Below are 72,089 nucleotides of genomic sequence, written 5' to 3'. Positions count from 1 at the left end.
GATTGCAACCAACTGAATACTACAGTGGGCGACAAGGGCAAATGCGCTACAGCGACCCGAAATATGTCCAATAGGAGAAATGTGCTGTTGCTTCAGAAACGATGCCAATCTAGTCATACATATGACAATGTGTCGGAAATGTGCTGCAAATGAAAAAAACGTGCTGCAGAGAGCCAAACAAAGTCTTGGTCATTCATGTTTAATCTGCTTCCTGTTTTATTTTGCAGATTCTCTCCTCATGTGTCATGTTTGGTTTGACTTCCTGTCTGTGTGTTTTCCCGCCTGTTTTCTGTCACACCTGTCTCATTAGTCCTTGCCTGTTCCCAGAGTCTTCCCTTCACACCTGTTCTGAACTAGTCTTGTTTGCTCCACCCTAATGTTCCCCACCACACCCTTGTTGTTAGCCAATCCCCTCCTTTTGCCCGTGCCTTCCTACTCCTGCTGTTTCTTGTTCTTGTGATTAGTTTTCTGTGTTTAAATACCTGTGTGTTTCCCTCTGTTCCCTGTCAGTTCGTCAGTGTTCATTCCAGTGTTCATGGTGTTGTTTCTTCCTAGTCTCCTGTGTTCCGTTTTGGATTTCTTCCCCAGTTCTTCCCTGTGTTCATCGAGCTTCCCTGGATTGTATCAGTTTAGTTTTGGTGCTCCTTTCTTACGGACTTTGTGTTTTGTTGCATGCCTGTTTCAATGATTTTTTATCAGCATGAAAGCTTGCTTTTTGTTTAACCTTCGCCCTGCCTCCTGCTCTGCATTTGCGTCCTTCCTGAACTGGTTTGTGACAACATGCTGCAAATACGGAAATAATACACACAAAAATAATACACAGTCAAAAACACACACACCCCAAAAACAAATGCAACAGAAAAATGCTGCAAATCCAGTCAAAGCAACGGAAGTTCTCCAGGCCTCGAGGGGAATGCTAAGTGGAACAGCTTGATTTCCAAACCCAAGAGACAGAGCGAGACCAGATGAGATGCTTGGTGCTTCTCAAAGTCCAGGAAAGATCCTTAAATGGCTGAATTTAAAGGAGGCTACATCATTGAATCCCACTGAAGGACTGTTCCAGTGTCAATGATCCTTTTAATTCTACGAGGACCAAGTCCTTCCTTCAGAGAATTTTCAAGGATACATGTGTTTATCTTCAGTGGGCATGAATCACCCACAATTCTTTGTGCACGATTTGCTGAAATTGAAGGCGGGGCCTCTTCAATGATGCACCCCTGGGCACTTGCTAACCTGTTCCAATGTGTGTTCACTGAGTCTTGCTTAGCCTCTGTAGGACCCAATTTGGACGGACCTGTCCTACCAAGGAACCATCCTTGACTTTGAGAAGCACCAAGTGCATTTGTTTTTGAAGCAGGAAGAAAAATGAAATAAAGAGGTGACATAAAAAGGTACATACTCTTTCAACATGGCGGTGCAACATGGAGGACCTTTTACAACCCAGTCTGTTCATGCCCTATCCCCTGGCCAATTGGCTGTCCTTAACCTAACAATTTGAGATCAGTGGATAACCCCAACCATCTTTGCACATCTGCACAACAAGTCAGGTTTCCATTACAAATCAGGCACATACTCCCCATGTAGTTATATCAAGGACTCATTCTAAGCAAACAAAAACAACACTTCTTAGTTTCAGGTGATGATACTGAAAACCTCTGAATATTCTATTCTATTCCTGCCAAAAGATCACCCTTAATTTTACACACTGCTCCTTTAAAGACCTACTTACTAGTTTTCCAGAGCTTTCAGGTGTATCTCATGGTTTCAATTCTGTTGGCGCCAAAATAACATTTTATTTACCTCCATTTCATTGAAGTGGAGGTCGAAAACTCATCTCAGCCCTCTGCATGGTTGGATACATTGTGGCAGTTACCTAGCTACTGTACTTAGGTACACTTTTTAGGTAGGCTACTTGTACTTTACTCACGGGGAAATACTGTACTTTTTACTCCACCACATTTAATAGCTGTGGTTGCTAGTGACTTTATACATTACAATTTAACATCAAAAAATGCGACAGGCTTAAATAGTATAATTCACTGCTGAACATTAAACCAGTGGTTCCCAATAACTGATTGTAAGCACCACCCGGGCAGCACACTGACTGACCTAAATCAAACACACCCATCAGGTGCATGCTGGATCTAGCTTAATGTTAATATGCCCATGGATCCTCCAGTGGTGCTTTCTACATTTCCCCAGGAACTTCTACCTTCAGTGAGGTGCGTGAGGCTTTTCTCCTGGTTTTGACAATAATCCCTGTGTGCAGACGCCGTGCAGGCTCTTTTTGCTGTAATGTGTGTGTGTTAGTGGGCTGTAGCTGCTGTGTGTTCTGTTTTTAATGTCTTTACATCTCGATGTTGTCTGTCTAGGCAATGCTTTACTTAACTGTTAAAGTGGCAGGTTGTTTAATTTATGTGTCTTAATAATGCTTGTTGCAGCCGCTGAGGTGTCTGCAGCTCTTTTTATTGTTTTGTTGGTCATATTTGTAAAACTGTCTGAGTTTTGTCATCTTTCCTGGTTAATTCTAGTGAGGCTACACTTAGGAAGGAAAAGGGGATTTATTTGTGGATTGGTCATGAAGGCTCTGTTATGTTATGTCGTCCCACTAGTGTTCTCTTTTTATACTTTCAAGTGCATCCTGATGATCCTTCAGTATTTTGACATAAAGCCGGGACAGGCAGTTTTAATTGCTTCCTCTGCAAAGCAACCCAAACAAGCAAAATGGAGTCAGTATTGGTGAAGCAAGAAAACATTGCTAATAGTTTAGCTGTCTGCTAACCAGAGCATAAGACTTTATGTTCACATGTAGCTAACATGAAATAGAGCCTCAGATCACAGTGTGTCCTCTTTCCCACTTCCTGCTGCTAAAGACCAGAGTGGGTAGCATCTCCAGGGTAAAGATGAACTCTGGAGATGGACCCCCAGTCAGCAGCTGCAGCACTCATATCCAGCCAGCACACACCACAGCTCTAGGGGACCAGACAGCCCTGACTCCCATCCGGATCAGCTAACAGGTTAGCTACGCTGCCCACCGCCCTGCTGTGACACCTGGCACTGTGCATGTGGGCAACACATTCTCACTCCAACCTTGCCACATATCGACATTTGGTCATGGGCTTTCCACATCTAGATACAATGTGCTAGGTACCCTGGGTGCATTGGTTGATGACGTTCTGCGAATTGATGTCTTTTTTCCTTCAACAACAAACACACATGGTTAAGTTTAGGAAAAAAGAACATGGTTTGTCTGTACAATCTTACAGGAAGCAAACACCGTCCCCCTGGGTGAAGGTCCTGGGTGAAGGTCGGTGGTTGCTTGACCCATCCACCTACCCCTCCCACCAACCCTACACAAACTTTTACTGCCTTAACTTTCATTGTTGTTCTGCCGCGTTTCCCCCTTACGCTGCCGGGCACCATTTAACATTATCAGCGACTGGCCATGTATCATGGCAACGTGAAAGGACGTCTTTTTTTGTTGGTGTCTGACGCCGGAAGTCACTGCCCAAGCGACAGATTCCGACGACTTTGGAGTGAGTGTGTGGGTTAGTGTGGGGGGTTGTGCGGGCCAAATTTGAGCCAGCACAACCCCGCCAGTTTGGCTAAAGGTCCGTCTTCGGAATTGCTGCCTGCTTTTCTCCCTGCAAAGCAGTTTTCAGTAGCAAGGAGTGAGGCGGAGGGACTGTGGGGTGGCTTTCTACCTATTTCTTGTCTCATTTATGGTATAATAAACAGAGACAGAAAGAGTGGGGCAAGGAGAGGATGAGCGCTGTGTGCAACTCTACAATAAAATAAGATAAATCAATGTATGAGAAACACTGGGTTATTGTATGAAGTGCATGCATATGCCTGTGGTTGTCTGGTGGGAAACGCTTAGGACAAAGAGGGGAGAGCTTTGTTTTTTGGGTTTTTTTTTTTTTTTCCTTTTCCAGATTTCTGCTCACCCTGGCTTCAGGTGGGGTTTTGAATGCAGGATATTTACTTGAGTGTTTTTTCATTGTTCCAATTAAGTGATATGAATACTTCATCTACAACTGTCTAGTGAGAAGGTTTACTTTAGCAATTTGTATGAACCATTCCTCTAAGCAGCACAAGTTGCTGGGCTGAAAGAGGGGAAGCTCCTCGCCCTGCCATGCTCTGTGGTGCACATTTGCTTCTGTGTGTTTGTGATCACACTTTGTTGAGAAGGGATTGGATTTTCTCTCTCCATTTGGGCCACCAGTGATTAGATGAGTCTATGTCTGAGAGTTTAATCCTTGTTGGAAGGAGCACCAAGTTGCATGTGGCACGCACACACACACACACACACACACACACACACACACACACACACACACAAACACACACACCATGTGTTAGATGATGCCAGCAGGGGATGGAGACTTTGTGCAACAGGCCAGAACATAAAGAAATGATAATGTCTTTTAAAAACACCCTGTAACATAATCCGGTATTTAGTTTTCTCCTGTCTGCTCTCCCCCTAATCAAGAAAATAAATAAAAGTTTATGGACTAAACTGACAGTGAACTGTACATCAGTGCATTGTGATAGTAAATCTGCCTCAGCCAGAAGGACAGGGTGGTTTTAGCATAATAATGCTGCTTCTCTACTGTACATTAATATTCATATTTACAGACTCTGCTGCTGCTCTGACACCTTGGCCCCTCTTGCACCTGCCAGACATCTGTGTCACAGCAACAGCCAGACTTTGCACATCCGTTCATAAATAACAGTAACACTAACTTGTATCTTTACCTGTAACACAAATGCCCTGTGGATGAGAGCAACCCGTGTGTGACCTGAATGTTTATTTTAAGTCAGATCAGGAGGTTATGGTGAAAATAAGTGAAAACATTTCACTGGTGCTATTATGCCTTTCATCCACCCACCTTCCTCCAGTCCTGGTAACATTGCCTCCATCTGTTGCCTAGACAATTTAGATCTGTGATTGATTTAATGACTCCTTTAAAAACATTTGAAGCACTTGAGAGAGAGACTTCAGAAGTGGTTTGGGGTTCTTTGCAATAAATAATTGTTCATAAAAAATGGTTAATCCCTTCTGTGTAGGAGCAGGAGACACAGACTGAAAGAGACAAATACGTCTCTGTTGATCGTCTTGCCTTTGTGATAGTTTTGTCTCTTTGTAGTTCTTTTGCATTTCTTTACAGTCAATGTGTGGTTGTTTTGTGTCTCTTGAATCCTTTTTGCATCTCTTTGTTGTCATTTTTCATGTCTTTGTAGTCTTTTCCATCTCGACTGCGACTGTGAGATAGAGCGGGTCGTCCACTAATGGAAAGGTCGATGGTCTGGCTCCATAATGAAGTATCCTTGGGCAGATACTGAACCCCAAATTGCTCCCGATGGCTGTTCCATCGGCGTGTGACAGTGTGTGAATAGTTACTTACTAGCAGGTGGCACCATGGTAGCCTCAGCCACTAGTTTCGACTGTGTGTGTGAATCCATGAATGTGACATGTAGTGTACGTAAAAGTGCTTTGAGTGATTGCAAGACTAGAGAAGTTCTGTACAAGTGCTGCCATGCAAGGTGCCACCTGCTAATCAGTTTTTAACTCACTCACACACCAATGGAAGCATCAACGGGAGCAATTTGGGGTTTAGTATCTTGCTCAAAGATACTTCGACATGCAGACTGGAGGAGCTTGGGACCATCTACCTTTCAAATAGTGGACAACGAGCTCTATCTCACAGTCGCCCTGAGAGATGCAGCCGCTGATCTTCCAACTGGTGGATGACCCACTCTGCCTCTGAGCCACAGCCGCCCCTTAAAGGCCATTTACCCATCCTGTGGCTCTTTCCAGTTGTTAATTTTCTTTTGATGGTGTGTAGCCAGGAGTTCAACCTAGAATCTTCTCATCCGTAGTCAGACGCGTTATCCATTGCGCCACTAGCCCTGCTTTGCATCTCTTCGCAGCCATCTTACATCACCTTGTGATTGTAAACTTAGAGGAATATATATGTTCAAAAAAAATAAAAGCTAGGGACTAATATTAAATGTATGTCCATCTCTATAAAGGGGGTGAATTTATGGAACAATCGGTTGGTATTGTTGCCTTTGCATTTCAACTGGAATAGGAAATGGTGTAAATTATGAATCTTCACAAAATATATTTTTTTTCTGCTAGTTGTAAGTAGGTGAGAAGGGTAGGCGTCATAAGCTCATCGCTTCAGCCTACACCTTTTTTGGTAAAATTATAGAGATACTACGTTGTGCTGCATTGTACTTTTTGTTGAACGACCAAAATAAACATAAACATCACACTGTGGTTGTTAAGCTTCACTTGGTTATTTTGCATTACTGTGTGGTCATTTTCTCATCTTTGCAGTTGTTTTATGTCACTTTGTGGTCTTTTTGCTTCATTTTGTGGTCATTTTACATGTTTTTGTGATCACGTTACATCACTTTGCGGTCGTTGTGCTTCACTTTGAGGTCATTTTGCATCTCTTTGTGGTCAATATTTGCCTTTTTGGGGTCACCTTGTGGTCATTTTGCTCCAATTTGTGGTCATTTTACCTCACTCTGCAGTTGTTTTGCTCTACTTTGTGGTCATTTTGTGTCACTTTGTGGTTGTTTGGCTTCATTTGATCACTTTGCATTACTGTGTTTTGTGTCTTTGTAGTTGTTTTATGTCACCTTGTGCTCATTTTGCTTGACTTTGTGGTCATTTTACATCTCTTCCCGGTCATGTTACTTTACTTTGCGGTCGTTGTGCTTCAACTGGTGTTGGTTTGGCTTCACTTCAGCATTTTATGTTAGTTTGTGGTCATTTTGCTTATTTTGTGGTTATTTTACATCTCCCTTGTGGTCATGTTACATCACTTTGTGGTGGATGTGCCTCACTTTGTGGTTATTTTTACATCACCTTGTGGTCATTTTGCATTTCTTTATCATCGTTTCACAAAACTTTGCTGTCATTTGGCATCAATGTGTGATGCATTTTGCCTCTCTTTGTGTTACTTTTTATGTGACTCATTTTGAAGTCACTTTGTGCACTTTAATAAAAATCTAGCGTACCGAAATAATAAATTAACCACCTTGTTCTAAAGCTTTTGATGTCAGGTCACCATTATTGCAGGGACTTAGAGGCCTGCAGTTAATTTCATATGTGTTGACAAACCTTCTAATGGATTTTAGCACTTTTGCGACAAATCACAGTCAGTTACAGTCATTAAGTTCAGTGCAGCCTAAAACTAAAATATTAAAAATAAGTGGGCTACACTGGCACACAGCACGCATTCATTTAATTTTGTCTCTCATTGACCCATCTTGTATACAATGAACGGGTCAAAAGAGTACCACATTTAAAGGTAATGTTGAAGTTTTTATTTTTATAGTAAAAAGTTGATTTTGTTTTTTATATTTTTATTATATAATAATTTAACAGAGAGTGAGGCAGCTAAGACAGTGTTCTCTTGAGAAATGTTCTGTAATTTCTTTTCTCTGGTGAATTGAATAGAAATGCATATGTGAATTTGTTGAATGGTATATAATGAACTGTTATGTGTCCATCTTAAATATTCCTGGATTTGGATGTTGTTGTTAAGTGTATTGTACGTCCATCTAGGCTGGGCACCATGTGATGCAAGATGCTAAAATCAACCAGTCAAATAAGAGAAATATAGCAGCATGTTGATATGAGGAAATGATCCATGGCAAGTGTATTTAAAAAAAGGAGAAAGCATTTTTTTTTAGTGGCCTGGGTTTTACTTTTTGAGGTTTCTTTGTATGCAAGTCTGTGATCGTGCCACAGCAGCTGCCATTTCCTCTGTCCTCCAGTGCGACTCATGCATCCTCTGGCTCCAACACACATCATCATGTTACTCATACCATCCTAAACCACACACACAAACACAGACACACAGCATCTTACTCATTTCATCCTAAATACAAGGCCTGCTCAGACCATATTTCATCACACACACGCCATCTATGAAATGGGCAACAAAACAAGGTTACTGAAGCTTTTCATTTCTTTTTCTTTTTTTTTACATTTCTGTGAGCGTCTCATTCTCCTTGAGAATTCCCCCCATGCATATAATGAAAAGGCCTGTAGATGTAATACAGACATGAGATGCAGCCTCTCCATCTCTGCAGAGGTCTTATCGATAACACAGAATCTGTTTTGTGCATTCAAATGTGATTTTGTCTCAGTTATTTTAAATGTCTGCACCTCTACCAAACCCTTTTATTTAAGTGGTAAAACTGTGCATGTGTGTGCTAGAGAGACATCTGGTACCTGGGTGAGCCCCTCTCCCCACAACAGTAATGTTTTTACATGTCACTCCGACATTTCATTATTTGTGATCATCTTTTCTCTCAGGCAGGAAATAACATATCTTACTGCTCGACAACAGGAGCGTGAAGGTTGAGAGATGCATCAGAGGAATCTGATATCTTTCAGGGGAGAAAACAAGAGGCTTGTTTTTGTCATTTAATTGAGAGACAAAAGCAAAGGTGATTGAGGTGGAATTAGAATTGGGAAGGGGGAGAAGCAGCAGTTGGGGTGCAGGATATCACTCGTGGCCGAGAGGAACAAAAAGTGGGTTTGCAGATGAAGACAGCTCGTGTTTATATTGCCATGTAGACTTTTTGTCCCCAAACAATCGCATTTTGTTCGTGTTTTGATCTACAGCAGTTCTCCACGGATGATGCTGAATCTTAGGTATTCGGCAACCTGTCTTGGGTGACACTTTTTATTGCGACGCAGACAGTGAAAAATAGTTGGTTCCTTGCACAGACATCTGGCTTGTTCTCTGAGGTGAGCACCTCGCAATTAGTATGCAACAAAGACACCTCAATGTGGCCGCAATCTGAATAGAGAAAATGAAAGTTGTGGAAAATATGATGTGTTTTCAGAGCCTTGGGAGAAAGGAGCTAATATGCATGTCAGTCAAGCCCACTGGCGGCAGATAAAGCCGAGCAACCGTTTTATGCCTGAGAGTGACTAAGATATTGGTGTGAACTAACTGACCGGATGCTGTTTTCAGAGTCAGTGACCTCCAAACAGAGATTTATGCAGAGCAGGGGAGTGAGGGAGAAGGGAACAGTGATTCTCATTTGTCCGAGACGTCATTCAAATCGGGAATGGAGTGACACTTCAATTAACTCCCCGTCCTCAACAAAGTTTACCTTGGTCTTCAGAAAGGCGCAGTATTTCATTTCATCCTGCAGGATTAGCCAATCATATTTCCAATCTCAGACCTGTCACCATGGTGTCGCTGTGCGGCAGCTGGTAGTCATAATGACAATCTATTCTTCTGGAAGTGAAGATCTGTTTTTTCCCTCAATTTTCCCAACCAAAGAGGGACATTGTGTTTTTACTCCTTCATAGCTCCCTCTCGTATTTTCTTCTTTATGATAAACACCGTTTTTGTCAGTCTTTCCTCTGTTTATCCATCTGTCTGTCTGTCTACCTACCTTGACTTGTTGCATGTCTGTTTATCTGTCCATCTGTCCCTCCATATGTCTGTTATTCATTCTTTCTGTCTGGCTTTTTCTCAGTTTGGAAATTTAAACAGGTTATTTTTACATGTTTCCTGAGATGATACATTTTCCCCAGACTCTAAATACAGAAGAGAATTGGTCAATTAGAAAAACAGAAAAGGTCATTTACTCTTTTCCAGCATTCCACCTCTGGGCTGGGTCACACCAGAGGTCTGTGTACATCACAGACAATGTTGGCCCTGGTCAGCAAGCAGCAGAAATACCCCTGGCTCAAGTCCAAAGCTTTGTGTCCACGAGCCCTCCTCCACAGCTTGGAGAAGTTTTCTGAAGTCCAACACCTTCCACTCTCACAGAGAAGAAAACTCCATCATGGCGTTAAAGAATCAGGAATAGGTCTGAAGAAACAAGCCGGGGAATCTCAGTGAAGGATTTCAGTGAAGCAGCAGATACGGACCTGACATTGTTCCAGATGTTGTAGCAGGACGGCTCTGGCCAGCGTCACCTCCCTCTGCTTCTTGGAATAAAGCACCGAGAGACAACTGAGGAATGCGAGCAGATGTTTAGCATTACTGTCCATAGGCCCGCTTTGGCTTGCCTGTCCCATTATGGATGTCATGATGGCTGAAAAAGAGTGACACTGCCTCTGCTGCAACCCAAGGCCGTCTGCTGTGATGCAGTGCATTCTCTGCTGCTGTAAAAAAGACATACATCACAAAAACCCTACTGCTGCCAGAACATTACTATAAAGTACAGCAGAGATCAGGATAAGTAGGCCATCATGCGACCTTCAGCAGATGATTCTGGAAGAGGTTTACGTTTCTTAAAGGGGCACTACACCAATTTTATATGTTTAAGTCAATTCATCAGTACTATACTGCTCAGCCTGTGAGTAATACCCTGAGCTTTGTCAATACTGAAAAGGTGACGACTACACACTTTAGAGAAAGCCTGCATTAAAACCTGGGGTCATAAAGTGTTTACTAGGTTGGGAGAATCTTACTAAAAGATGCTTGACTGAATTGTTGTATGGGAAGTGCAGGATGCAATATTCTTTGAAATTTGAACCATACAACAGACCCATAAAGTAGGCTAAATGTTGGATGTGAACATGGGAGATCACTATTCGTTTCCTCTCTCCATCCAGCAGTATGTGCATTCCTAGCCACCTGTTTTTAGATGTGTTTTCAGTTTGCCCATAAATAGACTGAGTAGAAATGCTGGAAATTTGGAGAAAGTCCAAAAATGGAAAAAATGTTTTAATGCTTGGATGAGGTGGAAAATGTGGTGTCGATAAAAACAAATGTGTTAAAGTGCAATAGAAACAGACTTCATGAATCAATCATGATGGGCATAAATCATCTGACTTGAATGCCAGAGACAAACATTGTGGACGACAAAGAGACTGTGGCGTTCCTCAGATTATCCAGTGATATAAATAAAATACTCCCTTTATGTTTTCCACATGGTTTTCGTTCATTTGAGGCTTGCCCCTCTGTTAATGATGTCATCTTGTGCCCTGTTGTCCTGCAGTTGTTTAGTGGCACCTGACCGGAGAATTAGCACCTGCGACTGCTAGCATCAGCTTAATGTGACCAATATTCATGTAACTAATAAGCATGTAACGGTAGTGGATAGAAATGCGCATTAATTATTTTGCATTGTCAATTTCCCAGAAATTTTGTTAAAATTACATTACATTTGGAAGAAACTTGTCTTGACTTGAGTAAGTTCTTTTAAGCATGACAGTGAGCCTGTTTTCACCTAGCATTAGTGGACGGCTGAGACACATCACTGTTCACATCTGTATCTATCATGCATCTCCAGCTGACCACTGCTCAGTTTTGTTACTGCCTTCATCACTTACGCTAGAAGCTCAAAGCATGCTCGCTAACGTGCTTGCTAGTCATGTTAGCAGTTGTAAATCCAACACATCTCCTTCCACAGGGAGAAACAATGGACTATTATGCAACATTTCAGCCAACTTGTCATAAAATGGACAAGTTATAGAGCGTTAGTGTGCTGTCACTGAAACAACCACCATGTCTTGCATTGAGGACGGGTTTAAGTAGGGCTGCCACCTACCAGTCAACCATACGTTAACTGACCAGTAAGGTCATTAGTTGGCAAGATTTCATTGGTCACTTAGTCACAACCATTAGGAGTCATAATTAATCAAAACCTATATGACTGGACCATATGGGAATTTAATTTGAAAGGACAGACACAGGAAGTGGCCACGTTCAGCAGTCAGACAGGCATCACGTTAATTTACAGGGCTGGTACCTCTGGTTATTACACAGGCTGGTTAATAGCATGTCGGGCAGGAAATCCAAAGTGTGGGATCATTTTCAGAAGGTGAAGGACGAACCCAAGGTGATATGTAAACTTGTCTTTATTGATTGACTGCAAACATGACGTATCATCTGAAACATGGAAGTAGCTACATGCCCATTAGCTGACAGCGTCATTAACAGGTGGCTCGCTCAGTGTGTGACGTGCACTTGTAGATAAAATATAGGCCTATATTAATGAAGGTTCATTAGTACAGTTTGGTATTTCTCTGTAATGTAGCACAGTGTTAACAAAGTTACTGATATGATTCTTTCTCAGACCTTGAACTCAAACCATTGTGTTGCCCCGCCCAAAATATATAATTTAATACTTAAATTAATATCATAAGCATGCAGTGACTAGTCGACTAATGGCCCTAAATGACGACTATTGGTCGACTAGGAAAATTCTTAGTCGGGGCCAAGCCTAGGTTTAAGTGATCGGATCACAACATGTCTTGGTAGTTTACACTTCTGTTAAGAGCTGTCCACAACGTGGTTGTTGTTACAACCATGACAACGAAGGCCTAACCTAAATGAAGTAATTATTTTAACCATGATCTTTACTTAAATCTAACCAAATGTTTTTTGTGTCTAAACCTAACCAATCCCTAACCACAGCGTGGCCACATTATCCAACACATTTATTCTTCAGCAGTGGTTTGTAATGTATATTGTCATTTAATGTGGACGACCTGTTGGCTTGAGCTGGTGGTGGAAAAGGAAAGGAAATCTAAATAAGTAGGTTAGAGTATGCCTGAACACAGTCAATTAGCTTCATCGCATGAAACATTATTTGCAGTCATTATACAGCATTCAGAAGTGGTTGTTCAAGGTTAAAATGTTGATTCGCTCATTTCTTAGAAAATGCCCTCACCCTCTACACTGTAGTACTCGTGGGTGAGTATCACCGCAGAGAACAGATGTATGTTGACAATGGCTTTTCTTTCTCACCACCATCGGCTATTTGTCCCTCATTTCTGCAAAAATTAGAACGACTGCTGTGTTATTATCTCATTTGTACTCTCTCTGTTGGTGGTATCTTTTCATTGCTCTAAAACATATGACCCCTTTTATTTTCTTTTTGTACATTCAGATTGGTGACTGCACAATGAGGCTTTTAGTGTGAGAACTTAATGTTGCGTTGTAATGACTTGCGTTTTGTATACTGAATGACAAAACATGAGATCAAGAGTCAGCTAAAGTCTAAAGCTTTTGATGTTTTGTTCATGCAACCAGTATTGGTATAGTGGCAATTGTGTGAAAAATGTAATATTCAAGATGTAACGTCAGAGTCAGTTGAGCAGAGAATTACTTGTATTCCCTGATTTAATAACTGGCTGTCATAAACAAGACAAACTTGAAGTCTTACATTTCCTCATGTCTCATCTTCTCCCCCCTTTGTCTTCTCTCCTCTATTCAGTCGCATTGTGATCCTTCCTCTCAGCTAACAATTGGCGCTAATTGAAGTCACACATAGCATTATATAAACATAATAGTGTATACTCATTACTCCAAGATCCTGCTGCAACAGGTTTTGTTCTCCTTCAACCGCTTCACCTTCAACATCCAGTATTCATCACTGAACATCTATCCTACATAAGATCTGCATCACCAGATGATCAAAAAACACCGTGAGTCACACACAAATCCAATATTTTTTTTCCTGCATCCGAGTCAAGGTGTCATCCTGAACGCGCAACACAGGCTCATTCCAGCTGATGCAAACATAACAAATATTATTCCGTCCGTCGACTCGTGTGGTAGGACATGGCTCCTCTATCATTACACACCTTAGAATGTGCATCCGTGGTCATGAATATAAATTCGATGCTCCATAAAGAAATGGGTCTCAACAACAGCATCTAATAAGAATATTCATACTGTATGGCGAGATGTGCATGAGTAAATATAATTGAGCGGCGTGGTGCAAAAGAGAGGAAATGACAGACAGGATGAATACTGTAAGGAGACGGAGAGATGGAGGCGTCAAGAACTGTGAGCTGAATACTGAGCTTGATGGCTGAAAAGGAAAGAAAGAAGAAAGTATATCATACAACAGTTGTTTTCTGTTGCAGTGCATGACCCTGAGACGTATACCTTAACAATTTTTACGGCATAAATCTTTTCTTTTCCATACCTACTTTTTTTTCGTTGTGTTGTCTTTAACTGTCAGTGTGGCAACTTGCATCAAAATAACTTTTTATAATTGGTTAACTGTCACAGCACAGATAGAAATGTTTAAATTATTCACTTTTAGTTGTAGAAGATTTCTGTAACAGTGACTAACAGTCAGCCAGTTTTAGTTAATTTAGGTTCAAGGGTGGCTCCATAGTGTGTCTCCAAGTGGGGGGTCATGATACAATTGTGGCCCCCCTACTGGCCCCCCTCGGCAAAACTAATTGGAGGCCAATATTACTGTCTTTAAGATGTTTTGGCATGTGTTTTAAGCTAGTGCAAATGTTGTGGTATCTCATGAAACTAGACAATCAAAGGCATCCATTGGTACCAACCATGTCAGCATAGCTTGTTGGGAAAGGGGCTAAATAATGCTCCAAATTAATGCTAAATTTTGGCAAGGGAGCAACTGGCATGGCCATTCAAAAGGGGTCCCTTTAATGCCAGGTTCACACTACATGGCATTTTTGTCCATTCTGACCATCACCATGTCAGATTAGGCGATTGTGGAGTCTTAAAATCTTGCCGTGACTTGGCCGACAGGCATGTCAGCCTACACACGACCACGACCAATCATCACTGGTTGCCTTTCACAATGTGCATGACGTCATCGAGTTATTCTTGTCCTATTTTTATTATTATTACTATTCTTTCAGTCACTATGGCTGTTAATGTGGCAGCTGAAACGTTATTGTAGTAACATAAGAAGTGCCACCGGATGGTTTAAACAGCTACAGGAATTATTGAGTTAAAACGATGGATTATCTTGCACAACACAGCACGACAACATGACACAGTATGACGCTGCATTGGGCTATAATCGGGTTGATATTGTGTAGTATGAACCCAGCATAACTCTCACCTCAACCTGTCTGAATAAAATGTCAATTCATCTGAATTAAAGTGTCAAAGTGTTATTTTCTCAAGTCCTTCTAAAAGTGTTTCCCACGTGACCTGACATAAGTGTCCCCATGATGATTATAAACTGCAGAGCCTGCCTTTAATGTGCCTCTTCCTTGCTGAGCCAAGCCGTCTTTGAGAGCTGAGTTATTAATCTTCTACATTCCAAACTCTGATCTCCCAATGTCATGGATGCTAGGCAGTGTATTGCTGTGGATGCTATGTTAGTTTGGATCCAAAAGTCACACAATGAATCAAAAAACTAACCGATCAAGGCAGCGATAGATTAACAACTCCTGTGTTCTGTGAGGTACAATTACTGTTTCTGTTGAAGGAGTCTGTTGGCTTTGAATATGTGATATAACTGCTTTAGTTACCTTTTGGAAAGAGCTGTCAGATGATAAGGTAAATGGTAATAATATTACACTGAGAATGAATGAGTACCTAATGCAACCCCACCTTATGATATCCAAACTAACCCTTTCAGTTATTGTTATCATTATTGACCATTGAAACTAAACCAGAATAAGTTATTGTCACTCAAGGTCTCAACAAAAAGAAAAAAAAGAAAATTTGCTCTCTGCAACATGCCACTCTGCCCTCTTCCTCCTTCTCTGAGCTCTGGCCTCTTCCCTATTTATATTAGGTAAGACCTGCCTTTTTGAAGATTGACATCCAATCGAAATTAGCAGTGTGTGACGACCTGTGACCATGACACACAACAAAAGTAGGTTAATTACTGGTTACATTAATTTCCTTACAGTTCAGCTGCATCATTGGTGACTGCTATAAACAACTCCAAAGCCTCCACATCCACACTTTAAAACAAATTCTGTATTTAACATGTGTAGAAATACAAAATAAGGCATTATAGTTAAACCCAGTCCACGTTTGGGGGTATTTACTGACCATCAGCATCTATTGTAACTTTAGCCCCATTTGTTACCTCAGCACGCCTTAACTTTGGGAAAAACTTTCTCATTTTTTTCATCTGTTATTCAACAAGAGTTTGTGTCCTAAAAGTTTTTTGTGATCTTACAGATGTATGCTTTCTTGTCAGAATGGTATAACATTTGCACAGGGTGAAACCAACATTTAAAATCCAATATCTCCACGGACTGTGCTGCAATGTCTTTTTCTTCACAGACACCGCCTGTTAAATCTGCCGCGCAGTCTGTAGAAGTACTGGATTCAACTTTTGGTTTCCCCTCGGTCAAACATTTTATCCTTTCAGGCAAACAGAAGACATCTGAGGTTTTCGAAAAAATCCTTTGAAGATATGAAGAACATATATAAAAAAAGACTTTTCCCTGTAAAGTTTGCATGGGGAACGCTACGTGACTGAATCACGGTGAATCACCCAGATGACTGCTGAGTGACGGTTTACCAGTGGTTAACGTCAGCAAGCCAGCTAAGACGACTTGGAGTTACAAGGAATTATTTTTCTCCTGTTTTTGTTAACTGCCTTCCCTCATCACTGGCGCTGAACATGACCCAGACTAGGCCGAAGTGATATCTGCCTCCACCAAACTGCTGTTAAGACTGCACAAGCCAACCCCCAAATTGTTAATGTAACAAAGCATTTCCAGGATTAGTAACCCCAATTACTGAATTTTTAAACCCTTACACTATTTGTGACTGAAAAAAGTTCACATTACTATAACACACTACTGAGTAATGCGTCCAACACTGACAGTGCCACTCATGTGCCAAATGATGCCACCACTGAGTAGAATAACCTGTTCTCTAAATAACATCTGGCACGCTTGGCTGGGACATGTAGTGACACAAGCCTTGACATAAAGCTAGAAGTAAAACAGCCTCAAGGAGTCAACAAATAGTCTTGGCTCATGGTTAAATTCTAATGAATAAATAAAATCTCAAATCTCGTTTTGTTTTATTGTTTATCTATATTGCAGGAGTTGATAACAAAGTTATAGTGGTTTCATAAAGTTTTTTCTTCACACAGACAAGCCTGCTTCTCTTCCAAAACACTCACACATGTTTACAGATGTAGACAAATTCACACTGTGACACAGTTTGATTTATCGCATTTTCACACGTTGGCTGCCTGCACTATTTCCTTTCCAGCTAATCTTGAGATATGAAACATAGATTCACAGTTGTGTTTCCTGGAAAGGTTACAAGGTCAACAACAGAAGCTCAGTTCAGTTTAAAAAGCAGCATTCAAATGATTGATAAACCAGATGTAGATATAGAATAGATTTAATGACATTTTCAAGTTTTTTTTCAATGTGTTTTATATATCATAGCAGGTATGAATTGATTAAATGAATTAATTATTCTATTTTTTTTTTTTAATGTATTAATATGAAGCTCCATTCATCATGAAAGTAAATCTTGTTTTGATACTATTTTTGGACTACAATTGTCTGCAATGGCCATTCAGTACATTTACATGCAGTAATTTCCCCACTGTTTTGTAGTTTTCATTGTTGGTGGCGGAGTCCGCCATTCCCATATTGAATTAAAGTTGCGGTCACATGCACGAGGGATTTACAGGAAACAATACGTGTATGTAATTGATTGTAATTTCAATTATTTGATAACGGCCTCCCTGTTTACTGTTCACGCTCTTTATTATTTATTCATTCATTTTCTGTAACTGCTTATCATGTTAGGGGTTGTGGGGGGGCTGGAGCCTATCCCAGCTGACACTGGGCGAGTGGCGGGGTACGCCCTGGACAGGTCACCAGACTATCACAGGGTTGACGTATAGAGACAGACAACCATTCACACTCACATTCACACCTACGATCAATTTAGAGTCACCAATTAACCTGCATGTCTTTGGACTGTGGGAGGAAGCCGGAGCACCCAGAGAAAACCCACGCTAACACAGGGAGAACATGCCACTCTACATAGAAGGACTCCCCCACCCCGGGTTCAAACCAGGAAAGCATTCAACTGGTCAAACAAGGGATGGCCTTTATTTTGAAGTAGTCACAGGAAACAAGTACAAGTAGTATTAAAGCTATAGTTGGTAACTTTTATGAAACTGAGAAAGTGTATGACCTGGCCGCCATGTTGGAAATAGTCAACCAAAGTACCAAGCATCACTCGAACTTTCTCATTTTACAACTAAATAGTACATAAAATACTGAATGTTTCTGAAAACATTTGAGGCGAGAAGTAAGCAATGCAGTCACAGAATGTTGATTCATATTTAATCAGCGCTGCCTAGTCTGACATTGTGACTGCAGTTTGAGAGCAGTGACTAATGGCAGCGTCAGGGTCATTAAAAGCACTACAAGGTAATAGAGTAGACAGAGGAATATTATTATTAGTAGTATCACATTTTTAGACAGTTTCAGCAAATAGAAGTTACCAGTTACAGCTTTAAAGTGCATTTGCTGTTACCATGGCAACAGGTGTCACTACATCACCCAGGACTAAAATCTTGAGGATTCTTTGCTTGTGCTATTTCTCAGGTAAAGAATGAGCCAACAAGCTCAACACATAAACACTAAATAGCGAGGGGGTTATATTACAGTGTTACCTTTGTGTCTGTCATGTTATTGGTGATAGCTACACCAGAGCTATTTCGCGCGGGGGCTCAGACGAGTCACGTCTTTTCGCTGGTTATCAGTCTTCATCAAGTTTAAATGCATAAGCTTAACACCGTTGACCTTCCCACAGCTAATGACCCTTGTTATCACACAGGCACCACACCAGCACTTTTACACCAGGGAGACAGTATAAACAACAGCCTCGGTTGACCGGTCTTCAGTCACAGCTCCATAATGGCAGTTACCTTGGCACGGTGATATCCGTCATCATCACCTGGCATTAATTTATCATAAGAGATGAGGCATTAGAAACTGCAGAGGGACAAAGCACAGCAGAGCAGTGACAGGGGCTCCCTCTGGTGTGATGAAAAAACACTGGGAGCTCCATGCTGTGATGGGCAAAATAGTATGTATGTCACAGATGTGACAAATTATGTTTGGGGAAATTGATCAGTGTTTCAAAGAAGATTGCGAGAAAATGATAGTAATTTGAGACTTTGTGAAAGTTGTGTTGGCACTCGGTGAACTATATCTGTTTGTTTGTTTGTTTGTCTTACTATCTATGTATTTGTCTGTTTCTGTGATTCTTTGGCACACACTGGTACACATCTAATCAACAGGATCTTGCATAGAGCCCAAATAAATGATGCAAAAATGTACAGAAAACAATCAGAGCTGTAGCTACAACTGAGAACACTGATCTCATATAATATTTTACTCTGGGAACTTGTACCTTAACACATTTTTTAGGCTCATTACAGTCATTTTAGACTAAATATGACTACTTTTAGGCTAACAAAATAAACAATGGATTTGGTATTTCTGCACCAGAATTTGATTCCTGAGATTTTTGAGACTTTTTATCAGACGTTAGGTTACATCTTGCATGACGCAACCTTTGAAATAAAAAAAAAATGCATATTCACATAACAGAATGGAACTTAAGTAAGAGAAGAGAAGCCATGTTGCAGGTGGAGGAGTATAATAATCAAACTGAAAAGGGACATGATTCCCAAGCACTGCAGAACATGAACAACCTGCAGAGGCTTTTCACAGTCACTGCGAGACTGCAAACAGGCTTGGGTTTACAGTAAGCAGCAAGTTAACAGTAACCGCGGTAGGTCTGCAGACTGTTCCATAGGAGGCTGTGATGAAGAGGCACTGTATCCCACAGGAAGGGTTTCAGAGCAGATGGTTGCCTGGGTGTGCAGGCTCGGTGGCAATCCTTCCTGCCCCTTCTTTTTTTTTGTGTGTCACCCTGGCGCCACGCAGCTCCTTCGTGGAGGGCAGCTGACAGCCATTCACCCACTCATCAGCGCAGACACCATGTTGAAGTGTGTCCTTGGTGTAGGAGGAGGCAGATTAGAACCAGATTGTGGTGGAGGATTTGAGGATGTTTTCAATCACTGATTTGTAAAAAATGGAGCAGGACTGGACGGGTGAGGGGAATGCTGGATTTTCCCAGATGATGTATGAAGATTGCAAGAGATTTCTGTTATGGTGTAGCAATCACCATACAAGAACGCTGTGGGGTTACAGTTACACAACTAAAACACTTAGTTAAGGTTGGGGTGAAAGTCAATAAAATGCAAGCATTAATTGCAGGTCTGTGATGGATGTGTTACACACCCCTCCAACAGTCCATCCTGCGAAACATCCCATTATATTCCATTGACAAAGTTTGTTTGCATCCAACACTGTCTGCTACATATGCATATGGCAACTAGCGTGGTTAATGTTCGGGAAAGGTTGTTGTTATAGCAAATAAGCAATGCACTCTGGTCTCATTTCTGAAAATTAGACATGCTACATGTCCATCCACCATCCCAACTTCCACACCAAATGTGAGGTGTAAAATTGTTCACTATGGACAAAATTCTTTGAGGCACTGGGCTGACTTTAGCCAAATGTTAACTCTGGCAGCTATTTTAGATTTGGTCTTAATCTGTAGACAAATTTTTTGTCACATTTTAGTAATGTTTTTCCTTTACAGTTTTAGTCCTCTAGTTGACGATATCTTAAAACATTTTAGTCCGGTTTTAGTCGATGAATTTTTTTCGCTCCTTAAATTAATTCAATTAGGCTAACACAGGTAACGGAAATTGGATCAAGGTGACAGATTGTATCAAGTTTTAAAATTTCATTTAGACTACAACTACAAATAATTTCTACATACTTACAAGCCTACATTTCTCCAGCAGAGGTTTTGACAGGTTTAAAGGATTTTTGCTACAAGCTCACACCACTCATACACTGTTGGAAAATAATTGCAAGCACGGCCATTGTTGGCTTCCTAGCTTAAAACATTTTTCTAATACGTTTCATAAATAACTTTTTCATTTTGAATGTGTGACAGCCCAACCCTGGCCTTTTTTGATACTGTCTCTTCTTGTCAATGAAAACAAAGCATACATTTCATCATAGTTTTTGTTATCAAACTTCTTTCGTCTTCATCAGGGGAAAAAAAGTTTGTTGGCAAACATTTTTTGTCACAGTCTTCAGCAAAGAATTTAACACTGGTGTAGCCAGACATCTGTCCTGTCAAGCTCAGAAAAGTTTGGTCAAAGTCTGTTCAAAACTATCAGGAAAATTATTAATTATTGATTCTGTTGAAACCATTTGTTTAAGGGCCCATCTCCAGAAACTGCGACTCATGCTGGTTTTTGGTAAGATTCAAACACATTCTTTATTGATTTTGGTGGTTTTAAGTATCCACCCTATTCTAACTTACTCTTGGCTGTCATTCTTCAGACTCCTGAGTTTTACAAAGCTGACGTCTGGCTACTCCTTTAGGAATTCAAGCTATTCAACTTATTTGGGATTCAGCCACTAATGATCAAGGGTTATTGACCAGACCGATGGATTTATAGGAAATAATCCAACAATCTCAGCAGATTTGATCATTATCTCCATGTTGCTGGCAGAGTCGAGTCGGCGCTCCACATGTAGATCTGTCTCGATCACATTGTGCCGCCACCTGTTTCCTTGTCCTCTCTAGACATTTCCTTTGTGTCGTGTCATACTTCCTCTTCCTGTTCTTATCATCCTTCCAAATCCAGTCCTTTCTCGTCATCATTATCTTTTTCCTCCCTCTGCAACCCCTCTGAAGACACCACATGTCTGAACACTTATAAAAACCACAGACAGTCACACACACACCAATGTACAATCAACTTGACCTGTGCAGCAGTTACACAGCTCACCCTGGATGCCTGTGTAAAAGACATTATTAGATCAGCTAGTGTTGATGTTTGCTGTTACTACAACATGAAAAACTCTCTCTACTTCTGTCTCGCTCTGTTTTCCTCTCTCTTCCTCGCTGGTTTCTAATGTATTCTACCCCTTTGGTGGCCTCTAGCCAGCCTCGCTCTTATGTTCTTTAACAATGGAGAGGGAGGAGGTCACTTGATGCCTCTCCTAAGCTCGACTCTGCTCCCTTTTGCTCTCCTCATATTCTCTAAAATGCTGTTTTCCCATTTCTCCTTTCTTCTGCTTTTCTCTCCTCTTTTCTGTCTGCTCCCCTCCCCTTTCGTCTTCTCCCTAGCCCTCTGGGTGAGGTTGTCCTACCAGGATGTAACTAAGCTCTCTCTTTCTCTTTCACTGTCTCTCTTTCTCTCTCTGGAGAAAAAAAAAGAGCTGATACGAGGCACATTGCAGTGGGCAGGTTCTTCAGAGGACGATGTGACTCTTGAACATAGGGAAAAATGTCAGGAATGTTCTGTCCGTTAAGGGCGTTGAGGGTTACAAGTACATATGTAGTGCTATACACATAATACACAAAGAGAACAACTACACTACATGACCAAAGGCATGTGGACACAGAGATATTACATCCATATGTGATTGCTGAGGATCTCATTCCAAAACCATGAAATAGCTGCTGAAATATCCTCCAATCTTCTGTGAAGGCTTTCCACAAGATTTTGGAACCTGGCTGTAGGGATTAGTTCCCATCCAGCCACAAGAGCATTAGTGAGGTTGGACGCTGATGTTGGGCGATAAGGCCTGGCTCGCATTTGGTGTGTGAAAGGGGTTAGGTCAGAGCTCTGTGCAGGACAGCCAAGTTCTTCACAGTCCAGTATCCCTAGGAATTATGTTCATTCTGGGTGATTCTGCATGTAATGATTAATGTGTAATGCCAACATCCAGTGCCAGCACAGGAAGTAGTAGCCATCTATGTAGCGAGGTTGAAAGTAAAGGTGGGTTATGATTAGGGGTGTAAATCACTAGTTTCATCATGATACAATATCATATCGATGCTTTGGACACGATACGATATATGCCAATATTACAAAGTCTGCCATGATACGACTTCGATTCGATGCTATTTAGGGGCCTATATTTCCATTTAACACAGTCTGTTACAGAAGAAGCTGTCACCCCTTTCTTTTTTACATTTGGCCATAAAAGATAAAACCAACACATAAAAAATATAAATAACTGCAACTGTAAGTAAAATTTACTCTAAACTGACACCACTAACACATGTAAAACAGCATATGGGATTAGTAAGCCTTCAGGGCTTTCTGCCAGAGACCTGTCTGGAATAAATGTTTTCATTTTTACCCAAACCAACATCTTTTTCATAAAACTTCAGGTGGCTCAAAGCCCTGAAAGCTAACTTCTCCAATCAGCCACAAAACATGGATTAACAACAATGTAATTTCCCAAAAGTATCAAATTCAGCTTAGTAATCACTGTCAAGGTTCAGAGACAAAACAATTGTTTTTTGACCCATTATTAGCTTAAGCATGTTGACATTTCATAAATTAGCCTAGCAGCTAACTGACTTTTTTTCCTCTACTCAAAGCTTAACAAATTACATGCTACGTTATTATTTTTCTTCACTGTTGATTAAAGTTACTGCATCTCCTGACAGAACAGTTGGGTTGCATTTCAGCCTGCATGCACATTTTTTCAGCCGACCATAGTTGAAACAGAGCAGCTAATGTTGCTGTAGTGAGAAGTTAGCGGAGTGAGATGCTCGTCCAGGCAGGTAACATTACATGCATGTTTAATCTCGTAACAGTATTGTTTACATTGCATGTCTGTTGACTTGTAGTTTCTCCGTAATCCAAAATATTTTCACACTGCAAATTTTTTCCTAAGTAAATGTCGTAATCTTCATCGTCTTTCTCTCGGCTATTTGCCATCTGCCTGCTGCTGTTTGACGGTGACACAGACTTTCAAAATAAAAGCGTATTCTAAAGATGACAATATGGATTGATGTTTTCACTTTGCATCGGTGATACTGGATCGTCGATCATTGAATCGATGTAATGATCCATATCGATGGATCGTTACACCCTTTGTTATGATAGAAAAGAAGTTCGTACAACCTCTTTGGAAGGTTAAATTGTGTATACCTGTTCAGAATGACCACACTCAAAGGCAGGGTGAAAAACTGGCTATCATAGAGACAAGACTTGATCATTTTTAGATTTGAGGATAATGTGGCACATTTCAAACAGTCTCTCCTGGAAGACATTCATAGTGTTGGACTATATTCATGAAACGTATCCCCACATCTAACGAATTAGGGCCTCACGGATGACGTTATGTGTTTAATGTAAAGTTACTTTGGTTAGTTTTAGGAAATGAAACATGGTGACCACATACCTTAAAATAACATTGGTCTCTTGGGGGAAGTTCTGTGTTGTTTGACCCATCCACAACCCCAGCCTGCCTCCTTACAGCGGTCACTTCTTTACTTCCCTCAGTGCATTAGCCATGTGATCACAGCCTTCTTTAATACATGTCAAACACATATTGCTGCCTCATTATTACGTGTTGTGATATGTACACATTTTGGTGCATTACTTTTCATAGGAAAACATACCAATAGTGCAATAGAACATTCTGAAGTGAATCATAATGAACAAAGTTGTGTAACAAATAAAAAAAAGAGAGCCAGAGAGAGAAGTTCAAACCCAGCTTACTTTCTCTACACAGTTGGCCAATTGCTTTGTGAAGTGGGTGTTAATGTTGGATTTTTGGTTTCTGGAAAGTTACAGATATTGTCGAATGTTGGAAAGGTGGAGGGCACACTGTTTCCGAAGCTTTTCAACCAGCCGGCAAGCAATTCTGATGCAGCATACCGGCCCCTTAAGGGTGTGGAGGTTGCAGGCAGGTAGGGACAGGCATGTAGGACTAACCAGGTTCCCTAACTGTAGAGAGGTTTATTTGCCAAAACCACAGTCTTCATCCAACTAATGCTGTAGAAAAAAAAAAAATAAAAAAAAATGCCAAACTCAGAAAACCATTACTTTATGGACTTTGCTTTGGGCACGAGGGCATTGTAATGTTGGAACATCAAAAGGCCCACAAGGTCTGAAACACTCTGTTGTCTAGAATATCGTTGTATGCATTAAGATTTACCTTAGTTGAACCGAAAGTCAAGGCACACACTTTGAAAAACAGTCTTTCAAGGAGTTGAATAAATTTAAATATTTCATTCTACCTGTAAGTAAAGTTTTTAGTTAATCATGATCAGAATTTTTGCTGCTCAGCCTCCCTTCCACCTCTCTTTATAAGATCCATGGGAGTGGCATCAGGAGCCAGCAGCTACTGCAGCCTCATACGCTGTATGTGGAGTCAGCAGAGGAACTTGCCATCAGGTCCTGATCGACCTCCCCTCAACCCCTCCACCCCTCCATCCCTCCATCCCGGTCCTGGACCCTGCTGCTGGCCATGATGAATGATTCATCCTCCCAGCAAAAACAGCTGACTCATCGCTGCATTTCAGCTCCATATTTCCAAAGTGGGCAGGAGCTAAATGGCTTTACCAATAGCCTTGCCTTCTCACCAGCTACAGCTACCTTCTTGTTCTGCTGCTGATCATGCAAAAGAAGGAAATACTGTATTGAAATGTAGTGCTGCACTTTGAGTAGAAGCCATAAAGGCCTATTTATCTCTCTGGGCTGCAGCTAATTACAGTGTAGTGTGTCCAGTGGCGGACTCAAGCTGTCTGAGGGGCAGGGGTGAAAAAATAGAAAGGCCACAAGCTGCATGCAGTGGGGCACCAATGTGTAGACAGTTTCACAGTTATGTAGCATATACATGTAGGGCCGCTTGTATGGCATACCGCATCATGTTTTTGTTTTTTTTTTTAATATGAAGGCCATCCTAGAGGACACTGCATTACATATCCTCCATTTAAGGGCAAACATTAGTGCATTGCATCTTGTTTTCTTCACAGGAAGGGGACACTAGAGGGCACGTCATCCAACCTGATCTCACAGAAAGACATGAAATGTGGTGGTAGCACGTAATGTGTTAAATTATGTGGGGACAGCTCGGTTGGGTCAAGGCACCAAAACTGCTTGGTACGGTTTAGAAAAGATTTTAATTGTGGTTAAAAGAAGATGCATTCCTTACGTATGAGACGCGATGTAAGTTATATACATACGTAGGCTGTGGCTCAGAAGGTAGAGTGGGTTTTCCACAAATCAGAAGATCAGCAGTTTGATCCCTGGCTCCTCCAGTTCACATGTCTAAGTATCCTTGATCAAAATACTGAACCCCAAATTGCTCCTGATGGCTGTTCCATCAGTGTGTGAGTGTGTTAAAAATTGAGTAGCAGTGGGGCGTCGGTGGCTTAGTGGACAGAGCAGCCCCCCCCCCCCCCTCCCCCAACAACAACTGAGTAGCAGGTGGCACCTTGTATGGTAGCCTTGGCCACCAGTGTATGCATGTTTGTGAGAACGGGTGAATGTGACTCATGGTGTAAAAAGTGCTTCGAGTGGATGGCAGACTAGAAAGGCGCTACAAGTGCACGTCCATGGAGTATATAAATTTAAATAACTTCACGTTGACTTTTGGTTTCACACAGAACACCAATTCTGGTCGCCTGGGTGAAAGTCCTGTGTTTATTTGACTGATCCAGCACCCCAACCTTTCTCCTTATGCATACTTTTCTTGCACTTTATATTACCTTTGGGGTATAATATTGATTTACGCCTATTGCATGACTTTGTCGAAGTAGAGAATTTGTGTGTCTATCACGACAAAGGTTCCTAAATGACTTTCCATTGGCATTGTTTCCATGGTGCCGACATATAATTTAACCCATCACTTACCATCACCATGTAATGTTGTGTTAAAGGTCCAGTGTGTAGGATTTAGTGGCATCTAGTGGTCAGGTTGCAGAACTGACACTTTTCTTTTTTTTATTCAGGAGACATACATGGCCAACACAAAAACACAAATGGCTCTATCTAGAGGCATTGTTCGGTTTGTCTGTTCTGGGCTACTGTAGAACAACATAGCAGACTCCGTGGAAGAAGACCCACTCCATATGGAGTGTGGATATAAATGGCTCATAAAACACAATGATTCTTATTTTCAGGTGATTATGAAATAATGAAAACATAGTTATCAATACTGTGTACCATTTCTGCCAGTAAATGCTCCTAACTTTTACACACTGGACCTTTAAGAGATGGTGGTCATTTCATTTCTGAGGGACCAGGCTGTCTTATCATATTTTCTTCTCTGGAAGGGCACCCTAAGAGGCACTTTATCATGTTTTATCTGCCACTATTTATTAAATGGTCATCTTAAAAGCCACAGTCGCTAAATCGTCAAAAATCTGACTGGAGTCGATGTCTGTGTCTTTGAAGATATTGGATTTGAGGAGCTGGTGCACACAAATATTCACAAACAGTCACAGTGTGACATTCTGAGATGAAGGACATTTTAGTTCTGCTCTGCTGCAGTGAGCTAATGGTCAATAACAGATTCATTTTCATCACACTACAGTACGTGAATGCAGTGTGTGTGTGTGTGTGTGTGTTTGGGCTGTGTGTTTGTGTGTGTCCTTCACTTCCTTCTCCGGCAGTTATTATGGACATTTGAAATTCTGTACCAGCTTCTAGATCGAGCAGGGGGATTACTCATCTGCCTCAGATATTGTGCTCCTTGGTGGTGCTTGGCTTTGCGGCTGACTTAATGAGAGTGGAAGGCTTTGTTGTTGTGAATTTCTCTATTCATCCAAAAGAGGAGGAAAGGTGCTCCACTGAGGAGAAAGGGAAAAAAAAAAATAAGGTAGCTACTCTCAGCTGCTTTTCTCTGTGAAAAGGAATGACAACTAATACCTGAGGGCACTTCCTTATCTCCAGCCTGTCAACACAGACAGGCCATATCATTCAACGGGAGCTTTACTCAATGGGAAAAAGCCATCCACCAATGGGAATAAGCCCTTTCTTGAAAACAGTGGTGCTCTATCTCTTACTGCGACTCGGTAACCTTTATCATACAGTGTTTATGGAAGAATGGTTCCTTACTCTGCCAAATACTGAGACTTTCTTTCATTTCCTGATTTCAAAGCAAGGCTGTGATGTTCTCGGCTTAGAGGAAACAGGATGAGGTGAGGAGGCAGGAAGTGCATTGTGGGACAAAGATGAGATTATGGGGTGAGGAGAGAAGATCAGGTTGAGATTCAAAAGATGTGCTGACCGCAGGTGGTGTTATTAATGTGCGAATGTCTGTGAGAACGTTGCTCTCTCAGACATTTTTCTTGAGCCGTGTTCAAGGATCACAATTTAAACGATGACGCAATTTTAAATCTCTGCTCTGATTTCCTGGTGTTTTTGTACAAAGGTGGAAAACTGGAGGAACATCATCACTGGATGAGATGAAAGAAGCTTAAAAAAATACATGTGAGACAGATGCATGATGCCACAAGGCTCAGATGGTAACATACTGTCTTGTGAAAATGTAGGTTACAAAAAGTGACAATCTTGATTTTGGTTTTGGTTCCAGTTAATTTGGCGACACCTGGAGTTACCAGTGGTGACAGCAAATGCAGTTTAATAATACGGGTCACAGAGTTGTGGAGAGAGCAAAACAAGCTGTTGTCGGTTTAATAAATAAGTAAAAAAATCAATTTTTACATTATTATTTGAGCAACTGGGATCATGTCTCTGCACACAGCATGAGCCTGTGGAAACCAGGGCACAGTAAAAGGAGTTGGTTGCCTCGCTATTGGAGAGGTGCAGCCTGTTGTCTGCAGTTCTTTATCTAACAGCTCGCTGTGGCTGCTTCTTCTATTGCATGACTGCCTGCAATATTTCAGACTGATTCGCTGTCAATTAAAACCAAAAATGACCATTGTCTTGTTTTGTTTATATATTTTTCATGAATGATAGCCAGATGTATTAAGCTCACTGAAACACACATTGCATTTTCCTGGGACTACTTCATAATGAAATTCAGTGAGCATTTGTATATCAGTTACGCACCCATTTTTGCATTAAAATTGTGAAGAAGCCATTATTTTTCTCACATTCCTCTGGTGATCGAAGAATCCAAAAATGCAGAAAATCCTTGATGAATTGAAGTCCTAGGCAACCGTGTTTAACAGCAGCAAAACTAAATCAAATCAAATCAAATCATCCATTTACAAACTGTCACAACTTGTGCAGTATAATCCAAGTCTCATTTATCCAGTCATATGCTCAGTACTTCCCAAACAGACGGATGTGGAACTAAACTTAGAGTGAAACTTACCTCTTCAAAGCCAGACTCCATTGACAAAAACAGTAACTTTACCTCACTGAACACTGGAGCTGCTGGTCTACTACTGCCAGCAGCTCCAGTGTTCAGCGAGGTAAAATTACTGTTTTTGTCAATGGAGTCTGGCTTTGAAGAGAACGTAGATAATTCTCACTTTCCATTCAGTTCCCAGCCAGAAAGCATGAGCATACGACTTGATAAATGAGACTTGAATTGTACTGCACAAGTTGTGTGAGAGTTTGTATACAGATAATTTGAGCTAGTTTTGCTGCTGTTAAACGCAGTCACCTCAACAGGAATTTTCTTACGTTTTTTAAATTTGCTAACCAGAGACGTGAGAAAAACAGTTTCCTTCATGAATTCAACATAACACAGGGTGAGTAATTGATATACAAATGGTCACTTGAGGGGTGAAGGCATTTATTTGAATTAAACTTCTCAAAATTAGTATTTCTAAGGAAGGAAATGATGCGACAACCAAATGCAAATTGTAATTTTCTCTGAGGAGACTGGGTAAAGAAAACATTTCGTGCAACCCCAGAACTAAACCACCAAAACCAGATCCTGCTCATACCCACTGAAACCACATCCGTCTAAGCTCTAGAGAAAAGTTCTTCAGACGCACTGTGGGAATTGACATATATGAAACTCACTCAAAATACACATGTTGTTTGGAGACCCACCTTTAAAGAAACAGTGCCCAGTGCTGCTGAGCTCTGGCAATTTCCTGATGAAAGACAACCGTCCAGAGACACCCCCACCCCTCACACACACACACACACACACACACACTCACACAAAAGTGTCTCTCAAGAAGAAATCGATGACCTTCTGTGGGAGGTGGCGATATGCCACAATCGACTACACAGCCCACTAAATAAGCAGCCACTGGCAGATGATGTTAAATGAGGGTGGGAGGAGATAACACATTTGGTCACAGCGTTGCTCTGGTCCCTGGAGAGTGCAGGAAATGATTCAAAGATATGAGGTGAAAAACCAAACAGTCATAAGTCCTTCCTCTAGTGGACAGAATTTTGCCCAAAAAAAAAGGTCTTTAATATTCATGACCGACTGAGAGATGGACATTGCCATTTATTTGGGAAGCAAAAAAGAAAAACTTTTGCAGCAAAACACTTTTGTTTGTTGTTTGTATATTAATATTTTCAAATATTAATATTTCACGTTTGAAGCTTTGTGCTGTATAGAATTAAAAAAAAACATATACCATGCAAAAATCTCAGACACTCAGACTATATAAATTTTATGTTCCGCATACACACGGAGATACCTTTACCATTTTACCTTTCCCCTCTGATATATTCATTCTCAGTTCTCCCCAGTAACACCGAGTCTTGTGGTCTATATGTCTGATAATGACAGTGATGATGAAGTATTGAGGACCTGTAGTCTCCAGAGCTCTGAGTGGCTCACATCCACTTCCATCTCTCTCTGATGTGATTGGTCGCTGAGTTAATTGTGGAGGTCACGGATGGATGGGGAATTGAACCTCTTCCTTGGAGACCACAAAAACTAGATCACTCAGAAGGAGATGGCATCATTAAAAGTAAACTATTGCTATAATAATTGCGACCATTTCTTTGTTCTTTGCAGACGATCATACAGTGATTAAAATTTCAATGAGTGATATCAACCTGAATTCAGTGATTGGAAGGTGGAAAGGAGTGCCGGTATTGTAGGTATTCTTAAGTTTTGTCAGCTTCATCAATAAGTGATCCCCACAGCGAAGACTAACCTCTTATAGCATATACATGGCTTTGGTGGAAGGTACAAAACACTGTTAGAGAATCAACAAGTGCCTTAAAGGAGCAAATGCAGATTTGTTCTCACAAATTGTATGGATGGTCGTGTACTTGAACACAGCTGTATTGTTGTTATTAGCTGTCATTTGTGCTTGTTTGGAACACTCTTTTATTAATATTATCTGTGGTCATGTGAACCATTTATAGATATTATTGATAGTTCTGTGTGATAAATTTGGTGGTTTTGTGTCAAGATCAGCTGCTTTTGTTTTATTTATTTATTTATTTCCATTGGGTCCAGCTTTCATGCTTGTAATAATGTTATATCTGAACTTCTTTAATGCGTAGATCACAGGAAAATGGAAGCTAATGGGGATACAATAAAAAAACAAATACGCCCAAACTGATAATAAAGCAAACATTCCACTTCTTATTAATGGCATAATTTAGAGAAGAAAGCAATGAGGATTTTATTGTGAGCCACGAGGTCCTAAATGATCACAAAAAGTTATAAGACTTTTGTTTTATTTACATGAAAGAGTCTGTGTATTTTAGGTTTTAAGTAGCCTGGGCACAGATTATGTCATGTGCTTCAATCACCAATCAGGAATTAGGAGCATTTGAATAAAAATGTAATGAAAGGGTTCATGAATATTAAAGTTATACTATGCAAGATGTTCCCAAAAGACAACATATAGAAGCAATCCCTCTCAATGATCACTTAGGGTGCTTTCAGACCAAGAGTTGTCTTGCTTGGGTCCGAATCAGGGACTAATTTTGTTACAGTTGCATAATTGCCTAGAGTTGGTTCATGTTCTCACGGCAGCATTTACAAGCGGACCAGATCAAATGCCTTGTGTGTGAAAGCTGCTCTTGATTGGTCAGAATTTCCATGCGGGAAAATCCAGGAAGTAAACAAAACTTAGAGTACACTTGCAAGATAAAATTAAAACAACAAAGGTTGACGGGATTGGCCTGTAGGGTCAACAGGATGTACCTCGTTGCTAAACTTTGTCGTTTGTGAATGTGTTTTTTTGTTTTATGTTTGGTAATTTAAAAGCCCTTCTAGGGACGGGCATTGGAAATTAGCAGTAGTTACAAATGCTGTGACACATTGCATTGGATAATTGCTATGCACTTCTCTATGTTAATGTATCTGTCCCTATCAAATAAATAAACAATAAACAATAATAAATGTGACACTTTCTAATGTCACAACAGAGGGACAACTACGTGGCTTGACTTTAGCGCTGCTCATCGTGTTCTATATTGCTGTCATTGTTCATTTTAGGCAAACCATACAGTTTGAAAACAAGGCGCGGCTAGAGAACAATGTTTTGATGCATTGGATGCGCCGAATGTGCATATTAAGGCAGTACAGGAGGAGGTGCACATTAATAATCCTCCAGGACTGTAACATGCTCATGTTTAACCCAAACAATGCACGCGCAGTGTTCACACCTGCCCAAACGAACCACACTTAGGGGGCGAACGAACATCAGTTTGATTGAACTGAACCAAACAGGGCAGGTGTGAAAGCACCCTTAAAATCCAATGGAGGTGTAGTGGTGTATTTATCTGCGGAGGCCCTACACTTCCTGGGCACAGCGTGCAGGTAAGGTTGGGACTTTATACAAACGTAGCAACTAGGTGCCAGACCGTAAGTAGCATGCCAAACAAGATTGGGGAAAACAAAAACAACAACAATGGATCTGGCGTTGGTGGCTAAGAAACTTGGTAGTGGGGGTTTATGTGGCAGTTTCCTTAGCCTAGCAAGTGGCTCTGCCCTGCATCCCCGCTTCTGCTTCCACTCCCTTCGCCGTCTGCGCTGCCTTTTGGGCCCAACATTAATCCAGGGAGGTTTTGCTATGTCCAGTGGTATGTTTTGTGTTTGCTGGAAGTCACCTGTAATGTCGATGAAACATCGTGATCCAATGTTGACCAGGTCTGCATGGCTGTAGACGAATTTTGCTTGGTAGCACATACTAACACAAACTACACAGACTACTAACACTAGCAGCAAGCACTGAGTCAAAGAGCCAAGAGCAGCTGTGTCTGTGCACGCCACCACCATCATCACCTCGCCATCTTCATCAGTCTGGGGTTGGCTTTCACTTTTGCTGGCAAAAGTATTTGCAAACAGTAGCTGACAATTCATGCTTAGTTCTCCTTTAAATGTTGTAAATACTTGGATATGAAACCAAATTTACCCCTTGGTGCCACAGTGACAACTTTAAGAACCACTGAAGTCAGACAGTCCGTGATGACAATATACATAAATACTCTTAACTCCCTGCTGAAAAGGTACAACAGACAGCATGTTACTATTCTATTGACTTGATGTGAACATAAACATTGCATTTGAGATGAGTTAAAATCACTTAAATATGTACATGCCACTGTAAAGTCTCTCCACCTGACCAGATACTTTTTAAACACTGGTTAAGGATTCATTTCATGTCATTGACTTCCTTTTATTTGATCCTACCCAGACAGACTGGGTTTAATGCAGTTTCTGCCTGCATATCTGCCTCTATATTGATGCCAGGGAGAGCACCAAGATGAAGAGTTCCTCCAGACACACGAGCACAAAACTGTTCCCGAGATAGTCAAGATTAATGATTGAAAACAAGTGGGCGAAACTGAGAAATAACAACTATAAATACTGATGCTTTAGAGAGCTGGGATCAGGCTGGAGCCTTGCACATCAATAAGAGCTGCTATGCTCTACCTTTACCTCATTGTCTATACAGTGAAAAGGAAAGTGAACATTTTTTGCACTGCTTTGAGACTATGAATGTGAGTCACTGTGAAGGTGAAATTTAAAGGTTACAGCACCTGACATTTGTCCAAGTGGTAATTTTTAATTCGAAGCACATCAGATATTTATTGAGGGCTGTAAGGCTTAATATGAAGTGCTGACCTCCGTTCCTTTATGGACATTCAAAGGACAAGCTGTCGATCCATTTAGCACTTCACAACAATGGTTTTAACCACCAGGCCATTCTGTTCATTATGTATGATTTCCCAGTGGAAAAAAAAACTCTTTTATTTTAAGGAAGGTCTTTCCTTTTTTTGCACCTAGAATAGAGATGTCTGATAAGATTAAATTTGACCTGAGGATCTCAGGTTTCTGTGTCCTCTGAGGCTGGAGACGTTGGAGGCTTCCCAGCTGAGTGTTGGGTGTCTGGAGCTCCATCACTGTGAGTCTGAGTGCTTGTCTTTAGACTCACAGTGATGTCTGTGCAACATCTTTCTTACCCTGACAGCATTCAGTACATGCCAGCACACATTCCTGGTGGATTACTTTATAACGTCAAAGCTGAATTTCTACTATTTATCTTGCAATCGTGACAGAGACCTTTGCATTCTTTTAATGCAGGTCTGTGTTCAGTCAGAAAACCCACTAAGGTAAGAAATAGTCTCAGTGCGCCGTCCTTGGTCAAGCTCAACTAAATCTGGATTTATGGTCGGCACAAGGGATTGAAGGTAGCCCCACCGCAGATACCTGAGGTTTTTATTTATAGTTCAACATCAGATTGCAGCACCAGAGAGATAGGCGGATGCACCATACACAATCTGGCCATTTTGTCCTTTTTTATAATCCCCATGGTAACTGTATTTCCATTCTTTAATTACTCTGTGATATAAGCAAAGGGAAGAAGATCCACCCTGTTTCCTTACTGAATATAAGACTATTCTGCGATAGAGAGCAGGGGTCGCTGTGAGCAGAAGGTTTGTAGTGAAAATGACTTTGCAAGATGTCTGTTACTGAAAAGAAGAAGATAACTGTGCCTTTTTTTTTAAACTCTCCTCATGTTGTTTTTACTCTCAACAATCTACACAGCATCAGAAACTTCAGATATTAAAGACAAGCAACGTATGATAAACAATTACGGTTTGTGCATCAACCATGTGGAAGCTGCTAGCTATGGAGCCCTGAGCATGTCACTGCTGTAGCAACATATTCTCACCCCAGCCTTGTCACATATTGACGTCTTGGTCATGGACTTTCAATGTCCACATACAACGTGCAAGGTACCCTGGGTGCGTTGGTTGTTGATGTTCTGGGACACTGTGTCAAGTTCTGCCTGTTACATGCATTGTCTTCTTTCAAGATACACTTCCGTTTTCACAGGAAATAAATGGTTTCTGATGCCACAAGCACCAGATTTCAACGACTTCGGAGTGAGACCGGGCTCGCTGTAGATATGACATAACACCTTAAAGGAATACTTAAGCCCCAAAATACTTAAGAGCCAGCTCAGTGGACCAAACCATGTGCTACCATGTCATGGGGGGATTTGGTTTTAGTTAGTTTTGTTTGTATTTAGTTGTAGTTCCGTCCATTTTGATTACCCCTTGTGTGTTATTTGGTTTGGCCAAACCACTATATATATGCTCCCTCGTGTGTCAATTTGAGAGGTCAGTGTGTTCAGTTAACATCTTGTTTAGTTATTATATTGAGTATAGTTATGTTATGTTGACCTCTTTTATAGGCCTAGTTGTTCATTTCTTGCGTCCTTGTTGCCTCACTGCTTGGTCCCTAACAAAGTCATAGAGGTCCACGTTCAACAACTGCAAAACTATACCAAAACATCCATTCACAAACTCTCACACAACTAATGCAGCATAATCCAAGTCTCATTTCACCAGTTGTATGCTCAGTACTTCCTTAGTACACGCATTTTCACTAAACCCTTAGTTTTTGGAAGTGAAACTTATCTATGCGCTCTTTAAAGCCAGACTCCAATGACAACATTTTATTTTACCCCAGTGAACACTAGAGCTGCTGCTCTACCACTTCCTCAATCAGTTAGTTTGTTTGTGTTATTGTGTGATTTTGGTTGATCTGAACGAACCCTTAAAACACCAAAGTGACACAACAACATGGACTACACAAACTAGTCAAGACAATGGTAGACCAAGAGCTCCCATGTTCAGCGAGGTAAAATGACTGTTTTCGTCAATGGAGTCTGGTTTTGAAGAAAGTATAGGTAAGTGTCACTCTTAGTTCACTTTTGTGTTAGAAATATCTGTTTGGGAAGTACTGAGTGTACGACTGGATAAATGAGTTGTGTGAGAGTTTGCAAACCAATGTTATAAGGTAGTTTTGCTGTTGTTAAATGTGGACCCCCATGACATCAATTCATCAAGAATTTTCTCCCTTTTTGGATTCTTTGTTCACCAGAGGCATAAAAGAAAAACGGTTTTCTTAATGAATTCAACATAGCGCCATGTGAGTATTTATATAGAAATGATCATCTGGAGGCTGAAGTATTCGTTTAATGCAGAAGTATAAAGAAAGCTTAAGTTGCCAACAAACCTGTCTCACTTATTAGCTGAGTTAGCATGGAGCACATTGCTCTGCAGTTGTGATACTAATCCATTTTTATCACTGCACTTCCTCCAGGAAATGCTTAAAATGCTACTCTGCTGCCTGATATGTATTGAAAGATCTTGCCAAGCCACCACACCCCATCTTGATCCTAAAATCCAACCACAACTGCAGTTGTTTCTTTCACACTTGTCACTACTCAACTCTGTAACATCCTCCCACAGAGTCTCAGAGAAGTGAAATTACCACACATCTTTTAAAGGCCTATTTGTTGTCTTTGGCTTTCACTTGGATTTTAAACTTCTATTTTGCCCCTTGAGGAAGAAAAAAGCCAGAAAGAATGATGAGTTATTGTTTGCTGCATGAGCGTCTGCAGTGGGTGGTCACACAGGATATCGGTAGATAATCGTGCCTGTTTTAAAGAGTTGGTAGAGGCCCAAAGAGTAACTGGTAAAAAACAAGCAGCACGTTGACATGACTGTACTGGATTCTCAAGTGGAGCGTTCATTTCCCTCCACCTGTCACAGTGAAAACAGGTTCTGCCAGATCTTCATCTTGTGCTGGCAGCATAACCACAGTGTGGAGGTCTGGTCTTGAAATGCAAGACTACGCAACAAATACAATAAACTGAAGTTAGCTAAAATCAAAACATCTGGTGGTTATATGCAACTGTAGACATATGCAGCAGCAGTGACCTTGGATAGGTAGATGTTGTAGGTCAGTCCTATGACTTGGTGTTGGGCCTTTCTCTGCAGCCTTTCTCATAGTAGGACTTGTGCATTCCTTTCCAGAGGCAGGTTGGTCTCAGTGCCAGGGTAAGCTGGAGTAACAGATGGTTGCTGGAGCAAGTCTGGCCTTTCCCCTTGTCTCTCTCTCTCCCTCTCTGTCTTTCTCCTCCTCACTCTCTCCCTCCTCACAATAACCCCACTGCTGTTCTCATGGTAACACTATCTGCCAACTCTGAAGGATTGGATTTTTACAGGACACATGAGCTCAGCACTGTACCAGCGGTGGACACTCTGCTCCCACTGTCTCTCTCCTTCCCTCCTGCACCTTCATCTTTCTTTCTGCCTCTATTGAATGTTTCATTTCTTCCTCCCCGCTGGCCCAGGATCCCTTTGTCTCCTTTATCTGTCTCCACCTCTCCTCGGCTCATCTGTCATCGCTGCTTGTTGAGTCGACGGCCGCTACTCTTCCTCCTCCTGGTTTTTCTTTCATCATCCAGAAATCCCAACCATGACTGGGCTTTATCAGTTAGTGTGTATAAATCTAACTCCAATCTAATCTCTTGCATCTGCTGCGCCATTGTTCCTATTTTCTTTGTTTCACTGTATCTTCTAACAGCTTGCCTCCACTGTATCGTGTTCTCCAGACTGCGCTGATAGTCTTATCACAAGACTGATGGTTTCATCTTTGGATTTGATCTCTCACCTTAAAAAAATGGCTGCCATTTTGGTGTAAGGTTCTTGGCTTGGTTGTTTGTTGGTGCTGTTTTTTTTTAAGGGGGTGTGGGGGGTTAATCAGTGACAGACACATGCACAGACCCATACAAACACACTTATTAAGGATATTAGATTTAAACAGGCACAGCATGGTGTAGGAAAGACAGCCAGCTGCTCTTTGGACCAACTTAGATTTCTGAAACAGTGGCCATCTGTGGCACACCGATTGAGGGGGTGACCACTCTGAATTCAAAACATCTACAAATCAAATGCAAGACCACACACACACAAGCGCATTCGCCCAACCCCTTCTCCATCAAAGAAGAAATTCAAATCACGACAGTTAAGAAGGGGAAGCTGGCTTTCTACGTGTCTTGCCATCTTTCCATCCACAAGGTGAGCTCGCCTTGCTCTCTCTACCTCCTCTTCCCCTCTTTCTTCCTCTGACGGTATTGTAAATGGAATGAGTCTGGTTGCATTGCTGTATTACGGTGGGATAAAGTATCAGTGCTGGTAATCTTCCGTGGATTAATGGCTTCTTCTTTATCTGCTGCGGCTGCTCCGCTCAGATGTCTGGCCGGGCCAGGAGCCTCCTGCTGGAATACTAATGACAGACAGACAGACAGCTCCAGCTCTCCCTGTCCCCAGCCCAGCCCACGGGAGCTCTGTGTGTGTGTGTGTGTGTGTGTGTGTGTGTGTGTGTGTGTTTGAGTGAAAGAAAGGGAGCACATATGTGTGAAGTGCATGTGCATGTAGATAGAGAGGGCGCACAGCAGAGACAGAGAAGGAGACTGCACGTGTTAAGAGTGTGTGTGTGTGTGTGTGTGTGCGTGTGTGCGTGTGTGTATGTGTGTTTTCGCCCCCAAGACCCTGTCGCCTCCTTTGTGAGGTAGTCGCTGTCCTCCTTGTCCTGGCTGACACCTGCTTTGCATACAGGAGGGGCCAAGCGGAGAGGAGGGGAGGGGCAATGATGGTGAAATGAGGGTCCCCCAGGATGTGAGGGAGAGGGACACAGAGGGGACGAAGGGAGGGAGGGAGGGAGGGAGAGAGGAGGAGATACAGCAGATTAGTAGAAGAAAATAAAGCAGGCTGATGGAGCGAAAGAAGGAACCACAGAGAAAATTGAGAAATGAACAATGGGAAATATGAACAGATCCCAGCAGCTGGACTACACAACATTGCCCGTTCCCTGTGAGATACTGATAGAGATCCACTCTGTGGTAAATACCCTGCTGTAGGGTGTAGTCATTGTGGCGTGGTAGCTCCACTTCCATTCCCTCAGCAAGGTCACATTTAGCCCATACAGACCCAGGGCTAAGAATATCTAGTAGGTCCTTTATGAAAAGGAAAAGAACCAACACTAAACGCCATCTGCTTCCTCGGTGAAAGAAGAAAAGAAGAGGAGGAGAAAAGGACGAGGAGGGGGAGTGACAGAAGCACACCATGTACCAACTACTGGCCATGCCTATGTGAACAGAAATACAGAGGAGAACAAAAGAAGACTGTACGCCCTGAGCTTACCTCATTTCAAAGGTGGAACAGGAACCAATGTGAGCGCAGAAGCAATAGCAGAACATCCAACCAGAGTTAAAAAATGAAATACCAACATCTGAAACTTCACAAACTGTTCTCCAGAAATTTGGCCCTATTTCCATAACTTTATGAAGCCGACAAAATGCCAGAGAAGCAAATGCATGAAACTAACTGGGGAGTATCACAATCATTTCCTCTTTGCTGTTTTACTGTGTTGTGTCAGCTGTAAAAGCCCTTAGTTTATTCAAACCTGCAACTCGCATAACTCCTCATTTAAACATCTTAAAACTGTGACCATAAAATTAAATGTAGCATCTCTTTCAGTCTCAAAGTCTCAAGGAAACATAGTGACACACAGTCAGCAATGAAAACTTGGTATTTGGCAGAGCGTCTATCCAAAGACCTTGCATGTGTTAAAGGTCACTCATGCACACACATTCATAAGGAGCACATACTGCTTCCACACTTACCCACGGACTGTACATAAAGATGGATGACACATCTCCACTTTCTCCCACTGTACAAAAATGAAGCCAAAATACCCTTGATACGAATGCTGCCATCTTGTGCTGGTGATGTCATTTGGAGCCATAGTCTACACACTAGTGATCTCCACAGGATCAAGGTTCCGCGCATACACCTGACTAACCAATCGCCAGCAGCGCCACCGATTACGAGCACATCAAATGGCACACACAGTTGTCAATCATGACATTAAACCCTCTTTTTATAGCATCAAATAACTAATTAATACCAAACTAGTCATAAAAATGAACACATGAACATACATCAACGTGATAAAAAAACTACCTTAAATGACAGAAACCATCTTTGGGAAATATTTATTTGACGTGCACTTTGAGTTTTTAGTTTGGCCCATGTTCCATCTGCTAACATGGAGGGGGCGGAGTTTATGACCTAAACTAAAGCCAGCCACCAGAGGGCGATCAAGATGTTTTGGCTTCACTTTTAGGGAGCTGTCATGGACAAACAACAAGCTGCAATTCTAGCTAACAAAATACATGGTAATAATGTTTGTTGACAGATTTTGGACAATTGTATGTGAGTCAGTTGCTATATCGCTTGTTTTAAAAAAGGTTAATGACGTTTATGCCCACTGTAAACTGGTACAAGTTGCAATAAATGATTTCTTTGGGCCAATATGGGCCAGTTGAAACAAGTTGTGAGCACAGCATTGACATATCATCACCTTTTAAGTTGATGTGATGTATTTGTTATTTACACATCCAGTAGACACAAAGCAAAATTGTCATTCATTCATTTGGAGTCATGGTTGTGGCCACCTGCTGAATGTAAGTCCCATATTTACTCAGTTTTAGCTCCATTTTTGGTCTCTACCATCTCCTGAGGGAAATATCTTGCTCTGCTGCTAAATGCTCCTCTGTGTTCACCAGCTAGGCTCTAACTGTGATTGTCTGGTTTGTGTTGAGCAGGTATGTGCATTTTGATTTTAGTGACTTTTCCACTGCAAACAGTTGCTTGATGCAGCTGTAAATGTCCCTGTGAGAGTGGTGAGAGTGAACCAGTACAAAAGCAGCAGGCCAGACAGTTAAATAATGAGCTGAAACTCCCTATAAAGCTCTGTAAAGCTGGGGAGAGCTGCAGCTTCTGATGATATTTCACTGCTAGCTCATCACTGCGAGCGACTTTCACATCGTCACAGTGTACCCATATTGTCATTTTCAGTAATAGCTGCCATAAAGGAATCCAAGAAAGGCAGATGATTTCTTTTCAAGAATGAAAGTTGGGTTTAGCCACACTAAATGTGAAGATCTGGCAGCGAATGTTAAGTATGTGTGTTAACATTTTGGAACTGAAACAAATGCCATATTTGATTTTAATTTGCCTTTATTACACTTGTGTACAGCAAACCATATTCCATGATGGTGAAACTATATTAAAACAACAAAAAAGTATCCAATAAATAACTGTAAAAGTTATGTTCTAAATTATTCCAAAGCTGGAGTGGAGGACTTTTACATATAAATGGACATCTGTTACATTCAAGCTCTTGCCAAAGAGTTTACACAAGGCTGATTAAGCCTATTGCTGCCGGGGAAAGCCCTCTCTATTTCGCAGTATACCACAGTTAGGGTTGTATGTGGCAACTTTCCTGCGCTGGCACACCAAACATGATGTGCTCTAAGTCAACTATGAGCTAAAGAGGGCATGAAGTAGGGAGAGACCTTAGCAGCGGAGCCGCATCTAGGAGTATCGTGGAAGCTAAGGTGGAAAATCCTAAGAAGCTTTAAGAAAAGTTTCTTGAATGGATGCTTCAGGAAAAAAAACATTCAAGATGCAGCAAACGTACCTGCAGGCATACATCATAAGCATGTTTCAACAATGTTTATGTTATTACTTTCACTGCCAGAGGGGGGAGATAAAAGTCACGCACTCCAACTTCAAGCAGTGAAAAAACACTACAAAAGCACTTAACAGATGAGCTCATGTACTGTCAGTTATAGTTGCTGTAAGTTTTCATGGCTGAAAGTTAAATAAGTTTTCATGGCTGAAAATGCAACATTTTTTGTCACTGTCATGACCAAAAGTAAAAAGACCAATTCATGGGTCCTTAGTATGAACCATTAGCGTCACAAGTTTCAGGTTCACCTGATCAATCCAGTAACACCCCTGCAATAAATCATATATAGGTGAAGCTTATCAGATTTTGTTGACACTGAGTCAGAGAGGTGTTTATATAAGTTCTTAGTATATTACTATTATTGTTATACTGTGAGTTTTTAATACTCTGTGCTCCTCATGAATGAAAATGGAGTTGGGAAAAATGTTGAAAACAACCTTTCAATATATTTCCTTTCACTGTAGTTAAGTTTTTTGGATACACATGTTCCCCTATATATTGTGAGTATAAAACAAAGTTATGGAGTAAAACAGTACTATTTGATGTAGCCTAAAATCTATGTAATGGCTTGCTACCTTCTAAGTTTGTTTTTCCATAAAACTCAATGAAAAACATGAACTGTTACTGTATTAAACCCAAGTACAACTTGTTAAAAGCAAACAAGGATCCTGTATCCTTCTAAAATCCAGTTTAACATGTCATTCAGTGCATATGTCAGTGTAAAGTGATGTGCTAATTTAAGTGCCAAATAAGTGAAAAATCAATAGAAGCTAACCCTTTCATTCTCCAGTGTTTCTGTTTCTCACTCTCTCACACGCCAACACACACACACACACACACACACACACTGGGCCAGCTTGCCAGGCACATTATAGTAGCTCCATTTTTTGGCATTCTCCTTGCAGCTGTTCTTTACAAGTCAGATCTTGAATGGTGGTAGACATTGGCCGTTTGGTTTGGCGTTCAGTTGGAGCTCTCTGAAGAGACTGCTGTGTCTGTGTGCGAGTGTGAATGTGAGCGTGTGTCAGTGTGTGCGTGAGAGAGAGGAGAAAGAGAGATGTCATGCGTACAGCACCACATAAAACATCACAACCTCATCATGATGCCCTGACGTGACTTTTTCTTACTCTACTCCAGTTAGTTTATTTCTTTCTTGCCCTCTATCTGCCTTTCTCCTTCCTTCTGCCGAACTTCCCGAACTGACTCTTTTCCTGTGTGGTCCCAAGCAGTTCTCTCCGTACTTTCATCTCACTTGAAGAGATAATGAGTTTGATTGCATCACCCACAGAGTCATTTGACAAAACTTTGCTTTAAAAAACACTTACTTTGATCATTTATAAAAAATATATTTTTTAAAAATCCCAAAAGGAAGAAGTTGTCAGTGAAAAATAGTGATTGCTGTTACTGTATGAAACTTTTTTTTGCTCCATCAGTTTTTATCTTTTTAAGTGATACATCATCCATGGCAGACATCAGCTCAGAGGGGGCTATGGTCCCAGTAGAGATCGTGTCACCGTGTGGTAAGGGGCCAAACATCGTACAGCCTGAGACGTCACATTTAGACACCACTGAGACGGAGCAGGTGCACAGCCACAAGCCAGAACATTGCAGCTACTTTAACACTTTCATTTTCATGGAGTGACAGGAGGTCAGGTGGGGTAAAACATCAATGACATGTCCGAGACTGACTGGAATTTACCTCATCGTAGATGTATATTTTTGTCTTCCCACTACACTAAGAAATGGTTAAATAGCAACTGTATAAATCTGGACAAACATTAGCTGATGATGAACAAAGATGTAACGGCAGCAGAGGTGTGAATGTGTGTGTGGGGGTCATGTTTGTTTCTCAGGAGAAAGAGAGGAAAACAAAGGGTCTCGCTAGTAGTTGAAGGGATTTGGTGAGAGTATGTGTGGGCGCATGTGTGTTTGTAGGTGTGCATGTGTGTGTGTGTGTGTGTGTGTGTGCCCCAGAGCTCTTTGTGCCTTTTTGATGGACTCAGCCTTTGTTGCCACTCTACGTGTCACATGCACCAACACAGAGGAACTAAAGCACACACACATATCTACATACAATTACCTGGTTTTGCTGTACATAAGAGGACTTTAGGGAGGTCCAGCACACAGTAGAGTCCCTGAAAACCAGTATTCTGTTCATTATTTTAAAATGTCAGAGGACTTTCGTAACATCTGGGAGGTAATTGTAGATGTTTTGAAAGGCATTTTGGATTTTGGTCCATCACAAGAAAAAATGTCCTCATAAGAATAGTGAACAGTCTACAGACAATCCTCACAAGCACAGCTAAACCAGACCACACACACTCACACACGTGCAGGCAGCTACCATTGGCTCTGCAAAGAGGGTCCCCTCCTGTCCCCATCCCTTCTTGCCTGCAGCTGCTGGCCAGCCTGTCAGTTCCCAGGCATCAAGCCATCAGAGATGACGCCTCCTCACGCCACCAAGTGGTAATCACCTGTCCTGCACCGCTCAGCAGCAGGGGCTCTGTCCTCCAGGCAGCAGAGGAAGTCAAAGATCCCCTCCACTCAAGAATGGGTTTTTCCTTTGCTTTTGTCCCATAAAATGTCTGACCTTGACTAGACTGACTTGTAAAGTTTGTCACTAGAGAGGTGTCTTCACATCCCTCAATACTATGTGAAACTTTTATTATATGAAACTGTTTACGCTGCTATTTTGGCCTGAACACCCTTGGAAAAGAGATTTGAAATCTCAGTGGGAATATTCCTGGTAAGATAAAGGTTGAGAAAAAAAATCAAATATAAAGGGGAAGATATCTGTGCACTTACCTATATCGTAATCAGGCAATCTAGATTAGGTGCGTCACTAATTTAAAAGCTAATCACTGTCTAATATGCAAATGCTGGCAAAGATACCAGCGCAAAGTCGACTTATTACCTGTAATATAAAAATCTCAGCCATGGAATATATCCCTCCGCAAACTTATTACTTAAGGTATAATAGCAAAGTGAAAATGTGAACATATCGTAACATCATAGCAGATATTATGGTATGTTTCACAACCACTAACGCTGTGTCAGCCATTGCCAACTACTGGTAAACAAACAGCATAAACAAATAAAAGATGCTAACTAACTGATTTTGGTGCACAACAGACTCCTCATTTGAGTCTGGGTCTGTCTGAGGCTCAAACATGTAAAGCTGAATCTCTCTGATGTTTTCTCTAATGCTAACAATTTGCCATCTTGATGCTTACTGCTCTTTCTACAGTCAACAGGGCACAAGACCAGATGCAGAATGAGAATTTTATTTTTGCTTCCAACCCCCTTTCAGTTATTTTTTTGTGTTAAAAGTCAATATCAATCCTAGCAGAGTATTTTTTACACACTTGAAAAATGTGTATGGAGGGAACTTTAGGTTGCCACCACAAGTGTTTATAGCTTTGAGTTTGAACATTAATGTGTGTGTTTAATCTTGGATTAGGGGTTCAACAATATGAAAAGCCACATTATTAAAAAAAGACATGTAATTAGACTGTGTAATAAAGCCATACTGTTACAGCTTCATGTTGGTTGCACCATGGTACCTTTATTACTTTGTGTGACATTTTTGGTAAATCCATCTCTATTTATTGACGGATAAAGACAAGATGTGCCGCTTCGAAGTCATGAGTGTTTCCATCCAAAAAGAGCTACAATTATTATTTTGACCCAGAGTTCTGGGGGCAAATGAATTCTTTTTTTTTTTTTCTTTTTTTTTTAAATCTTTATTTTGAACATAGATAAAATAGAACAAAATGTAGGTGATCAATAAGGTAATCAGTCATACAAGAAAAACAAAAAACAAACAATCATAGTAACAGAGGTAAATATTTAGCGTTCGAAAAGGAGTAGGTAGAAGTGGTGCACTTATCTTGACCTACCCCTTATTTCAAGTAATGTTGCTACAAATAAATATAGATTCAGAGATGCATAATAGTATGCATACATACATAATCAAAGAAATACAATCACAAATGCGAGTTTATTTAAAGGTGAACATGAGTTAATGAATGAGCATACTAAAAAATGAAAGCAAATTAAAGTTAAGAATTAAAGAAGGCTGGGGATGTAATTTTTTGAGGGTCAACAAATTCTATGAAAAGACAAGCCACCTCTATACTTGTCTGAAACTCCTCTGTGGCTCCTGTTGAGGACATAAATCTGTAAAAATGGGTTGCAAATATAGAGTTTCATAAATATATATATTCAAATTCCCCCTCAGTGTTTCCAAGTGGTTTAATTGTTGGCGCTGCTGTCGCAAAGACAACTGGATCGCTTTGTGTTTTCCTGAGAGCCTAGCAAATATTCATACTAATATCTGGGTTACAATTACAAATATCAACACACTTAAGCCTTTATGGACAGCAGTGAACACAGTTAGTATAGGTGAATTGTGAAAAACGAGAGAGAAAGAACGCAGTCGTCTTAATATGATCCCCAACAAACAAAACTGAAACAAAGCCTCACATTGGTGGCTTGATAACGCAGCAACTCCAATGACATCACCTGGTGACACGTCAGAAAAAGAACATTACTATCGGAATGAAGCAAACAATGTTACATACATCAACATACATCAATACACAAAAGAAGAAATACAAAAAAGAATCCATTGGTTCAACTTTAAAAAATTAAGTCAACAATTTGCATGCATCTTTTTAAGTAGCTCCAACTCTGACATTATTGAGCCAATCCCATGAGTCTTATATAATCTGAGAACCTCAGTTAGATTAGTACAACCAACATGATTTACTTTGACCTCGAAAAGCTTAATTACGTTGGATCAACTTAATAATTATCCAGATTTGTGTTTATATTTAGTGGTCAAACTATTTTATTTAAGATATTCCAACTTGTTTATTCTAATTCCATCCAACTCAAAAATGTTTCTGATTTTGATCAACTTCTTAAAATAAGTTGTCAACTGACTAAATAAAGTTCATGTATCAAACGTAATTTTTTTTAATGCTGAAAAAGTTCCATATTTTAAGCATTATCCACTAACCCCATGAATCATGTTTTAGAGTGAACTCTTTCTTTTGTGCTGTTTATTTAGCCTTTATTTTCCTAGGAGATTGTACCCGTTGTCAAACAGCATAGTGAAATGCATAGCAAAAATGAGGCTCATAGAGAACAAATCTTACAATTTACTCTCAACATTCACTCCATCCTAAGTTGAAGCAAAAAAACTTGTCGATTTCCACTTCATAGGATGTGATTTCCTGAAATGGCTGAGCACTGTAGTTTTTGACACCAGTTACTCAAACCAAGTAAATGGCGCATCATTGGGTGCAGATTCACTGGTGTGAATTTATGGCAGCAGGATGGTTTATATCAAAATGAACTACAGCGCCATTTCAACAGTAATGAAGGATCCTGTAAGTGGGATTCATTCACTGATGGTTTTGCTCTTTCCATTGGATTTGTTGACATGAGGAAAAATACAGAATATCTCTAGATTTATCCGTAATTAAAATGGTGTGAGACAAAATGAAAAGCAACAACAAGGTCAGAGACTCAAGCTGTCTGTGTCAGACGTACCCTGATGGCCTTCTAGTATTTAGCCAAGCTGTCTTTCTTTCTACTGTGTGCCAATGTGTGTGTGTGTCTGTGTCTGTGTCTGTCTGTGTTTGTGGTGTGGGTTTGTTTGTGAGTAGTATGCCATGGTCTTGGTATGTCCCTGACATCTCCTTAGACTGTGGGTTCAAAGTCGTGTGTGCATTCTCTATCCTTGCATTGTGTCTAAATGCATACGTTGTATGATAGTGTGTGTGCTGTGGTTTGAAATGAGGAAAATGTGATATTTCTGAGCCACAGTACGCCACATCCTTGCTATATCCATGACCTCGACTCAGACGCCACTGTGGGTTCAAAGTCAAGTGTGTGAACCAGTTTATTTTAAGGATTAATTTTCTGCACCTGAAAACTGGAAAACAAGCAGAAGTCTAGGGATAAGAAAGTGGGTGAGGAGATGTGCTGTAGAGCAGGTGAAGCGCAGGCGAAAGGCGCAGGGGCTCGGCGGTGGGGGGGCTGCTCAGTTCAGTGAGTAATTGTGGTGAGGGTCACACAGGTCTGGACCTCATTAAGAGAATTGTCTGGGAACTTTCAGGCTCTGAGCTGTCGTCATGTCACCTGCCTTCTTGTCACGGGAGGCAGCGTAAGGAAAACAGCGGCTTATTAACGTGTCTTTCACTTTTCCAGGTCACACAGTTCACCATTAGAGTCAGGGAGATCAACACGCACGCTAACACAAGGCAGTTTTGCAGCAAACACTTTGAGATACAAGCCTGTAACTGACATGCATACATCTGACGTCTGTGGACTCGAGGCGTATGAAAGGCAGGTACATCATCTCAGCCGCTATCGCTTTTGATCGTCTTTGAACGTCTTCTCTCTTCTCTTGAACACCCCCCACCCCCCTTCCTCTGTTCTTAATTTGTATTCACAGGGGGGTTCTTCGCCGTCTGAGGTTACATAGATGAGAATTGGGGGGGATTTGGGGGATCTCTCTCCAGCAGCTTTTTAAAGAGGCTGAGGTATCAATCAGGTGCTGATGTTACACTGATGCAATGTTTCAGCCTATAGAGGTTACTCCTGGTCGCTTTGCTGCCTTATATCAACTACCCAGCAGCTAATTTAGATATCAGTTACCATTTGACAAATGATACAGTGAGCAAATGTGCTACGACAGCTACATGATGTTTGATTCTGTATTAATTAGCAGCTTCCTTTTGGGGACGCACACACTATAAAATGTGACTAATGATTTGTTTGATGCTTTAAAGGGATAGTTCGGATATTCTGAAGTAGAGCTGTATAAGGTACTTATCCATAGTTAGTGTATTACATACAGTAGATGTCAGTTGGCACGCTCCCAGTTTGGAGAGGAGGATGGGAGTACCACCACTGAAGATAAGCTTTGTACAGCTGTAGATGGGGGTCGGCAACAAAACATGTTTTAGCCATCTAAAGGAAAAAAAGGCCTAACAAAAAATTGAATACCAGTCTAAGTGGATGCCATATTAAGAATATTTTCACCACTTTACCTTGCCGTCAGACAGACTGCTCCTCTGGCACTACATTTTCTCAACTGTAGAACTTCCATATTCTCACACATAAGTGCTGCTATGTGGTGGATTGCGCCTCAGGTCAGCTGTTTGGGTCAGACTTTCAGCAGTTTATGGAGGAGACAACAAATACAAGAAAACAAAAAGACTGAGTGATTATGGCAGTGACAATGATGCTGTTCACTGTGGAGACAAAAGGATACCTTAGAGATCCAGGTTACAGTAGCCTATACAAAAATTTGCGGAGGGAGGCTGAAAAAGACACGGACCCAGAGAGCTACTGCTGCCATGAATGGGACTTGGTTACAACACAACTTCAGGATCTTTCTGAATCTGAAGATGCCAGCGCTTCACACTTTACTGGTTGTTTCATTTATTTGGAGGTAGTAAGTTATTTAAGCTGATGGTTGGGTACAGCAGTGCTTCAGCAAGTGTCTCTCTGGATTATTTGCCAGTGGTTTTACATAATCCTCTTGAGAGAAATGTTTACTCCCAGTACCGAGTTGTCTCAGTCTTGCGGGTGGAGTGCTGATGTCTATATTTGTTTGAACAGCCCGGAAAAACACAAGCACGCACCATCTTTGAAATCCTCAGAAAAGAGAAGATTCGTTTCAGTTTGATCACATAACAACACTCTCTGACCCTGACAGCTGACTTGCGGCATAATACAGCGCACAGCCTAGTTCGGCTTTTGTGGAAGAATATGGAAGTTCTATGGCTCAGAATATGTAGCGTCAAAGGAAAGGGCTGTCTGACGGCAAGGTAAAGCGGTGAAAATACTCTATATAGCGTCCATTTACACTGATGATGTTTTTTTTTTAATTTAGGCTTTTTCTAAGTAGCTAAAACATGTTTTGCTGCAAACCCCCATCAACAGCAGTACATTGCTCAGCTTCCCTGGTCGTACTCCTGCCTGCTTCTCCATGAAAATGTAATGCACCCCAATTCGTACATATCCTGTGTATTTTAACAGGCTGCAATCACGTGACCAGTGCACTGACAGGTGTAAACAAAGAGGCAGGTTAGGGTGGTGGATGGGTCACAAAAACCCAGACCTTCCCTGGGACTTTCCCCTGGAGTTGCGTGTTCGGAACAGTGTGAACTTTGAGTCATTTTAAAAGGTATGCCCTCGCCATGTTTTTTTTCCTAAACCTAACCTATGTAAGTTTACATCAATTACATAACTGTACGTTGAGGATATCATTCGTGGGACACTAATTCATAGGATATCACATGAACTGTTGTGCGTGTATTTTCCGTGGGTTAACTTACAAACCGTTCTGTGAGAGGACGTTGACCTCATAAAGCCCCACTTAAAAAAATCCCAACTATCCCTTTAAAGTGAGGTAATACGGTGCTGCCTCCACAATAGAAATCATCAAAACACATTTTACAGAGCATTTATACCTGTTTATTCTCATGCTTTTGAGTGTGGTTCAAAGCATTCACTAACAAAACAGACACAATAAAAAATTTTAAATGTAATTTTTTCAAGTGTGCAATTATTCAGTATAAATAGAATAAAATATCTGAGTGTCATAGAATAGAATCTCTTTTAAAAAAATGTTTTAAAGCATTTCAGAGTAGGAAATATAGCATTTACACGAAGCAGCAAAAGATACATAGACATTCATAGATCAGCAGGTGCACAGCACTGTTCCCGAAACCCAGAGATAAAATCCTCAACAGCTTGTACTCATTATAAATATATATTAAAAATTAAGCTACACATTGTACTGCAAGTGTGCAATCAGAAAGAGGATAGTACGATGTTCACATCCAACAGCATAAATATCACAGTACTTTAAGGACGGGGTGATTATCCCGCAATAAGGTGCAGGGTTGGTTGGAGTCAGCTCTTATTGAAATTCTGTTTCAGCACTCAGATTTAAATTGCATTCTCAGAAATGAAAAAGAAAAATGGTTTTTAGGCGGCAGGGGAAAAAAAGCATATTTTTTGATAAAAGAAAAACAACTCATAAAGTTTCAGTCCTGACGTGACGAATCTGAATCAGAAATGACTCCACAACCCTGCTTAGAGGTGAAAAGGCGCTACGGGGCAGAGGCTGACTAGTTGGTCTTCTTGCAGTTTGTTGTCTCTGCGTTCTCTGACTCCTCTTTGGCTTTGAGCGATCCACTTTGTCCCTTGACAGGAGAAACCGGGGTGTGCTTCCCTGCTGCCCCTTTCTCGCTGGACTCTTTGGTTGTGGTGGTGGAGGTCGTCCCGTTGGTTGCGGAGTTATCGATACACGCTTTCTTTACCTCGTCGGTGAGGGCGGCGTAAGAGGAGTGGCCGGTGAAGAGGGTCTTGTAGATGGCCGACTCGATGTTAGCGAATGGTAAGGCAGAGGAGCCTGTCAGCATCATCCTTGACTGAAGAAATAAGAGATAAATATGTCAAGACAGAAACAAAATGTCTTAAAGGTCCCATATTATAAAAAGGCAGATTTCCATATCTTTTTTAAATTATAAAGCAGGTATTATGCTATATAAATATTGTAAAAGTATCATAACGTAAAATCAACAGAGAAATGCAAGAAGTCAGTATTCAGAAAATGTGCCTTTACACGAGCTGTCAGGACTTCTGTGAAGTTGTGATGTCACAACTATATTAAGCCCAGTTAAAACCAAAGATTCGCAATGGGATGAAACCATTTTAGAACCTTGAAAAGAGAAGTTGCAGCGATGTGACCTGGTCTGTCTGAGCTCGACTCAAGCTGGCTGATGATGTCACCTGCAACTCCGTTGGTCAAATTGCCGGCGGCTGGTTTTACAACGTAAACTACGTCACCTGTTTCAACAGCCAATTGACTTGTAGTGAAGGTGCTCTGTCTGAGCTGAGCTCTCTGTTTACTTCCTAACAGTGTTCCCCCATCTGACATTGGGCTGCTGCTGTTTGCTTTATGTGCTTATGTTCCACCCACAACCAAAAGAATAAGCCTGAAAAGCTGTAAATCAGAACAGAAGTACAAAGAGTTGTTGCATAACAATGATACACCGTCTCATCTAGTTGCATTGATATGAACCGGCAGGTTTTTAGAACGCTGCAGAACGGCACATTACAAGTCGTTGCCTGTTTCCAACTGGTCTGAACTGGGCTTTAAGGTAGAAACTGCTGCTACAGTGCCATAACAGTCATTTCCCCAGCTGCAATTATGATGCAGATGCCAAAAACACAAATTTGGAAGACCTGGAAACACCGACCAATCAGATTAGGCCGGGCTTTTTGAGGAGGAAGGCTACAGAGAGAGACGCTAAATTGGAGCGTTTCAGAGAAAGATGGATACAGGTATATTCACGCTGACAGTGTGAGAAAAGTAATGTGCTTTTAGAACCTTAAAGCACGTGAACCCATAATACAATTATGAACCTGAAAATGAGCATAATATGGGACTTTTAGTAGGTTTGGAATAGACATCTAATCATTACCAAACTGTGGACTTTCCTTCACCACAGCAGCTCTCTTTAAAGGCAGCTATCATCAATACATTTACTTTAACAGTGGATCCCATGACTACTTGTATGTGAAGGGACTTGCCTGTGATAATGAACCTACGGAGAAGTAACAGCCAACCATGTAATTTGTCATTTTTTCATGGATAGCCAATGTGCTGTTGACCTATTTTACATATTAACACACTAAGTAAGTGGGTAACATGTTTGTATTTACTTCTCATTAGGGGGATGAGAGTATAACATCTGCATCATCAAGAACACAAAATAATAAATAGCAGGTTTGGACCAAGTCTTTAAATCTGATGAAATGGCTCGGTGCTAATTTGACAGATCAGAGACGGAGGGAGCTAACAGAATGAGAGTTGAAAGAAGACATGGTAGATTTATCTGTGTCTCAGTCAAGAGCACAAGTTTCCCAGAGAAGAGAGGATGATGCAAGCTGATGAAAATGATGCAAAAGCCCATGCCCTACGGGTAATACCGAGCTAATGTGAGTCACCGCAGCTAAAACTTAAAAAAAAAAAAAAAAAGCAGAAAGAGAAAGGTCATTTAGAAGACAAGACGCCACAGATCTGGAGGGAGCTTTGGCGACAAAACATTTGTTTTACCTGAGTTAATATCTAATTAATAAACAAAGAAAGGTATTAAATTGTTTTCTGTCGTGGGGAAGCAAATGAACCAAAACACACCATCCTGTTTGGCGTACATTCTCATGGTCACAGTGTCAGGTATGAGCTACACAAATTACACCACACTGACCTTGTTGACGACTATGAATATGGTGTAGATGAGCATCAGGTGGTGCCTCTGGAGAGGCAGGTAGTGGGTCTGCTGCAGAGCAAACAGCACCGCACCTATCAGGGTGATCTTGGTGGGGCTAAACAGACATTCAATGAGAGAGCAGTTATGACACAATCTGTAATAAACAAATATTAAAACGTCTTCAAACATCTTTTATGCTTGAATTATTATGCACAACTGAACTAAACTGAAGATACACATCATCACTGTGGATGTACTTGGCATCCGCTTGAGTAAATAACTCAAACTGGTTTTATGTTAGGCTGTTAGGGTTGGGTATATTCTGGTCGGACTATTTCTGTCAGGCAACCAGCCAAAAGTGTGACTGCACCTGGCCAAGAAACGGTCCGGCACAAAACCAGCTGTAACGGCAACATGAAGTCATGACGTAAATGAGCACACTTCTTAATATGTTAAAGGGACAGTTTCCCCAAAATCAAAAACGCATATATTTCCTCTTACCTGTAGTGCTGTTTATCAGTCTAGATTGTTTTGGTGTGAGTTGTCGAGTGTTGGAGATATCAGTAATAGAGATGCCTACCTCCTCTTAAATATAATCAAACTAAATGGCACTCAGCCTGTGGTGCTCCAGGGTGTTTAAAGGGATAAGACAGTTAGATTTAATGCTTTTTAAAACCCTTTCAAGACACCTTCTAACCAAATTTAGGACTGATTTTTCGACAAATCATGTTTTACTCATTTAAACGTTATGTAGGCATATGGTTATTAGAGTGAGTTAAGTTGATGTACATTTTGCAAACAGGTAAGTGCAAGTATGATGTAAAATGATGGTATTATAGTTGTTTGTTTGTTTTAAGATTTGTAACATTAGAAATTTGGACTTTTACATATAAAAGCTTTACTCATTTTTACAAAAAGACATTAAAGGACGTATAAATGAAATTAGATAAAATGTTTGTAGCAGTTAAACTAGCTCAGAAATTCAAATTTAAGACTATTTAATGACTTTTAAGGCCTTATTGTTACAAAACTGAATTTAAGACAAGGACCTGCAGACATGTTAGTAGTAGCATGTAGCATGTTAGCTAGCTCTGTGTTGCTAGGTGAGCTAGCAACAGATGCACACTTCATTCTGCGCAGTGATACACTTGGCAGGCGTGGTTCAGTAGAAAGAAAATAGTTCCTACATGAAACTGCTCACATCAAGGTCTGTGGATTATCTTGAGTAACTGGGTCATGATTAAAATGATCTTCAGATAGACATCTCTGTAGAGGACTGGGAGGAAACTCAAACTATTAATACAAGATGCAAACTGTTACAGTATAAGTGGTTGCTCAGGACCTATATCACACCTGTCAAACTACACCATTTTAATCCCAATATTCCCGACTGTTGCATCAAATGTACTGAAGAAGTTGGTACCCTGCTACATTGTATGTGGGTTTGTCGAAAGGTGCAGATATTCTGGAGAGAGGTTCTTGAACTAATCTCCAAGCTGACAGGAAGTGTTATTCCTATTGAAGCCAAGATATGTTTGTTGCACATATACCCTGAGGATTTCCCAGCAACTGTAAAGGAACGTAAGCTAATTAATTTCTGTTTGTTACAAGCCAAACGTATGATTGCTTTAAAATGGAAGGAGACACAGAGACCCACCTCTACTCAATGGATTACAGAGATGTCATCAAACTTGGCACTGGAAAAACTGACTTACACGGCAAGAGGGAAAATTAAGGATTTTGACAAAATGTGGTCTTCTTTCTTAATCTTTATGAACGATCTAAATGTGCAAATGCCTGGAGTTGGACAAGGACTGATGCCACTACCATCACAATAACTTGTTGCACAGCTATAGTATTATTGTTGTGAAGTAGGGAAAGAGAAAAGGAGAATGACCGAACTATATACTTGTGATTTAAACAATGATTTAGGAATATATGTATGTATGTGTGCATACTGAGGTTCATGGAAATGTATGTGAGCATACTATTATTATTATTATTACTATTATGAAGAATATCATTTTATGTACCAAGGATCTTATGTTATCGAGGGTGGGGGGATGGGGGTGGTTTATGTTTATGTATGTCTGTTTGCAAAAATGGAAAATCAATAAATAAAGTGTGGGGGAAAAAAAACTGGGTCATGATTTCTGGAAAGAGACACTGCTGTTGAGTTTTTCAAATGTAGTTTTTGGCACTTTGAGCACCACAAGCTGAGCGCCATCAAGTTCCATTAAATCTGAGAGAAAGCAGACATCTCTACGGCTTATATCTCCAACACTCAGCAACTCACACCAAAACAATCTAGACTGATAAACAGCACTACAGGTAAGAGGAAAAGTATGTATTTTTGATTTTGTGGTGAAATGTCCCTTACATTATTCCTTTACATTTCACATCACACTCAGTACATCACAATATAGTCAAGACTTACTAAGACATCTTGAGGAGCTCATTAGTCTCTGGTCTCCATACGCCTCGAACTAACTGCTCAAAATTACTTATCAGACCACCTCCAGCACCTAGCGGGGATAGGAAAGGTACGTATAGTTCATTGTTACTTCGTAGCTTTTACAAAACATATAAAAAAAAAATCCTTCAGCATGCACCATCAGCTACTGACCTTTAGCCCACCCGATGGCAATCATGACCAGCAGACCGTCCTTGTATTTGCTCTGTGCCTGGGTGACCCCTCCAAGCACCTTCCACGTCCTGGTCACTTCCTTCATCCCTGACAGCACCAGCCTAACAGGCAGCAGGGCGGCACAACAGTACACCAGGTCCATGGGGCAGTAGAACACTAGGTACCTGTAGAGACACATATGGCTCACATAAAGAGTGCACACACATGACACACATCTCAGCTACCTGCTGTGAGTGAACTATGTCTTCATTACACACTTTGACAGTGACCTGACAGTCTCTGTCATGTACCTAACTTCACCAGCAGAGGGCGCTATGGATTTCTGAGAGGAGAGTGTAATTATATGTGTCACCAGCAGAGGGTGCCAAAGCCTTCATATTAGGAGAGGGGAACTTGACAATAACCTCTCTGTTTTATTTAGTTCCTTCCACATTTCATGCTCCCTTTACAGCAAATTGATATGTTTCTACACAAGAGAATCTTTTCTTCAAAGTAACAGAGCGCCTCTCATTAACCCTGCAACTTTCTGCTTCCATTCTCCATGTGTGTATTTCAGTCTCATGACATTTACCAGACGATGGAAGCGAGCAGAACACTGGTGCTGTTGGACAAAGGTGCAACAGGTGGCTCGGCCAGCATGACGGCAGATAGCACAGCTCCACCGAAACAGAAGAGCATGGAGCTGAACCAGCAGGCTAAGGGGCTGACTTTGGACACCTCAAGAGCACCTGCATGAGAACAGAGGTATATCTATCAGCAGGGTCACTGTCATGTGGATTTCCTCGAGTTCCTTGAACACACATAAGGCATAAGTATTCCCACTGTAAAGGCCTGGGAACACCCTGCAATCACTGTTGTTGAATGCTTACTATAATAAGCATTAAACGTAGTCTTCTGTGCAGTGGGGGGATTTATATAATGACAGTGATAATGCCAAAGACACAGGCTTTGTGGATATGGCCATTTATGATGTCTACAGTATTGGTACAGAAAAGTATCCAACTTTAACATCTGGGCGTTAGAAGGAGAGATGGACTTTTCCCTGCATGCTTTCTTCCAATCACTGAAACTGTATAAATATTAACTAGCTAGAGAGAACACACACAGAGAGGTTTGTAAAGCACAGTTACAATATTTGTGTCTGGGCCTTCAGGTCAAAGTGCAGAGCAGCGACATTTACGATTACAAACCATATCAGTTCACTACAGATAAAAATCACCTGCTCAATGCTCCCTCTGTGTTTCCGCCCTGCTTTGAAAGATCACTGTGTTCACTTTTCCACTAAAAAAATGACATTATGTTGCTTGATATTCTTACTGGAAACTATGAAAGGGAGGTTTGTTTCTACAATTTTTTGGCTAAACACGGGTTTCATTGACAAAATACAACACTAAGACAATCCAATACTATCAAAGACCGACTTTTCTGACTCTACCGACATTAACGCCACCAACGTTAAGATATATATATAAGATATATAAGATATATGTGTTTCACTCAGTCAACCCTGAGCCACCTGGCCCCGAGTCACTCTGACCGCACACAGGACCATACTGGTAATCTGAGGATTACAGACAGATTATAGACTCCTGGAGAGAGATCGGTAAACCAGGAGGATTTATAACTCTATCTGCCTCCTCTGCACAGTCCCAGCGGAGTCTGTCTGCACAGCTTACTTTTTCACTTCTAAAAGAATTAGGAAGTGGATGGATAAAGAAGCAACTTCATTTACCATCGTTTAAAAAAATGTGCAAAGTTACAGATTACTGATTTATAATTTTCTAAATGAGGCATTTAGGAACATTGTCATTTTGAACAGTTTGGATGATAAAATAGAAAGGAGAAATAATCCTGACAATGCCACTATGGTAGGGCTCGACAGTAACGGTTTCTAGGTTGTCACTGGCAACCACTTTGACAAATGGGTAACCAACTTTTGGCCGCAGCAAACAGTAAAAAACGCCCCCCGAAATAAAGACATTTTCAATATTTGTTGCATTGGTGATATTTAAATATTGCTGTTACACTCCTATCCAGAACCAGACACTCCACGAGACTACGGGTTGACACATGTGTTGGCGCGTTTACTCGCATGTGCACAAGAACAAGGACAAGAATCAGATGAACTTGAACGCAGAACAAAAAGGAAACTTGTGAAGTCTTTCTCGTGTTTTGCAGCGACTTGCTGGATTCATTTTTGAGGGGTGTGTGGAGAGCATGATAACACTTAAGGGTGGACACCATAACTGATAACGTCTTAAAGGGAAACTACACCAAGTTTGAAATTCATAAATATTATTCCTGTGGTCTAAGACAGTCCAGAGAACATGATCTCTCCCAAATTCAAAAACTAAAGAGATAAAACTCAAATGTGTTATGCCATTTAGTATAAAGCCTGGAGCTGCTCCTCCTTGACAGTGACTCGGGAAAGATGTTCTGGATGGGAATGTTCTGAGTATATGGGTACATTTTGTGTTTCAGAACTGAGAACACTAACACAGAATAAAGCTCATTTGGGTATAAAAAAGGAAACAAACATTCTATGGGTCCACAAAATCACTTTATATTTATACCCTATGATGTCACAAGTTTGAGACTTCTCTGGTTCCTGGCTTTGAGTTAGAGAACCTCATATTCACATATGTTGATTGAACTTTTCCAGGCCATGGAAATAACATATTGGAGTTCTTTATTAAGGTAGTGTCTCCCTTTAAGATTCAAACTAAAATATAAAGCATCGGATAAAACACAAATTACTGTAATACACCTTTTAAACATTATGTCACAGAAGCTGACATATAACTGGATAGTATCTTAATTACTCAAAAAACAAAGTGACTAAAAATGGCAACCATATTTTCAGTTCTGACAATCAAAAGCGGATGCCTTATGGCCAGCCTGGCAGCCACTTTTAAAAGTTAATGTTGAGCTACAGGATGGCCTATAACCTGCTATACAGCGGTGGAAGAAATGTTCCTTTACTAGCAGTACCAATATAACAATATAATAATACATATTCTCAGCAAATTTTACTTAAGGTGTCAAAAGTAAAAGTACTCTGCAGAAAAAGTCCCCTGTGACTGACACATAATTACACAGTACATGACATTATTAGGCCCCGATCACACAGGAAGTGCTTTAGCAGCTGGAGGCAGCTTTTTGGAAGTGTTTGAGAATGAGAATTAAGCTTTTTGCTCATTGTTTTGCATTGCTGCGCGCCTTGTGTTTCAGCACTCTAGGTGCCTGGCGTTTTTACCAGAGCGCTCTGAATTCCTCGAGTTGAAAAAACTTCATCCCCACGTCATCTCTGCTTTTTTTTAATTGTCCAGTCGGATTATTTGAGAAGCGGGCCTTCTGTGGTGGTCACGACAACATGTTTACAGTTGGTCAACAATGGAGGAGAAACTGGTGGTAGCGGTTGCTGGATACCCTGAGCTATATGGCCTGACGATAGACAGCAGGTCGTCAAACTGCCCCAAGTCATCCTAAAATATGCCTGGAAATGGCCATCATGGAGGGGAAGCTCCTGGACCAACTGGTGGTACTCCCCATGATCCACCCTCTTTTTTAGGGTCTCATGTACCCACACAGATCTCCGTTTCCCTGTGCCCGACAAACTATTTGCTGACAGCCAGAGCAAGTACCCTCTGCCTGAACATTTTAGTAACTAGCTACTAATTACTGTGAAATAAATAAAATAAAAAAAACGTAGATTGATGACATGTGAAGGTTAGTTGTGGTGCGCCTCACATTTTGCAACCTGTAAAATGCTTTCTGTGTGATCAGGGCCTTAGATTGTTAATAGTAATGCAACAATGTGTAAGCAGCATTTTCCTGTTGGTGCTGCTGGAGGTGGAGCTGGTTTTAACTACTTCATATTCAGTCAGGTAACTTTGTCCCGTGGTTACCTCTTTGGGCTTCAGACGGTTATGTAAGTAAAACTTCTCTTTGGTGGAACTGCTACCAACTCATAGACATCTGAAACATGGAATTGTCAATACCTTCACACCTGTTCTTCGATGTCTACATGGTCTCCATATCTTCATTACTAGATCACTATAATAAAAAAAAGGCGTGAATTCCTACAACAGTTGTTAGAGTTGTATTGACCTGTCAGAGTTATATATAGTAAAACACATATATGAATGGATGGAGAGGAGTGCCAGTGTTTCAGGAATATAAGAACCATGTTGATGGGACATTGTGAGCCTTAGTGCTGTCAAAAAAATGTTCATCTAAAAGGAAAAAAGTGGACATTAACGGAATTTGAAACTCATATTATTATGGGGATAACCAGGCTCTAAGTTCTGGTGCTACAGTTCCTTTAATCTGAGGGCTTAGGGTGATGTAAACAGGAAGTATAATGTTGCCATGGACTAAGTGAGTTGGTTAGCTGTGGGTGAAAACTTGAGTCCCATTTTTTGCCTACATTTGTTCATATTTTGTCAAATAGCACCAGTAAAAGTATGCCGAATTTGATATTAGCAGTTGCCATTCGCAGTGTACCCATGGACCTACACACGACTATCACTGAACCACTCTGATGTGATGATTCTCGGGCAAGTTCTGACATTATAAGAAGCGCTTTTTTTCCATGACTTCTATGCAGAGTTCTGGATGTTTATTTGTTCATTCTATTAAATTATTCAGAGATAATGATATCCTCGGAAATTCTAAGTCACACAACAGCATACAAATATGTGCATCCCACGTCTGTGTTTAGATTTGACTGAGTCATGACTCCGAGAGGGAGAACAAATTGTCATGCAAATAGTGGCAATCGGGCACCAAGAGATTTAAAGTACCTTCATAGCCTCCACGAACTGACATTGCTGCTCCTCCGACCACTGATGGTGTTGGTGTGTGGGCCAAACTAAAGTAACTAACGTCTTGTTGTGTTTTTAGTAAACTGGTATGCACCTGTCCCTTTCACATCACTGTGTCTTGACCTTCATTCTCTCACTTCTCACCTCCCTTTAACTCTCTCACCTTGCACTCATAATCTGAAACACTGCTGTATATAAGCGGTAACTAGATGAGTGATTTAAAATGCAACGGTTCATCAGCTCAGAGCGGGAAGTGCACGCAACAGCAGCATGAAAAGCAGAGTGTAGTAGTATCATTAACAGATATTAAAGTCAGTGTAAAGCAAATTCTGCTATTTTCTTCTAAACACATTAAATAGGTCATAAAAGTATTCCTCAAATGTGTAAAAAAGCCTTTCAACCATTTACAATTGAACTGTGGAGCTAGGCTTCACAAACTGTGTTTCTAGGTTTCTGTGTTCTGGATTTAGTGGGTGGGCCTTAAATCATAGCTGCGTTACCTAACAGAGCTATCCCTGGTACAAACACGCCCCCTGAGGCTGTAGCAGTATAAATAGAGGGAATCGCCTTGTTGTGTACAAATACTTCCAGGTAGAAAACCAGCAGAGTTTAGCTATATATATATATATGTATATCACATTTTTCACGTCACTATATCACCGTTTGTAAAGTCTATAAACACAATGATTGAACAAACGTTACTATTTCTGTGTGCACGTTTTGTAATTAATAACATGGTTATCGTAGATTAGCTGCGCTAAACGTTAGCCGTTAGCCGTTAGCGGTGTCTGTAATAACTCAGTAACTCAATAAACGGTCCGTGAAAATTTTTTTTTTTTCCAGCGGATATCTTAGTTACAACATGATTAAGCTAGCAAAGCAGTGTTGTGTTGCTATGTGTGGTAATTATTCAGTTTTGGGAAATCACGATGTCTAGAAAGCATCAGTGGCTGCAGCTGACAGGGACAGCTAACAGCAGCAGCAAAGCTAACATCAGGACGTCATCTGTTAAAAGCCTCCCGTTGTTGGATACGACATGAAACTATCTCAATCATGTTGTAACTAAGACATCCGCTGGAAAAAATATTTTCAGTCAGTGGAGCCGAATCAACACTCTCCCTCCCTGGATTCCATCCTCCCGTTCCGCCGGCTGCAGGTGCTGGGTTACGTCCTTGTACAGTACATGGAGGCGGCTTCCCTCCCGTGAGCAGAGAGAAGTGCTTGTTTTTCCATGATTTTGAGAGCTAATTTTATATACTTAGCGATTTTTTTAATCTTTCAAATTTGGCTCAGTGATTAATGACACATATTTCTGTGATGTGACATTTCTTGTTGCTTTACACAGACTTTAACTGGTTTTTTGTTTGTGTTAAGTTTTGCGAGTGACAACAGTGACACAGCCAGACAGTCTCTATCTCTTGTGTGTAGATGACGCCTGATATGATGAACTTTTGTGGTTTGACACAAACTTCCAGTTAGAAGAGGAGGAAGTTTGAAAAAGAAAAGCACACAAATGTGAGACAGGAAAGAGGAGTTGTAAAATATGCAAACAGTCTAGCACCCTGAGTGTCACACATATCCTTTCCTCCAACACTAATGCTCAATATTAGTGCTTTTGGTCTTACCACAGTTGTAACTTAATCTCAGTTAACACGTGAGGCGCATTGCTTACATAGTAAACAGTGTTTCTATGTCATCAGTTTGAGTTGCAAAGCAAAACAAACTGAGCCTGAGTGGCTGAGCAAAAACTTAAACAGGAACGCCGTTTCATTGAAGAAGTGGTGATTTTACAAAGCATAACAGGTGCTTTTCATATAGTTTGCAGATGGTAAAAAAATAATGCTTTGCTTCAATCTTACACTGAAATACGGGACTTCTCTGACATGCTGGGCTACAAACACACACAATGTACCGAATCAAGATCCTCCTTCCTGGTTTGCATTTGAAGGAGACACATTTACAAGTCAAATTTGAGGAACACAGGCCAAGTACATTACAGCTGCAACATGTCATACGGGTTGTATTTTCCACTTCCTCTTTCCTTCTCTCTGTTCTTTTCTCTTTGTCTCTCTGTAATGTGAAGGTAGACAGCAGGCCCTCTCTTCTCCACAACTCCAACTCTCCTCAGAGCCAGCTTACTTAATTGTTATAATCTGAGATCAGTTTTGCCCGTGAAGGCATTTTCAATCAGAGCAAATGTATCTTGGATAAGTATGTTTGTTGTACATGAGTCTCTTTACAAAAGAACACAAAGGAATGGCATATGGAGACAAGTCTCACAGCTGGGAAACAGTTCACTTGCCTGATCAAAAACAGTGATTAAAATCTTAACCAGGACAGCAGATCTCCTACCATACTCACTTATTATCTACGCCTGTGAGTAAGACATCCCTCCTCTCTCCTGAAACTTGATAACTAGATAAGAAAAAAGTGGCTTATCTATGGTTATTTTTGGGCTTGAAGTGAGATCCATTGATTGACATTCAACCACTGCTCATCTTCCACTTCCCTGTCCTCCTGCGTCCTGTGCAATCCACTCACAGCATGTTTAGGAATCTGCTTAAAATAACTCCACGGTAAACTGTAGTGACAGTGTTGTAAACATATAAAGGGAACTGGTGAGCTCTTTAAAAATGCACTGTGGGACTGGATGCACTGGAGAGCAGGAGGGGAAGATTTAAAACAGGAAGGAGAAAAGACAGGAAGAGTTTAGTGGTTTATGGCATTCCTTTCCTTTTTGGGGAACAGGAGACATGGAGCTGGCTCCCGGTGTGTTTGTGTCTTCACTTTTATTCTGGTTTTACTGAATTTCTTTTAAAAATAATCCTCAGATTTAAACCTTTCTTTGCTGTGCTCTCACTAGTTAGGATTTCATGTTGCACTCGCTGATCTCCGGCCTTTTGTTTGTCCGTATATTAACACTCTGTGTATCTTTCTCTCAGCCGCAGAGAGATAGATGGGAGCAGAGGACAAAGGGTTAAAAGGTCGCAGGAGCTCAGATGCTTCGCGAGGCAAGTTCCAAAATAGCCTGTAGATTTAAAGCGGTGGGACTACAATGGACTGCGTGTGTGTTCTGGTATGTTTGTGTGTGTGGAGAGTCAACTGGCTGTGTAGTTAAAGTCCACCTGTCCCTGTGGACACTATCTCAGTGACATAACAGAGCTGGCTCCGTGCCGGCCTTTGGTCTGAGCTGATACAATCAACTATAGCTCACAGTAACAGTGTGTGCTTTAAAGTTAGATTCATTTAATGGTGACTCTTTATTTGGACAGTCCAGATACACATGATTAACAGAGTATTTGTAACGTTTCGACAGCTTATTCAATTAAACTGTTGTGCTTTGTTTGTAGATGTTCAACAGATTATCTACAGAGCTTATGTGACAATTCATGAACATATTCTCTGTAAATTTAGCTCAAGATAGTTCAAGTTCAACTGAATAAGTCTTAGAATATGTAGTGAATTGTCACACGCCATAGACAAACATCTACAGACAAAGCGAAACAGTTGAATTGTTGAGTCTCAAACAACAAAGAAGACCCTGCCTTTGCGGCTGCTGCTCCAAAACTTTGGAGTAGCCTTAAACTCTGAGTCAAATGCTCCCCCTTCATTGACACTTTTATCATGTTTTCAATGGCCTTTGGGTGTTCGTAGTAGTTTCAATATTTTAGTATTTTATAATCTTTTTACTGATGCAACTGTTCTTACTGGTGTTATTCTGTTTTATATTTGTGTACATGTTATATTGCTATATATCTGTTTATCATTCTTTTAATTTGTACAGCACTTTGGTGGACTGCAGTTGTTTAAATGTGCTATATAGATAAACTTGACTTGATTTAAACGAGCTGATGAAATGTCACAAATAGGCCTTCTCTATAAACTGTGGGTGGACTATCCAAATAAATTGTTACCAATATGATTCCTGTACTAATTCATAATGGCAGAATGTTTCTATGTCCCATTATCACCTGCAGATTATTATTGTTTTAAATAAGCTACACCATAAATGTTGTTCAATAAGATTATAAATATTAGTTTTTTTTGTTAAAAAACAGTTTTTAAGAAGCATCGATTGTAAATAACAGCGAGGTAGGGCAGGGCGATATGGAAAAAAATCAAACATTACAATACCATACACCAAATACCTCGATAGTGATATTGCGATGATATTGTAGGGTTGACTGTTGGCGCAATAAGATTTTTGATAAATAGTCATCAATAACATGGATATAATGACTAAGTGGGTAAGTGCAAATAACAGTTAAAAAAATTACATCACTTTACTGTAATAACGCCTTTAAAACCAGGAAAAAAACAACACTCAAGATATTACAATATCAAAATCTAAGATGATATCTAGTCTGATATCACAATATTGATATAATATGGATATATACTGCCCAGCCCTACAGTGAGGCTAATACAGGGTGTCTACAGATATAACCAAGTTAAATGTAAGACTTTTAAAGACCTTTTTAGTACCACCTTATATGAAATTTAAGACCAAATCTTTTATCAGTTCAAAATGAACAGTAAGGAATAATGACAACAATTGGGTGAGTTTAAATGTAATGTGTTTAACGTAAAAAAGAGGACAAAATCTCACTGCTGTCATAAATGCTATTTATTATTGCAATTCTTCGGTCTGTCCAATGATTGTGAACAGTCACTGGGTCTGTCAGGCTGGAGACATTTTACGGTAATGTGACCGAAACTATTTAAGACCCATCAAATCTAAATTTAAGACAATTTAAGACTTTTTGAGGCCTTACATAAGAAAAACTTAATTTAAGACATTTAAAGACTTTTTAAGGACCTGTAGACGCCCTGTCATAGTTTCTTATGTTTTATCATTGTAAATTTTATGCATTATACTGTATCCCTTTATTATAACTTATTCACTATTTGTCTCAGCTTCTCATTTCTCATTTGTGTATATGACTGAATAAGTAACTTGAAGCCAAAATAAAGAACAAAGAATAAGGGGAAATGGGGAGTTAAACGCACAAATTTAAAGTTAGCAGGTCAGATCAGATGTTTCCATTGTCTTTTCGTCACCACCCTCTGAGTTCAAGTGTAAGTTACAGCCCAACATCCCCTGGAGCTGCGTGGCAGTCAGCTGGAGAGCCTGAGACACCAGGATAGCTGTAGTGGGATTATCGAAGTCACACCAGGTCATACTTTTGCAGAACAGGTTGCTTATTTTTCACAGTAAAACTTTGGTGAAACTGTACACGTCACGCCTTGTCAGCCACTTACCTGGCTGCTCCCTCAGAGACATGATGGACACGATATAGTGCGCCATGTCAAAGTAGGGAAACATGTTCAAGTTTGCCAGTCCATGGGACAGCTCGTCCAAGTGCAGCACCCCGAACAAATCCATAGTCTTATCTGAAAACTCTCCAGCACGAGCAGGCTAGTCTAGTTAATCCCGCTGAGGAGTTACAGGGGGAGACACGGCACCAGTCCAACTCTGAGCATCAGGGCTTCATCCGCCGCCTGTAAAGTGTGACACACGCCGCTGGCCCACACAGCTGTGTGTGTATGTGTGTGTGTGGACACACTCCTGCCAAGTTGCTCCCAGCTGCTTAGTTGATCACCGGGCAACAGATCTGTTGGTCATCATCCGTGTTGCCCCATCGACGACGCTGTCATCGGCGCATAGCCGGAATTCCTGCTCCATGTTCCTCCATGCTAGTGATGTGGCAGGCGGAGCTACAGCGGCTTCGTGATTGGAGGAGCGAGAGCGCGGCCAGCCAATCACAGGTCACGGTGTGGCTTCGTAAGGTGATGCTAGCATGCTAACATGCTAACACAAAAACAAACTCAGTGTGGGTCAGTGTTAATCCTTTTTACTTTATCAAAAACCTCATGATTCTACTTACTAATTTTCATATACACACAAATGTAAACTTGCTAAATCACCCCCTGTTTTAAAGTGTTTTTGATAAATATTTTTATTTAAATAGAGTCTCTGAAAACATAGCCTATAAATATTAAGAAAAGTGTATCTACCACACATCACTATTATCAATTAAAATGCTGTCTCTCATTTTTTATTATTTTTTATATCCTTAATGTTCCATTTTAGTCTCTTTTTAGTCTCATTTAGTTTAGTTTAGTTTTTTGCACAATTAAAACACAAAAAGGCAAGGAAAAAGAAAAATGAAAAGTGACAGGGAGAGGCAAAAAACCCAGTGGGCTTATTTGAAGAACAATACAGAAAATAATACAAGTGATAACAAACTACTAATAACAAAATATGTTTGACTGCAGCAACAACAACAACAACAACAACAACAAAAAAGCAGTAATAGTTTCCATTTAAGAGCAGAAAATGTGAGTTTTTGATGTACATGTCAGTCAATGTTCGTGTAATTAGGCATGCGTGTATATGTGTGTGTGCATGAGGGGGATAGTAGTTTACTGTATTGACCCTTGAGCAATAATAAAAATGTATCACAGTGAGTAAAACAAGCTAAATCATGAACAATAATACAAAAGGAGGAAACCCCTTTACAAAACAGCAGTTAAATGTTAAACATAAACATCTTTTGTAACACTTTATAGACATACAAGTTTTTACCAGGTGGAAGGAAGCATTCCATAGTTTAGTTCCCCTAAATCTCTATTGAAAATTGACCTCCAAGAAATCAAGAATTTAGGATGGTGAAAATCTGATGATTTACAAGTTAAGTGTGAATGCAGCTGTGAATTAGCTGTAGAATAAGTCATGAAGTGCAGACTTTTTTGCAACAATATGTGGAATCTACAATGTCTGACTTAGTACAATTTACTTTATTTCAATAAAAATGATTTTAAAAAACTCAGTATGGGTTAGTGATGTACCTGTTGTCTACACGAGTAGCTTACACCTTTCATAACTGGAAGCCTACAGGTAGAAATTACAAACTGTGATATTTTATGTCAATATAATGAGACGGAATAACATTATATTATAATTTTGATGTTCTTTTGATTGGTCTTTGTGATTGACCTATGTTATTAATAATCATTCATTCATTCAAACTTTGTTTAAGACTCCGGAAATCAATTGAGGGAAACCCTCATTTTCAGTGATGCTGAGCATGATCAAAGACATTAAAAACAATCAATAAGCAAACAAAGAACCATCGTGCACATAAATTAAAACAGATATGAAATCATACAAAACAACAAACAACAATAGCAATAAATGATCGCTAAAAGTAGAAATACAGGATGATACAGGAAGATCTGGAATACGGCACTTAAACAGCCATAAAGGTGGCAGAGTGTCCAAGTTTCAGGTCTTTTGCAGATTATTCCATGTATAAGGTGCACTGTAAGAGAAAGACATTCTTCCTAGTTCAGTTCTGATAAGGGAGTGTGAAGCAACATCCTATTCTGTGAACAAGTACCAAGATTATGTGAGGTCAGAGTTAAAAGGGATATTATTAATGTGATATTTGTTAATAATTTGGGCTTGAAGTTTGAGGTAGGGGCACAATAGTTTCCATTTTCAGCAGATTGTCCTTCCTTGTCATATCTAAATTTTTGAGTGAATACATTTACAATAGGCTTTGATAATAAAATATTTCTTGCATGTTTGGTCAGTGTGCCGCGTTTATATAGCTCTGAGGAGAGATCGAGCTTGTTCTTGATAGTACACATGAAGAAAGTATTTATTTTGTGGTATATCAAGTCCATAGAAGACATGCAAACAATATACAGACAAGTTAACAACATGCCCAATCAGTGTCTTGTAACTGTTAGCCTAAACCAAAAGAAAATAGTTGTTCTTTTTCCTTATGCCCTCTCAGTCGGCAGCTATGGTTTGTCCAATGAAAGAAAAGAGACACATTTGTAGTGCAAAATTGACTCCCTACACATCATTTAATCAACATTTGTTTGTGTTTTACTTCTGACATTATAAAAGCATTGACCTATGCAATCACGAGGTGAATGCAAAAATAGTTACTCAGAAAAGCCACAAAATGTGCAGATTATTAGCCTACTAAAAAAACAAATTGTTATCTTCACGTAGTCTGTTGTCTCACATGGGGTCACATTTTTATTTTGACAGCAAACAGCAACTCAAAGGAAGTGTTGACACAGCAACCAGTTCACTACTATTGGTGTTTTTGCATAAACATGTGAAAGTACATTAAACAGATGCAAAATGTTCAGAGGAGGGTGGGGCTCGTTGATTCTTTTGGACTCCTGTGAATAAATCTAGTCAGTATAACCATGTCAGAGTCACTGCAGCATCAGTGGTTTTATAAGATGTTGACATTTGAATTGTATATTTCAGTTAACCATAAATATGATTATTTGACAGAAGTTGCACAGTTAGTTGTACTGTACATAATTTGATATAAAAACACAGATTTTTTTCAAAGGATGTTTTTGTTCATGAAACGTGTGTCTGTACCTCTGAACCTTAGTCAGCTAGTCTTCTGGCTGGCATGAGCATGACACCTGGTGGTGGTTCCATATTAGATTTTTTCTTTGTCTGACATTTTTTATATTTGGCCCTTAATTATAGATGAATCAGATCTAGTAATAATTGTGCTGCTACAGTGAGAGTCAGTGGCACAAGTTGCTATGAGACACTAAAACATCCAACCTCATTCAGTTTCTAGAGCAAGCCTTTACACTACCTTGAACCTTGCCTTGATGACTGAAATATACACTTTCTCTTCTGCTTTGGTGCTGCAGCCAAAAAGGTGTCGTCTTCATACAGAACTAAAACTTGGAATGTGAAGAATTTATTATGCCCTTTGGTGTCCTCCAGAGTGAATAATTAGACAACAAACTAAAGTTTTATATAATTTGAAAGGAGCACCTGGCTTTTTATATATCATCTAACCATGGGTGGATTACTGAACGGGCCTACCGGGCACAGGCCCAGGAGCCCAAAGTGTAAGGGCTCCCCTGACCTTCACCTGCAAAATGGTATGCAAATTAAAACATACCGACCAGGTAGAAACTCAAAATGACCCCAAAGAGTCACAAAAAGACGACAAAGACATGCAGAGAAACTTCAGAGTCACAAAATAACTACAAAAATGACAAAAACAACCACATAAACAGAAATTGACACAAAGAGGCATAAAATAACCAAAAAAGACACAAAATAACCTCAAAAACATGGTACAAAAAAAAAGAGACACAAATCAACAAAAAGATGCATAACAACTACAAAGAATGATGCAAAACAACAAAAAAGAGGCAATGCCAACACAAAGTTTGTGTGTCTTGCTTATTTGTGGGAGAGGTCGTGGGGCGTTTTGCATGTCTGTGCCCAGGCACGCATTGTCTCATAATCCACACATGCTCGATAACAAAGACAATGCGTTCATCAAATGTCCTTTTGGCAGAGGAAATCTATGCAACCAATGGCTCTGAAAAGGGGGCCCACTCGCATATTTTCATGCTGAATGGTCACATATTGGACACCATGAAAAGCCCATCCTTCGAGCCGGAGTTGAACCAGCGACCTAAGGATACCTGTTGTTGTCATCCTACAGTCCTCCGCTCTACCAACTGAGCTATCGAAGGGAACAAACCAGTCGATAATGTTCAGCCTCTGCACAGATGCTGGAACGGATGCTTAATCCAAATATATTTTGCAAAGACTCCGCATTACAACACTGCATGGATGCAATTTAACCAAGACAGCGCTTTTGACAAGTGTCCTTTATTCAGATGAAGTCAAGCAATACAACCCACAGCTCTGAAAGCAAGAATGAGTCACACCTGTTTATTCTGGATGGTCACACATTGGACACCATGAAAAGTCCATCCTTCGAGCCGGAATTGAACCAGCGACCTAAGGATACCTGTTGTTATCATCCTACAGTCCTCCGCTCTACCAACTGAGCTATCGAAGGGAGCAACCAACCACCAAATGCTCAACTTCTGCATGGATGCTGGAAATGAAGCAAAACCAAGTTAATTTTGCAAAGACGTCACATCATAACATTCATAACAAATCTACAAAATGCCTGAATAAAATGTGAACAACTAATCGGAATAACCAAGATAATGGTTTTGACAAGTGTCCTTTTATCAAATGAAGTCAAGCAATACAACCCACAGCTCTGAAAGCAAGGACGAGTCACATCTTTTTATTCTGGATGGTCACACATTGGACACCATGAAAAGTCCATCCTTCGAGCCGGAATTGAACCAGCGACCTAAGGATACCTGTTGTTATCATCCTACAGTCCTCCGCTCTACCAACTGAGCTATCGAAGGGAGCAATGAAACCCCAAATGCTCAACTTCTGCATGGATGCTGGAAATGATGCAAAACCAAGTTAATTTTGCAAAGACGCCACATCATAACATTCATAACAAATGTACAAAATGCCTGAATAAAATGTGAACAACTAATTGCAATAACCAAGACAGTGCTTTTGACAAATGTCCTTTATTCAGATGAAGTCAAGCAATACAACCCACAGCTCTGAAAGCTATGACGAGTCTCATCTTTTTATTCTGAATAGCCACACATTGGACACCAATGAAAAGCCTGTCCTTCGAGCCGGAGTTGAACCAGCGACCTAAGGATAACTGCTATCATCAACCTACAGTCCTCCGCTCTACCATCTGAGCTATCGAAGGGGACAGACATACGTTGAAGTTTAGCCTGTGGATGGATGTTGAAGCAGCCATTTGACCAAACTTTATTTTTCAAAGACATTAGGTTACAAGGACTTAAATGTGACAGTTACTTGTCTTTGTCTACATAAATGCTCATTTAATATGGTTATGTTTTAACATTGATACGTTCATGACAAAGACACTGATTATTATGTGTTCAACAGGCATTATTTTGTCTGAAGAAATCAAACAAAGAAACCTACAGCTCTGAAAACAAGGCCCATTCACACATTGTCATTGTGAATGGTCACACATTGGACACCAATAAAAAGACAATCCTTAGAGCCAGAACTGAACCCAAAACCTAAGTATAATTGCTATCATCAATCCACAGTTCTCTACTCTTCTAACTGTGCTAGTGAAGGGAGGGCGTTGTTCAGCCTCTGCATGGATGCTGAAACTGATACTTAACTGTTTATTTTGCCAAGACTAAAAGAATTTAACATTATGAACAGTTACAAGTCTTAGTCTACGTATAGAAACTATGCATGGATGCAGAATCTGATGCTTTGCTAAAGTTTATTTGGCAATGACTCCATGTTACATAGAATTTACTGTGACAGTCACGTGTCTTTGTCTACGTATGTGGTCATTGAACACTGGCACATTCATGACCAAAAGTACCTCAGAGACACAATAAAATCACAAGGAGACACAAATCCACAAAAAATGCATAATAACTACAATGAGGCACTGAACAACAAAAAAGAAACAAAGCCAACACAAAGAGTGTGTCTAGCTCCTCTTTAGGAGAGTGTGTGAGGCCTCCTGCATATCTGTGCCCAGGGGTGCACTGTCCATGCATTTAACGTCTCAGTATGTTTGTGACATTTGTCATTTAAATCAGCAGCTCTTACACTTTAAGATATGTTAGCCAAAAAAGATACAGTGTTTAAAGATACAGTATTTAAGAGCTCTGGGGAAGCTGTAATGTGAAGTAATAGCCACTAGATGGCAGCAGCCAGCCTCACAATGCTAATGCCCACTGTCATCTAATCTTACTGAATCATAACCATCCATCAACACTAACAGTCTGATAATCAGAAATATCATATTCACATTTTATGTAGTCTTATTAAAAAGATAATAAAGTAAATGATCGGTCAAAAAGAAGAATTGTTGATAAAGTTAATTAAAGGTTTGTCATCAAACTTTGGGCTTAATTGAGCTGTGGACCAGTGAAAAATGTTGGTGTTCACCTTTTTGTGACCTTTACTACACAAGCCATTGTATTTGTTACACAGCTGTGATGGAAACTTCTATTAGAGGTGGTGTGATTCCAATGCC

At 40.5% G+C, this 72,089-nt stretch overlaps 1 protein-coding gene and 4 non-coding genes across 5 annotated transcripts; all 5 read right to left on the bottom strand.

The window, feature by feature from the left end:
• Window positions 1–49,847: 49,847 nt before the first annotated feature.
• On the bottom strand, window positions 49,848–65,857 carry tmem38b (transmembrane protein 38B). Its single transcript, XM_050053354.1, has 6 exons — window positions 65,413–65,857; window positions 55,896–56,052; window positions 55,304–55,488; window positions 55,115–55,202; window positions 52,675–52,792; window positions 49,848–50,832 (listed from the first exon to the last, which is right to left on the bottom strand). The coding sequence occupies exons 1-6, from the start codon at window positions 65,534–65,536 to the stop codon at window positions 50,530–50,532; spliced, it is 975 nt and encodes a 324-aa protein (XP_049909311.1). The 5' UTR covers window positions 65,537–65,857; the 3' UTR covers window positions 49,848–50,529.
• Window positions 65,858–69,607: 3,750 nt separating this feature from the next.
• trnay-gua (transfer RNA tyrosine (anticodon GUA)) lies at window positions 69,608–69,696 on the bottom strand. The gene is given in 2 exon segments: window positions 69,608–69,643; window positions 69,660–69,696. It is a non-coding gene; the product is annotated as a tRNA-Tyr (tRNA).
• Window positions 69,697–69,939: 243 nt separating this feature from the next.
• trnay-gua (transfer RNA tyrosine (anticodon GUA)) lies at window positions 69,940–70,028 on the bottom strand. The gene is given in 2 exon segments: window positions 69,940–69,975; window positions 69,992–70,028. It is a non-coding gene; the product is annotated as a tRNA-Tyr (tRNA).
• Window positions 70,029–70,306: 278 nt separating this feature from the next.
• On the bottom strand, window positions 70,307–70,395 carry trnay-gua (transfer RNA tyrosine (anticodon GUA)). Its single transcript is given in 2 exon segments — window positions 70,307–70,342; window positions 70,359–70,395. It is a non-coding gene; the product is annotated as a tRNA-Tyr (tRNA).
• A 279-nt stretch (window positions 70,396–70,674) lies between these two features.
• Window positions 70,675–70,763, bottom strand: trnay-gua (transfer RNA tyrosine (anticodon GUA)). Its single transcript is given in 2 exon segments — window positions 70,675–70,710; window positions 70,727–70,763. It is a non-coding gene; the product is annotated as a tRNA-Tyr (tRNA).
• Between the last annotated feature and the right edge of the window lie 1,326 nt (window positions 70,764–72,089).

This window comes from Epinephelus moara, chromosome 9 (assembly GCF_006386435.1).
Source record: "Epinephelus moara isolate mb chromosome 9, YSFRI_EMoa_1.0, whole genome shotgun sequence".
Classification (NCBI taxonomy): Eukaryota; Metazoa; Chordata; class Actinopteri; order Perciformes; family Serranidae; genus Epinephelus; species Epinephelus moara.
The sequence above is the reverse complement of the archived record's forward strand: the minus strand, read 5'-3'. Positions and strand labels throughout refer to the sequence as shown.

Bases quoted from the DNA above. Each gene is read 5' to 3' on its own strand.
- tmem38b (XM_050053354.1), bottom strand. From the start codon at position 65,536: ATGGATTTGTTCGGGGTGCTGCACTTGGACGAGCTGTCCCATGGACTG. The intron at 56,053-65,412 runs GTAAGTGGCTGA...GTTCTCATGCAG, and splicing joins GTCTCTGAGGGAGCAGCCAG to GTGCTCTTGAGGTGTCCAAA. The intron at 50,833-52,674 runs GTCAGTGTGGTG...TTATTTCTTCAG, and splicing joins TATTCATAGTCGTCAACAAG to TCAAGGATGATGCTGACAGG.